This window comes from Ammospiza nelsoni, chromosome Z (genome assembly GCF_027579445.1).
Source record: "Ammospiza nelsoni isolate bAmmNel1 chromosome Z, bAmmNel1.pri, whole genome shotgun sequence".
Lineage (NCBI taxonomy): Eukaryota > Metazoa > Chordata > Aves > Passeriformes > Passerellidae > Ammospiza > Ammospiza nelsoni.
In genome coordinates, this window is record NC_080669.1 from 18876903 (window position 1) to 18948991 (window position 72089).

Here is a 72089-nt window from a genome sequence, read left to right on the forward strand (position 1 = left end):
TCACGTGCACCTTAAATTATGCGCCTCAGAGCCATTTGCAGGACCAAGGAGTGGTGATTTTTTGCCTCTAAATCCAGCATTGTTTCAGTTTTTGTCCTTCTTGAATCTCTTGTCTCCAGAGTATTACAGGACCAGTAAGACTGGGGAGGTCATGATATGAAGGAAGTGTGTAGGTATAGATATTCACAAAAAACTTTCTGAAAACTTTCAGGGACTATAACAGCTTAGTTACAGCTGAAAATAATGAAAAATGTTGCACAGATGGGCTACAAAGTTTTTCAAGGTGAGCTGACAGCCCAGCAGGCAATTTTCTCCATTATGTCTACTGTGAAAAGTGTGCTTTGTGTACTACAGCTTCTTTTCCAGTGTGTTGTGTAGATCAGTTATTATTTCAGTGCCAGTTATGATTCCATTTCCCATAAAAATTATTAAATAATACCCTGATAGTAACAACCAAACTAAAATAAGGCTGTCAGCCTTGTCTTGACCACTCCTGTGTCAGCTACTAATTAGTGTCAAAAACTGTGATCCTAAGCTTATCCCTTAACTCTAAAGTTATTACATTTGATATCACTTTAAGTGTACATTATTACTTGTATATTTCAAAATATAGTTTTTTCTTCTTTTTTTTTTTTTTTCTGTGAAATAAATTAAATAAGCTAAGGTCATTCCCATTTCTCTGTGCATGTTTTTCTGACCTTCAGTCTCTGTCAATCCTTCTCCTTGGAAATTAAAGTTGACTGAAAGCAGTGCTTTCTTTAATGCCTTTTAATCTAATTTATGCTTTCACCTTTATATAATGAAGATATAAAATAAATCTAAAATGAAATAAATATGTCTCACATACTTCTAGTCGCAAAAGCACCTGCATCAGAAGACACCAGGTTTGCTGCTTTTTAGTGTGACCAAAGAAGATGCCAAGTACATTTAACTTTGGGGACAGTGAAAAAATGATGATGCTTCATTTTCAATGAACCAATATCAAAAGACAGGCAAGAAAGAAAATGAACAATGATATTTTATAATTAGGAAATGTTGATGTAAATATTCTATGGGCTCTTCTTTGTGTCCAGAAATTTTCTTGAAACTCATGAGTACCATTCTGAATGAGCACAAATTTTCCAAGCATAATAGGAACAGTATCAAAGCAATATAAATCATTTACGAGGATAATGTTACATAGAATATGACATTATGTTTTTACAATAAGTCCATTCAAAGATCTAAATTCAATGCCATAAACACAAACTTATACTCAAGAATTCCTTTACTCAAGTGAATGCACTGACGTGTTACAAGCAAGATTTAATAATTGATTTTGTTTAGGAGCTGACTTCAGTCTTCCAAAAAGCGAAAAAGTAATTGATTTTACTAATTTTTCTTGCAACAGTTTGGTATTGGTGGAGGCTACAAGAGGGGTGGGGGTTTCTGTGAGAACGTTCTGGAAGCTTCCACCATATGCAGCGGAGGCAATGACAGCAGGCTCCAAAACAGACCCACCACTGGCCAAGGCCAAGCCCAGCAGCAACAGCGGCAGGAACTCTGCTATAATGTATTGAGGAAGGGGAGAAAAAGTTATAGCACAGAAACAACTGCATCCAGGGAGGAGAGGGGTGAGAAGCAACATGAGAGGAACGGCTCTGCGGACACCAAGGTGAGCGGAGAGGAGGAGGAGGAGGTGGTGTCCCAGATACTGTGGGTTTTAAGGCTTCCCTGCGTGCTGTGGGGCAGAGCAAGGTGAGTCTGCTGCGCCCCTGCAGCCCATGGAGGCCCATGGGGGAGCAGAGATACACGGAAAACCCCATGCTGGAGCAGGCTCCTGGCAGGAGCCATGGCTCTGTGGACAGAGGAGCCCACACTGGAGCAGGTTTGCTGGCAGGGCTTGTGACCCCATTGCGGATCCAGGGTAAAGTGATCTGTTCCTGAGGGATTGCACCCCATAGAAGGGACCCGCTCTGGAGCAGTTTGTGAAGAACTGGAGCCCAGGAGAGTGTGTCACACTGGAAAATGTTGTAGAGGATTGTCTTCCATGGGAGGGACCCCATTCTGGGACAGGGAAACAGTGTGAGAAGGCATCTCTGTGAGGAGCAAGGAGCAGCAGAAATAACATGTGATGAACTGACTGCAGACCCCATCCCCAATCTCCCTGTGCTGCTGGGGTGCAGCTAGAGAAAACAAGGAGTGAAGTTAAGCCTAAAAAGAGAGAGGGTGCAGGGAAATTGTTTTAAGGTTTGTTTTTACTTCTCATTATCCTACTTTGATTTATTGTTAGTAAATAAGTTGATATTCCCAAGTTGAGACTGTGTTGCTTGTGATGGTAATTGCTGAGTGATCTCTCCCTGTCCTTATTTCAACCTGTGAGCATTTTGGTCTATTTTCCCTTCCTTGTCCAGGTGATGAGGGGGAGATAGAGTAGAATTGGTGGGCATCTGGCATTTAGCCAGGTCAGACCATCACACCAAAGATGTAGACTGTGATTAGAGCATCAGCACTCCAAAATCCGTAAAGGCAAACATTATTGTAGTAAATTGGAGTTTCTTTCTGCATGATTTACCAGACCCAAACATCACTTTTGTGGCACCTTAGAATCAATTCTGCACAAGGTAGAAAAGCAGATACTCTCATAGAAGTAATGCTTATGCTGTGCAAGAAGAAATGAGATTAAATTGCCATCTTTTCCTCTAAGGGGCCATTAGTAATGAATAGCAATTCTCTTTCATTTATCTGACCCTTGTTATTTCTGTACCCCATCTCCAGACTAATCTTTACAATTGGAAATTCTGGTAGCTCAAATGAGACAAGACATGACTTCACTGCTTGCTAAGACCACTGCTTTTTTAATTAAGAGTCTTCATTATTTTTCTTTTTTTAATTTTGATATCGATTTCTTTTTACTTAGATAAACCTATCTAGGTAATTGACAGTCATGAATGAATTATTTTTGTTAAATATTCCTGTCTGGATGAGATCTGTCATTATATTCATTACTCAGAAAAGGAATGGTGGTGGATAATAGTGTCAGAAATTCAACCTGCATTATTTGGGAGATTTCTCTGAAAATCTCCCAAATTTTCTACTTAGTTATCCTTTACATGCTCTTTCAAGCAGAAACCTTAGAGCAACCTCTTTCCACTCCTCTGATTTATTTGCCCTCACACTAAGACCTTAAAACAATTATCTAATTTTTTCTACCTGCATTTTGTTTACAGCAAAGCAAACAAATATTTTAAGTGATATTTTATTCATGTGTGTGTTAGTTTTAAAAGAGAGAACCCTATGTTAACATAAGTAAAACAAATATCGTACTTCTGATCTATGATTTAATTTTAATACCTCTTTCAGCAGCAGCAGGATTTGATTATGAATTATCATGAATTCATATCTTCTTGCTTTCCAGGAACACTCACAGAACAAAGTAAGATATGCAAAAGATGGACAGATGTAAATGGCAATATAATTTCTGTAGCAAAGTTATCTGAAATTATAGCATAACACAAACTCAATATCTTCCAATATTCTGGAAGGCAAAGTTATTCTTAAACACTTAGAAGTAAGGATTTTGCATAACAAAGGTCTTTCACAAAGATAACGAAATCACACAATCAGAGGGTCAATTAAAATTTCATTTTTCTTGCTAATGAGCCAATATACTGGCTGGCATGCATGATCCTGCAAATCTTGATCAAGTCACGCTATTGTTATAATTTAAAGTAGTCATATTATATATTTTAAAAAGGAGAAATTGCTGTTTTATGCATGGCTATACATGCAAAGACATCCCCAGTATTTTCATAACTTTAAATGAAAAAGACTGTTCAAGAATGTCTTGAAAACTGCAAGGAAATTTCAGCCACATTTCCAAGTAATCCTTTTACCTACCCTTCCACTTCCCACACATGCATTCTTGTCATATCTTTGCAAAAAGTATGTACTTGAAATAGAGTGAAAAGGAAGAATTATATTGGTAATACGGATTTTGAGAAAAATTACCTTTTCAACTTTTTCTAATGAAAAATATAAGTGGCCAGTTTCAAAGCCACCTTCTCAGCTGCTGATAAGATTAATGTACTGATTAACACCTTTTCCAAGTTGGGTTGGAGGTGAAAGCAATCCCATTTGGCAAAATCTCATCGCATTTGCTGACATCTTCATTAACCTCACTGATAAGAAAACCATTTCACGACAAAAATTTCCCAGGGCTAGAGATTTTATCTTCACAGCTTCACCTGACAATGTTAATTTTCTATGTGAAACATGCAGGTTCAATTGCCTTGATAATTTCTCAGTGCCCTATACCTTTTTTCCTTTGGTTAAAAGGTTAACATAAAAGAAACCAATTGCTTTGGACTGACTACAGAAGACTGATTTTCAAAAGGACATTTCACCTTTTAACAAAAAGAAAGAACAGGGATGTAGATAAAAGTGAATGAAAGGGTCATCAGACACAGAAAGTTAATTGAAGGTACATAGTGGAAAAAATATTGCCATGTGATCATGGCCTTACTTCTTCCAATATGTACCTTCAATTAGCTATGCCAAGCTCTTGTGTTCTATTCTATAATTTTACTGTTGGGTACCTTGATTTCTCTATATCATACCACTGCTTTGTTAAGATTATAAATTCTTTATCTCCTGCATGATAAGCTGCAGGTTTTGAGTCAGTCAACAGACACCCTCTAGTTATTTTAAAAGGCATCTCCTTCTCTGAATAATTGCTGAATTTTTAAGAAACAGCTTGTGATACGAGAAGCCAATTGTGATTTTAGGTGAATGGGGAAACTTGTTTCAGCCAGGTTATATTCTTGTGAAAACCTTTTGCCATGTAGGTTCTTAGTCAAAATCTGTATTCATACAGGAAGTTTATGGCCTTTTCCAAAATAACTTCAGGGAAATTCAGTATATATCTGCTTACCAGATGTTTACTTTTGTGATAGCAGGACTGTTTCTCATCTCTTTTACCTTGTGCAATTGGAGTTATTGTGTTAAATCAATGACGTGACATAGTCTTTCTCTAAAAGCAAGCATTTATGTGTTTACTTGTACCCCCTCCCCCTAAAAAAAAAAAAAAAAGAAATTTGATATGCTAATCTTAATAAAATATGAAATTTACTCAGTGCAATGTGTCTTCCAAAACAACCTTAAATACTGTGTCAGCTGTAGAAGGGCGTTTTCTTGCCTTTCTGCCGTTTCTGCTGTGTGTTCTCATAGAGCATTGCAGTTAGACTCCTTAGCCCTGTGCTTAAGCTTCTCAGGTCAAAGCAGCTGAAAATAGATTTTCTATTTACTCCAGAAATATGTATTTATTTTCTAATTCTCTAAAGTTACAATGAAGCAATGTTATTTCTGCTATAAATCTATGGAAGTGGCTGATCTTACAGTAGATCTGATGTGATATTCAAATGTCTAGGGATCTAGGACCTCTGAATGCATTAATACCAACAGTAAATACTCTTCCCAGTGATCTAAAAAAGTCATCTGTAGTGCAACATGTGGTACCCTGAGGAAAGTGAAGCGAGACAAGCACACATCCGATTGATGAGCATCGATCTCAGATTTATTGATCCAGCTTACACACTTTTATAGTAGTGTTAATTAAGCTCATACATATTGCAAAACCCGAGCTCATCATTGGTTACAGATTACATGCCAACCCCTCCTTTGTTGTTAATACCTGTGGTTTCTTGTTGAGGCTAATACTTGTTTTCCTCATCCTGCTGTTGACTTGTTATTGAGCACCCTCAAGGACTCCATGTTTTCCACCATGTTTTTCTCATCACTTAGTCAAGGACACAGTGTTTATTGTTTTTAAGGAAAAAGCCTGAGAACTTGCTGCTTACAGCTGCCTTTTACTTCTTAACCAGCTGTATATGATCATGGCCTTTTTCTATAAGCCATGTCTGAACAAAGCTCTCCAACAGTACCCTATGCTTACATGTTGTATATGCTTGTATGCTGGTAAGTTATCCTTTCAAACTCCTATTTCACAAACATGTATGGCACAAGATGAGTTATCCCAAGAGCAATAATTTTGCTGTACAAGGAAGATCAGCTATGTACTTTCCATTACACAACAGCTGGACTCTGCTTCCAATGTGACTCAATTCACAAATTAGCCACCATGCGCTATCTTGCAGTCCCCAAAGGAGATTTCCTCTACTTCTGAGAACTTGGTTTTGACTGTTTTTAATCTTAAGAGTTAATATCCAGCCTTTCCCTTTTGCAACACCCTTGCAATATCATTCAAAATAATATTGCAGTTTTCAAAAGCAGAATTGTTAATTTGGCCACGGACATCACTACTTAAAAGGAGCATAATTTCAGTTCTTCAAAATAGAAACTATCTGTCTTATCTAAATAAATGCTGTTGATTTTATGGCTACTGCCAACTGCAGCTCTCCCTACATCCTAAATAATCTCAGGCACAATGACCTAAGCTAGTATAAGTCATAGTCTGGCAAAGCAATAGTTCAGGATACCAGCCACAAAAACACACAAAAGATTAGGTTCCACTTAGCAGATGCTAATTGCTCAGAGACACAGGAAACAGATTGAACAACAGCTGAAATGGGTAATACTTGGGGTGTTTTAGAATTTTGGGTCTTAGGAAAAACAGGAGAGCTGATAGGGCAGTAGGACTGACTTGGCTCAACATTGTAAGCACTTAGGAAGATAATACTGCCCCATCACCAAACAAAGAATTTTATATATCTATTAACTCTGACAGCAGTGTGTGTGAGCTGTTGCAGAGTCTCTAGTACATCAAGCTTCTAGTTATAAATTATTGTTTTATAGGTATTCTTTTTTTATTTCTCATCAGCCTGGCAGAAATTACACACTCTGTTGAAGATTGCAATGCAAGATGTTTTCAATTACCATCTGTATGGCAGATTATCTTTGTCAAGTGGGCTTTATCTCTTTCTTTGAGTGACCACATTCACACCTCCCTTGGGAGGGGACATCTGCTGATAACAGACTATTGAATGTCACTGCATGACTGATAAGAACTATAACATCCCATTGGAAGATGCTCTGCCCAGAGGGAGGAGCCAAGCATTGCTACCCAGATATAATCCAGAGGTTTTTGAAACACCAGTACAGCTTTTTCCAAAGGATTCCCCAGAGGAACAGCAGCTGTCTCTTCTTCCACTGGGTCTTCAGAGGAAGAATACATCCTTCCCTACAGAACCCCCTTGCTCCAACAGAACCGCCCCTGACACTGCAGGAGGGCTGCAGCCACATTTCCAATGGGACTGCCACCAACACCCTGACCCACAGGGTGTCAGGCTGGGTTCTGACTCTGTCAGTGTTGTTCTAGTGTACTGCATTGTTTATTTTATCCTTTATTTTTTTTTCTTTTCCCTATTAAAGAACTGTTCTTTCCTGCTCCCATATTTTTGCCTAATTTAAAATTTATAGCAATTCGGAGGGGTGGGGAGGGTTTATGTTCTCCATTTCGGGGGAGGCTCCTGCCTTCCTTCGCAGACTCCTGTCTTTCCAAACCAAGACACACTCTTTGCAATTAGACAAAGTTTTTGCAGTTGCACTCTGCAGTGCCTGCATCTGCTTAGTTCCCATTAAGCCAAAAGAAACCCCAAAAAAAAAAAAAGTCAGATCTATCCATCACCTTAATTCTCTCTTGTCCTTTTAACCAACGTCTTGAAAGTTTAAACACTTTTCCTAATTCATTTCAAAGGGTGTTTCACTAGGGGTGAAGGCAGAATGAAGGTTGTCTCTTGCCTGGAGAGAGAAGACTCTGGCCTTCACTCAGGGGCAGCAGGATGTGTTCAGCTTCTCCACTGGTTTTAAGGGATCATGGATGTCATGATCTCACAGTTTGATTGGGCAATATTTTAACAGTAGGAAGGCATTGTGTCTGTCACAAAGTAAAGGTCCTAATGCATAGGCAGAAGACACACTGTGTTGGCTTTGCCTGGGGTGAGCTAGCTCTCTTCACAGCCTTGGTATGGGGCTGTGTTCTGGGATTGTGCTGAACACAGGGTTGATAGTACAGAGATGTCCCTTTGTTATTGCTGAGCAGGGCTCACACAGAGCCAAGGCCTTTGCTGCTGTTTGCTCTTGCACACTGGTGAGGAAGTTTGGGGTGCGTGGGAGGGCAGGAGGAGACACAGTCAGGACAGCTGATCCCAACTGACCAAAATGATATTCCAGATAATGTGATATCCTGCTGAATATAAACAATGGGCAGAAGAAAGAAGGAGGAGGAATATTTGGAATTATGACGTTTGTCTTCCCAGGCATTCATTACACATGATGGGGAATGCTGAATTAATTCCTCTCTTTGTTTTTGTTTGCTTGTGCGCATGGCTTTTGGTGTCCCTATAAAATTGTCTTTGTCTCAACCCATGAGTTTTCTGGCTGTTACTTTTTTGATTCTCTCCTTAATCCCACAGGTGGGGGAGTGAGTGAGCAGCTGGTGGGAGTTCAATCATGACACACACACACACACACACACAAAGGAAAGCCTTGAGAGAAGATCCTCACAGGAGAAATTGTGGTAAGACATAGTGATGAGCAAAAAGGAAAGAGGAAGAAAGGAAAGGGAAAAAGGAAGGGGAAGAGAATTGCTTTATATTATCTATTATATTTATTTTCTTTATATGATACTTCATATTTATCATATTTTTATTTTATATATTTATATACCACCAATACAGAACACCAGTATTTTCTCCATAACTACTGCTGAAAGATAGGATTTGAGAGAAGATCCCCACAGAGGAGCAGGAATTCAAAATCTATGCTTGCCCCTGAGCAGGGTTTTGAAATTAAAATAGGTTAATATCCATTCTTGTAATATCAGTTTCATCTCAGAAGCTTGGCTAAAAGACAGATTTTGTGGGATTTGTGAGCCAGATACAAAAATAAAGTGTGGTATAGAAGCTAAAATGTAAATGGAATCATTCTAAAGGATAACAGAATATGAAAGTCTGGTAATGGCTTGGCTATAAAAAAGGTGGCAAGTTATCTATAAAAACAAATACTGAAACTTGAAATTAAATGCTCGACTAAGCAGTGGAAGACTCAGGACAATGTGGGATTAAGCAGCAAGACTTTCAACTGTTTCTCAAATATATACAGAAGAGAGAGTGTAGCATGTAAAGAGCAGGGAACAAGAAAAAAGTAAGGGTTTTAAAAGAGCATAGACAGATTTACAGAAAAGAATGTTTCACATTACTAGTAGCTGAATTTGTTCAAGCTTTCATAATATTCTTAAAAGTACATTTTGTTGTTTGGATTTTTGTGTTTTTGGTTCGCAAGGATTTTTGGGGTTTTGTAGGTTGTTGCTTGTGGTTCCTTTCAGAAGGTACAACCCACAGAATTCCCTGCTTGTTATTAAATAAGAAACTATGTTCATATCTGTTTTAAATAATTCAACTTTCTTCTAGGCAGTTTCACTTTCTGGGAAAGTGACTTTTGGTTGTGGAACTGGATTCAGATGGTGATGTCTGGTGCGTTTCCCCAAGAAGGAGAGCTGAAAAACAAGGCTCTGCATAACTCAGACCATCCAGAATTTTATTACCTGAAACAGTCCCTTTGAAATAGTATGGAAATGTGTATCAAATGTATCAAACTGATACAGGAAGGGAGGGCCTGTGGGACTCAGTATATTGTTTTAATGTAATGTAATGTAATGACAACCGTGCAGAAAAAATACATTTCCAGCTGCTCCACCAGTATTGAACTAGAGTTTTAATCAAAGATTTATGCTGCGCGAGAGATAATTATTTTCCAGCTTTACTGGAGTAATGAATCCAGCTATGAAGTCCCCAGCAGAAGAAAGCTGTTTTCCTGTTTTCCAGACACTGACTGGATCAGAGCTGGAGCACTTATTCTATGCAACCTGGTTGAGAGAGCTGGGGCCATTCAGCCTGGAGAAGAAAAGATTCTGGGGAGAATTTACACCAACTTCCAGTACCTAAAGGGGCCTTGTAAGACTGAGGAGGGGATTTTCACAAGGTCAGGCTGTGATAGGACAAGGGGGAATTAAGCTGAAGAACAGTAGGTTTATATTTACATCCCTGGACGTGTTAAAGACCAGGCTGGATGGGACTCTGAGCACTTGACCTAGTGGAAAGTCTGCCTGCCCAGGATAGGGAGGTTGGAGTTCAGGATCTTTAAGCTCCCTTCCAACCCAAACCATTATATGATTCTATAATTACATGATTCTGTGGAAACAAAATTAAGCAAGCAAAAAACAAACAAACAGGTACAGTAATTAGCTTGTTGCAGTATAGAAAAGGAAACATCTTTCCACTGGTATAACTAACCTGTTGGAATATTACTAGATTTCCTTTGTTGTTAAAAGACCCAAAACAAACAAAATTTAAAAAGCCCCACAGAATTCTGAGTCCTGCTATGACTGAGACAAAGAAGTAAATTAAGTGTTCTAGAAATAATTCTGTAATAACTTTTGTTATCGTGAAAGGTCTCAGGAGTAGCCCAGTGTTTAAAATAAATCTGATTATACTGATAACCACATGCAGAATAATACAGGTGCTTTTCTGGGCAATAAAAATAGAGAATGGAGTGGAAGTCTGTTATGTGAGTAAAAAAAAGTACTGAATAAAAATGCAAATTTTTTCATCATCTAGAAAGTGGAGCCATCAAAGCAAACTTGTTGTATTTTACAGGAGAAAAAAAAAAAGAGTAAAGGAGATTCATTGATTCTGACTAACAGCACTAGGTAGCCATTCACATGCACTTAAACTATGTATTGAGCCCTTATTCTTTGAACTGAAATTTTCTCTGTTGATCAAAGGATCTATTTTGCAGTACCTGCAGTACTTACTTTTTGGCAGATCTAAGATATCTGCTACAGACTTTCAACCCGTCTTTACATCTATAGTGTCGGTAGGGAGTAAAAAATTTATTGTAATATCCATTGGTGACTTTCTTCAAGGACTTAGTTGTATAAACTTGCCAAGGCATAAAAGCAAGACTGAAAGACGAGAGTTACAGTTACCTAAGTTAGAAAGGGGCTGCCCAATGGGAGAGAACACAAAGAAATTAAAATAAAGATGCTGTGTGGTTTTAGGAGCAGGGATAAACACAGTCCTTGGTTTTAGGCCCTTCTGTTCCCCTTTAAGGTTCTATCTACATAGCTGTAAAGGCTCCAATATGAAGAGAGAGAGGCAACTCAGTACCATCTTCTAAAAATAAACAAGACTTTTAAGTAATTTGGACTACAGAAGCTTCTGGTTCTGAGGAGCACTGGTGACTTTCAAATGTAGGGTAAGACAGTCTCTAAATAAATGCCTGTGAACTATCAGTCCATACTTTCCATACTATTCTGCACTATACTATCATTCCAGGGTCATGGAGTGTTATTCCATAGTGCATTCACTCACTGAATGCTTCTTCCACAAATTTTAGATTTTTAAAATTTCAATATTTATTTTGAAACTTTCATAGTTATTAGTAAATCATAAGAAAGAAACAGATGCTCATCAGTACTGTTTAAATCCACTAAGAGACGATTGCAAGTTACTTAGAATGAAGTTAATACAAAAGAATTGTATTTCAATATTTAAAATATCATGTGCCTGTGTTGAAAATATTTGCAGGGATTGTGTCCTATAACAACTGAAAAAAGGAAGACTCAAAATTTATATGAAGGTTCTTAAGTTCTTTGTTTGGGTCATATGTTTGACATTTGCTCTCTTTCTCACAATTTTGGCTTTGTTTCTATTTCTGTGTAACTTTTAGTTTTCTGAGGAAATACTTATTCAGATGATTTGATGGAATAACTGAAATTTTCTTCTCAGTTCTTCATAGATGGACAGACAGGAATGAAGGAAGGAACTGAATTACCCAACAGTGATACTGAGTAATATGTAGACAAAACCTGAAAAATTCTCTTAGACAATATCCATAATATCAGTACTGGTGAAACAGTAAATAAATTTTTCTTATCTGTAATTTACCTGTAATTTACCATATGTATACTGATAAAATTGCATCTCCCATAACTTGCTGAACTTGAGAACTGAATCCAAGATATTAGGTTTGCCTTGGCCTTTTATGAAACCATAGATAGTAGATAGTTGTGAAAATTCAATTTCCCTTTCAATTGCTTAAACAAAAGTTTTTCCTTATCTAGCATAGTCTTTTCTGTCCTTCATAAAATTTCAGATCTTTTTAGCTGCTTGGAATTGGATATGCAAATCATGTAGTTGCATTCTACTGTCAAAGCTCTAAAAAAAATTGCTGTCATGTTCTACATGTTGCCGTGTGTAAATATTCAAATTAAGACTATTAAAATAATCAGCAAAATTTAGTGTTCTAAGCACCTCATTACCTGTTCAGCCCTCGCGCTACTCTGGCAAGAAATATTTGCCCTGTGTCAGTCAGATACAAAAGTCTGCAGCTATTTCCTCCTGCCGTTCTCCCATGAGCCACAGAGAGCATTGCCAAGGCAGTGCTTTGTTTGTGTGCTGCTGCTTGGGTTAGTCATAGATGTGAAGGAAATACCAAGCAAGCTCTATAAACAGAAAAAAGCAGTTAAAAGTCTTAGTGCATTGAAAAATAATAACAAATGTTTTGACCTGTACGTCTCAACTCAGGAAAATGCCAAGTATGCATCTAACTCCAAGAGTACGAATTATCACATCCCTAAAGTTACCTAAAGTCACATTAATATTTTTAGTTGCATTTAAATACATCCAATTCTTTGACTCCATAAAATTAGATTTCAACTGTATTTAATTAGTGCCAATCTTAGAGAGATTGTCTTTACTAAACAATCCTCTGATAAACAAAAGTCAGAAAACTCCACTTCCTTTTTATATAAAAATTTTAAAAAATAATGATAACTAATTAGCACAGAATTACTATATGCTATTCTTTCATGAAAGATAAAATAACGTTTTTTTTGTTGTCATACAATCATGATGAAATACAGAAGGAAGACTGTAGGTGATACTTTCAGGTTGGTCTCTTTCTCTAACCTATTCATCTTTTTTTTTGTGGGGAACGTTAGGTGTTAAGAAGAACTTCAAGACTGTTTAAAGGTATTTTTGCACCAGCAGTACAACTTAATGAAAATTTTCAATTCATTAAGTATTACAAGGCAGTGGGAGAAGACTAGAGTAAAGAAACATATCTGGCTAAAGACAGGACACCAAAGCATAGAATAAAATCTTAATGTGAATCATGGATCCTTCCCTATGTAAGAACTTATCTCTTGTGATAATTATGTGATTGGCTTTTATCATGTTGATCTGTGTTGAGAGCTTTGCTATCCTTTCTTTCCTCCAAGGAAATACTCCAGTTTTATTTAATACTTTCTTTCTGTATTTTGTATATCATTTAGATGCTGATAGGTTTCATAAAAAGAGTCCTTCTGCTTCTACCTGTGTGCATTGATGACAAAAAATTTGCTGATAACCAAAAGTTCTCTACTGAAGACCAAATGGGAAAAGAAAAGAATAAGGGACATTTTCATAATACACATTGGTGGTAATTCCATACTAAGAATATTAAAAACAGGTGGCCTAAAATTAACCTAATGTTTTAACACAGTATTTTTTTTTTTTGCTGGGCTCTCTGGCCATTGGATAGTGTTTCCTCTCACTTTTTGAAAACTAAAATATAGACCTAGTCCAGAAAAATAATTTTTAAAGGCCTACCACTGAAATAAGTCTATGTGCTATCTGTTAAACAGAAAGCTTAGTTCTTCTGTCTTTCCTAATAATTACAGTCAAATCTCTGCTCCTTATGTGAAAAACATAATGAAAATTCATCTGTGGCCTCAGAGATCATAAAACCAAAGAGGATCATATAAATCTATTCTTATTTACAAATGTTCAGGGGTAGTTTTGACTCTGACTGGTCATCAGCGGAGGCAGGCGCTAAGGCACAGATGATCTCAGACTCTGACGCTGTTCTCTGTCCCTCCCAATGTCCAAGCTGGCAGTCAGGGTGCCGGGGAGTGCCCCTGTGCTTGGTGAGCCGCAGGGATGGAAGGCACGCGGCAGCTCTCAGGGCTGGGCTGCTGGAGACCCCTCTCTTTGCATAATGGCCACATAAATCCCTCAAACACACAATCAAACAGCATGCCTTCATAAACCTGTTTTGTGGCTTGCAGTCCAAAATTCTTGTGATATAGCCAGAAAATTCAGTAATTTTTTGGAGACATCAGCTGGAAACATTTCTGTGGTCTTCTATGGGGATGTTTGCACCCACAGCAGTAATTAAAACAATTACCTGTAGTTTTATCTGCCTTAAGTTTAAAGCAGAAACATCTGCTGCAGGCAAAGACTGCTTATAGGCTGGGCTGGGCTCAGCTGAGCAGGAGAAGAGATTTCTGTAGGTTTATTTCATTCCAACCAGTTTCAGTAAAGCAACCAACAATAGTTGCTAAGGTCTTACAGAATATATAGACACAAAATGAAGTAGAAGAAGCTAAATTTTACATCAAAACTCATCATCTTTACACAACAGAGGGAATACATAGATTTATATACAGCTTCCTTTTTTCCCCTACAGTTTTCATTCTGAGGTATTTTTCTGCTTTTTCTTCTGTTCCCCTAATTTATTGAGTTGCAGTACAACCGGAGACTCAAAGTAAGAATTGCCACTGTGAGAATAGAGCTGATTTATCAGGAGGACATGTTTGCATGCTGCACAGAATATTTGATGAGGTGATTTTTTCTTCCTAACAATGTCTTACAGATTATTATCAAAAGCCATTAAAAAAAAATACCAAAGGCATTCCAAAAGAATAGCAGTCAGATTTTATAGAATAAATTTTCCCAAAATCAAAGGAAGAAGCATCTTTTCTGCACCATTAATCTTCCATGAAAGCATTTTAACATTCAAATATACTACTTCAGATTAAAAACATAATTAAAAAAAATACAAAACATAATACCAAAGCCTCGTCATAAACTTCCTTTGAAATTACTGAATAGATGGGTAGAGGTAAACTCTTTTGTCTGTAAATCAGTTCATAGTTTGTACTGTCTGTAAACTTTAAAGTATATCCTTCAAAATGTTCAGTTACAACCAAAATATCTCCATTTAATTATCTTGAAAAGGGTTATTTTTTATTTGTGGAAGGGAAAGAACAGAAACCATATCTTATCAGAGACAAAATCATACCACTTACATTGGAAAAATCATATTATATCTAATAAATATTTAGAGTGTTCCAATCTCTTTTATACATATTTTTGCCAAAAAGGTTTATTTTAAGTCAAAATTATGTAAAATATTATTAAATTTTCATCTAGATATCTCAGCTTTAATTCACTGATCTGTAAAGTACAAGTAATCTTGACATTTACATTATTTTCAATATTTTACTGACAATAAACCAGTTTAATTTTAAAGATTTTTAAAGATTAATACCACTGTAGTATCTGCGAATCTAAGTTTAGATTAAAATGTAAAGTTTCTCTTTACATTTCATGCAAGTGATTTAAATTGTAGTATGTACAGTGGGAAAGGCATTGTTAAAATCAAATTTTAAAATGCAGTTCCTTACTTGTCCTTTGATGTTACAGAAACTTTACAATGTCTACTACCAATAAATTAGTAACATAGAATTAACATTAAATAATATCTAATGTTTCTTTTTTCATTATATTTCTCTTAATTTTCAAGATTCTTTTATCCATTTTATAAGAAATCATATTACTCTTGTGCATAATCAAAGGCAAAAAAATCCACCTGTTAGTATTTTCTCCATTATTTCCTGTCAGATGCATTCATGCAATATTTTACTAGACAGCCATCTCTATAACAATTTATTTTTTAATAAGAGGGATAGTAACAGTCAGTTATGGTTTTCATGTGAGATAGTATTCATCTCAAGACGTGTTTAGTTAATAATCTGAAATAAGAGGATGAAGCAATTTTGAAATGAAGAAGTTTTGTCCTTCTGTAAAAGAACGAATGTTAGAAATATGGGCAAAATTGCAAACTGAACAATGTTTGCCTTTTCCCTTTGAGGGACGCCAGTGAAATGAACAGACACTCTGACAAGAGTAGAGCAGATACCCTGCACCACTTTTGTGTTTGCCAAAAGGAGTTGATAAATGCCCTTCTGTGCTCAACACTCACCTGCTGCTTCCTGTGAGAGGGGTGAGCAGCTTGGGAGTGCTGAAACAAAAAACTTACGTCTATTGCTGCATATATTGCTGCCAATTGGCGTGTGTGTTTGGGGGGTTTTGGGGTTGGGTTGTATTTTTATTTTTAATTTTACTTTATTTTGGAACTGGTGAATTTTGGCATCTGGTGAATTTTCCTCTTTCCTTTGATGAAGCTTGGGGCAAAAATAGTAAAAATGGTTGAAAAGACCCATTTTCATGGGCACTGCAACTACTTTGTGTTACATTACCCTTTCTTCATTCTGTGGCTATAAATACTCCTCTAAATATCAGACCCTAACAACAAGGAAGACATTTTTGCCCACTATAAGTATAGGCAGTTTGCAAAGTAATATTTTCATAAGTTGCCATTTATCAGCGTAGAAGAAAAAAAGTTCCTTGAAGATATCAATCAGCCTTCATATATAAATTTCAGGCAAAAAGCCAACCGTAACTGAGAGTCGTATAATGAGAGACTCAGCATGATTTCAGAGGCTTCACAGTCAGGGTGAGGCAGGTTGTCATTTTAAGAGACATTTTGGATTTTTTTTTTCATGGCTAGAGATTGATATGATGGAGATGAAAAGCTGGACATTAAAATAAACCCCGTTTTGGAGGCCTTACGCATAAGGAATTAGATATTTATTTCTACTATATTAGAACCAGTCTTTTTTATGCCAACTCACCCCTCTAAAACACCTCATTTATTTGCAGAATTTTCCTGAGATTTAACTGTGATGATGTGCCAAAATACCTATTAAGGAATTCCTTGAGTGTTATCTTGAGACTTCTGGCTCAGCCTAGGACAAAGGGCTGAGAAGAAACTGAACAAGCTCTTCAGTAGCCCAGGGAGGTGTTGTTTCTTAAATATAAGGAGCAATTCTTCTGCTGCTTCCTTTTTTGTCAGTTTTTGAGATACAGTTTGTACATACTGCATACGCTGCTGGTGCCTCTAACCCACTTCTTTGTGAGCAGTAAGAGGTCAGCAGAGGGATAGCTTTCCTTGCTTCCTGCAGCACTCTACTCCAGGGAAAGACAAAAGGGCTTCTGCAGAGCTGGTCCTCTTCGTACATTTCAGGTTACATAAACAAAGAGGTCAGCAGGCCACAGACTTCCTTTCTCCTCAGAGGCACCTGTAGGTCAGACTGCTTTGTGGCTCATGGGTAGTGGCTTCCATGGAAGAAAGAAAGAAAAAGCCAGGGAATATGAACCAACACTCTTCCTAGTCTTAGATTACTTTATCACAACTATGACTGATGGCACTACCACAGAATATGAAATAAATAACAGAATTACAGCCCTGTATGGAAAGGATCCACCTACTAAATACAGTTTGGGATGTAAAGACTCCTTCAAGCCTCTGTCATAACAATTGTTGGTTCCCACCAACTCTTCTACTTTAAAGATCAGAAAGAAATTTAGCAGTGTAATGACTTGCTACAGAAGATTAAAATTGATGATAATTGTACTTTCTGCCACAATATTGATTTATTACTTTTATTTTAGAGAACCATGCAAGCTTAGCATTAAGAAGTATGTTGACATGATTTACGAAAGGAAAGTGCAGTATGAGGTTTTCTTAAAAGGATGTCTGTTTGTCTAGATTTATATTTGCAAAGGGTTGGTTATGGAAAACTGACTGGTTCATAGATGCTCTGTTGCATCTGTTACTAGTCACTCCTAGTAAACTGAGAGTACATTTGTGGGTAAAAACATTACAGTTGCCAGAAAACCCCTTTTAAGCAGAGGGGCAACAAAGAGACGTGAAATGAAAGAGTACAAAAACTTTTGTCACAGAATTGCAGAATAAGCTGAGTTGGACGGGTCACACAAGGATCAAAGTCCAGCTCTTGGCCCTGCACAGATCAGGCCACACCACATGTCTGAGAGTTTTGTCCAAACACTTCTTGAGCTCTGTCAGGCTTGGTGCTGTAACCACTTCCCTGGGGAGCTGTTCCACTGCCCAAGCACCTTCTGTGGGAAGAATCTTTTTCTAATACACAGCCTAAATGTCTCCTGATTCATCTTCATGGTGTTCCCTTGGGTTCTGTCACTGGTCACTAGAGAGATGAGTACCTGCCTCCTCTGTTCCCTTGACAAGGAAGTTGCAGACTGCAACAAGATCTCTCCTCTCCTCTCCTCTCCTCTCCTCTCCTCTCCTCTCCTCTCCTCTCCTCTCCTCTCCTCTCCTCTCCTCTCCTCTCCTCTCCTCTCCTCTCCTCTCCTCTCCTCTCCTCTCCTCTCCTCTCCTCTCCTCTCCTCTCCTCTCCTCTCCTCTCCTCTCCTCTCCTCTCCTCTCCTCTCCTCTCCTCTCCTCTCCTCTCCTCTCCTCTCCTCTCCTCTCCTCTCCTCTCCTCTCCTCTCCTCTCCTCTCCTCTCCTCTCCTCTCCTCTCCTCTCCTCTCCTCTCCTCTCCTCTCCTCTCCTCTCCTCTCCTCTCCTCTCCTCTCCTCTCCTCTCCTCTCCTCTCCTCTCCTCTCCTCTCCTCTCCTCTCCTCTCCTCTCCTCTCCTCTCCTCTCCTCTCCTCTCCTCTCCTCTCCTCTCCTCTCCTCTCCTCTCTCCTCTACAATACCTCTAAAGATGGTGTCACAACCACTGCCCAGGGCAGCCTGTTCCAATGCTTGATAACCATTATAATGTAGAAAATTTTCCTAATATACAATCTAAACCTTCACTGATGCAACTTGTAATTTCCTGTCATCTCATTGTTTGTTACCAGAGAGAAGAGACCAATTCGTAGCTTTCAAACTCCTTTCAGGTAATTGTGGAAAGTGAAGCTGTTCTCCCTCATGCTCCATTTCTCCAGGCTAAACACCATCAGTTCTCTCAGCCACTCCTCTTAAGATTTATAGCTTCAGTCCTGCAATCCATTAGTATTACAGGATTAGTCCTGCAATATCATCGTAATCGAGGCTTTTACACTACCATTACACAGTGCTATGTCACCACAGTTCTGTCACAGCTCTTGTTTAGTTTAGACAGCTGTCTGGAAGCATCAACTTGACAAATACAGATATCTAAGGACAATTGTTTTTATTCTGAACAAGGACTTAGAGTTGCTTTAGGAGCATGAATTACTTAATAGAGTTTAAAAGAAACAAAGGTCCTTGATTTTTGACATTGTTAATTTTAACTGAAGAAAGTATCAAGAGCACTTGCTCAAACTGACACCAAAGAAAGAAAGAAACAAACAAATCAGCCACTATGGCTTTCTGAAAGAAAAAAAGAAATGCTCTTATTTTGGAAACTGCATTCAGTGTCATATAAAGGATGTGTATTAATAATATGAGCCACAGACAAATTGATTTAGAAGAGAAACTACATTCTTGGATTTTCCTACCACTTCAGACTCAGTCATTAAAATCTATGTCAGAAACAGAATTTTGTCAATTTTATTTGATTTGCATGTCCTTTAATATTGTCATACTTGTCTCCTAGTGTCAACTTTTTTTTTAAATGGCGTCCAAAGTTTGATTTCTAAATCTATATTTATGTCTCTGAATTGACAACCTGATTTTACAAAAGCCTTGATAATCAATATGAAACCAATCTCATTGATTTCATAACAGGGTTGCATGGTGCATGATCAGTACTTTCAAATGTCTAAATGTATCCCAGCATCAGGGCCCTGGTAGTTCTGGTGGCTCTGGTAATGCCATATTATGATGATATGACTTGTTGCTACACAGTCTACATGATATTTCATTGTAATCATACACCAGTCTGTGGCCTAATTCAGTGATTGCAACCAGCAGTATTCTAGGATCAATCCCCGTTTTCCAAAATAATGGAGCTGAAATAAATTTGTCAGATATTACAGAAATTGGGTCACATAAGTGATGCCTTTGTAACGGTTACAAAATTATTCCCACAGGAAAGGTCACTGACTTCTGAACTGAACACCTGTTGAAAGGCAGAAATAATAATCTCAGGACCAAAAGCACAAGTTCATACAAATACACATTTCTCTGCTGAGTCAGTCCAGTATCCAAGCTACAAAAGAAAAATCAGAAGAAGTTTGGTATGTTACAGATAGTACAAGAGATTTTAGAATAGCAAAAATGTTACATGAGCTGTTTTAGGGCATAGTAAGGCTCTGGAAAGAATTAAAAACAATTGGGGAAAAAGAGAATGAAATAATGACATAGAAATTAAAGTGTATATGCCTAGACATATATGTATATACGTATTATAAAACATACATATATACATTTATGTGTATACATAAATATTTAATATTTCTGCTAGTATCTATCTTTTATGGTGTGTGCAAATGTAGAGAATAGATATCAAAAATTAACAGAGAAAAGAAAGATACTGTTTAAAGCATATGGTCCCCTGTTAAAAAACCCAGTGTGAAGAGTAGATCCACAGTGGTTTACATAATGCTTTAAAGAAATAGGAGAGAAATTAGGCGGGGAGGAAGTGAACAGCCAAGACTTCATATAAGACTGAAAACCTCCTCCATTCCCTGCTGGGACCATTCTTTCTAGCTAGGGCAAACCTTGGTCATTAACATTCTCACAATCACAGCCATTCTGCTTGCAGAAGGAAGCAGAACATCCTTCTTCCAAGGAAACTATTTATTACACTTCTATCTACACTTCTGACCCTGTCTATTTTAGGCTTATTGAATTTTTTTACACCAATTTTCAGTGTTTAAAACACTTTTGAAAATATAATTTTTAATAGAGTTCCTTAGTACTTGGGTCTAGTCAAAATTGGTTACCATTTCTAATTAATTTTGTTGGTATTTTTCTGGGTTTACATTTAAATTATTCTATCTGAAATGGCTTCTTTAATATCAACTCAGATTTGGAAGTTTGAAAAGCTAGATATTTGGGGGTTTTGTGATCAGAAGAAAAATGTTTATCAAACAGCTATTTACAAAACTTACACAACCATGGCTCAGATCTGTATTTCCTATCATCTAGTCATCTAGCCACCACTTTTTTTTTGTTTAGGAGACACAGCATTCTATAAGACTTTGATCTTGGTCCATCCTTTGAGAACACAAAGTAAAGGCAACATCTTAAATAATGCAACTTGTGCAATCTCTAAAGCAAATGGCAAATTAATCAGTCTCTGAATCCTTGTTGTTTTGAAGACTTGTGCATTTTTAAAGAAGATGGAGTAATTGTTTAGTGACTTGGTGCTATTGATTTTCATTATGGATGGTGTTGACTAGGTCTGTGTCAGGTCACCTGGGAGAGATCGCCTTTGCATAGCTAAATAAAATTGGGAAAGTACCATTTCTTATTCCATATTCAACAGGAAAGCTCCAGTCCTTCAAATAAGTTTTGTGTGACCTTCTGGACAAAGAAATTTGTTCTTTTTTGCCATGAGAATAAATGAGAGAAATGCAAAGCTGCATAGTTATAAAGCAGAGGTCTGGATTTTACAGGCCAGCAGATTCCTGGTTGAGAAAGTTGATCAGCAAAAAAAAGTTAGAATAAAAGAGAAATGTTCTCATTTGCTAAATGTGTGTAGTACTACCTGATTTCTCCATTAGTAATATCTGGACTAGAAACTAAAAGCATCCATGAGAAGAAACATTTACTTCAAGGTGTGTGGTAGTTTACAACTTCTTACAAACTTTTGGTATTTTTTATGATGTTACAATAAGAGAGAAATTCCATAATAGAGTAATCATATTTAACTGAGATACATACCAATTTCCAGATATTTTCCTCTTAAGATTTTGCTTGCAAATTTGAAGCAGTTTTAATTTTTATATATTTTCAGAAGTGACACAAAATTATTTCTAAGCTATACTAAAATTCCTATTTCTTCCATTTCAGAGCATTGAAAAAATATTTTATTTTTATCCTGCTTCAGATTTTGCTTTCAAATTGGGCAGATTTTTTCAGTTTATATGTTTGAGATTTTTTTTACTTTCTTCTGTTCTTGTTTCAGGATTTTCCTCCCACTTTCTGATGTCTCATTCTTCTCCATCCTTGCCATCTACCCTTTTTCTGTTCTCAAATACCTCAGTCTTACTCAGTCTCATTGAAATGAAGTCTATAATTTTAGTGCATTACAATAGCTACTGGGTTTAGGAAAAAACCACACTTGTCATATTATGATGACTCCGTGAATTTCTCTGGGGGAAAATGTGACTTTTAAAGATTTGTTGGGTGGCAGTACTTTTTAGATATCTACTTCAGCAAATTCTCTCCCATAATGATAACTGTACAACAAGTGTGATAGCTATTACACAATTTAGCAGACAAAGAAATTGAATTTTTCTAGAATGAGGTGTCTTGGAAAACAGAACACTTCAATCTGTCTGATAATGTACTTGTAAATGTAACCATTAATTAATTTTTATTTACTCAGCCTGCTTCCATAAAACATCAATTAGAATCTTATCAAAAGCATTTCTGAAAAAAGGGAAAGGAACATTGTTAAAATACTGGTAGTGTTTCAGAATAGTTGACAGGTAATTTGAGGCTACAAAGAGATTTGATTGATTGACCAAGCATTCCTTCCATAGAGGCTAATATAAAACTTTTAAGAAAGCTATTAAATATCTCTTATACTTCCTGTGTCTCCTCTAATAGTAGCTGTGGGATGCATAATAACCACTTTTCATTTCTATCAGTCAGGTCAGAGGGAAGGAAATAGAAGAAAGCTAATGAGCATGGGGTCCATGAAGAAAACACTGATGCATATGACAGTAATAACTTAGGAGAATTATCTTTAACAAGAAAAGAGTATTTGTTTTTAAACATCATTCTGGTTTGGTGGAACAGTGAAAAGATGCCATGAAAGGATTACAAGTAGAGAAAGGTCTTCCTCTATGTAGACAAGTGTATATGCACAGTATTATTTGATATATGGGGTGTCAATAAATGCTAAAGTTCCACGAGCTACATCTTAGGTGATATGTGGCAGTGGAAACCACACAGTTTCCCCTAGAAACCCTAACATCCTCGAAACCCCAATGTCTTTCCTAGAACAAACAAGCTGAGCTGGAGATGATTCTGAAAATTGGCACCATATTTTCCTTTGGTACAGAGCAAAAGATTTTCAAGTTTTTCCTCTTGAAATAATTGATGAGGACTCAGGTGATGTCTGTTAACGGTCAGTGATGTTACAACAACTCCTGTTAATTCTGTCTTTTTCCAGGAAAAAGGTTGCTGGTGACTCTGGAGCTAAGAAGGAAGAAGAGGGAAAGCTTTGCACAAATTGCTTGTAGTGGGAAGTACAGGTCTCCTCTGTTTGGTGACCAGCAATAGGGAAATAAAATGAAGCTGCATCAGGGTAAGTTAAGATTGGAGATTAGGAAAACGTTCTTCACTGAGAACAGGCTTCCTAGGTCATGGCACCAAGGCTGTCAGAGTTCAAGGAGTATCTGGGAATATCAAGGAATGCTCTTAGTTATGTGATCTACTTTCAAGTAGCCCTGCAGGAAACAGGGAGTTTGTCTTGATGGTTCTTAGGAATCCTTTCCACCTTGAGATGTTCTATGATTCTATTAATCTAAATTGTTTTACAAAACCATAGGAATCCTGCATAATTTTTTATCCAGCCTGGCAGATTCTTTGAACCTCCTCACACAATGTAGAAAAGGGAATATAAGACTAACTAGTTTCCAGTTGCTCAACAAAACAATACAGTGCTTTCTTGGCAGAGCCAAAAATCTGGACTCAGTCCACAGTCACTAAATGCAGTCACTACTGGGTGCACATGAACATGGAAAGTTTTCTTTGTTTATCTTCTATCCAAACCTCCTATTCCTTCTGCATTGCTAAGACTGAATTGAGTCATCACCACATCTGCAACTGACTTGGAAAAAGTCCTTAAGGTGTCTCTCACAGAATGAAATACCTCACTTAAACCTAAAAGAGATCAGTACTTTTGGGGTACTGGTTTGGGGTACTATTTTGGGGTATAATGCAACAGTCAGCTAAAGAGAAAAATTATGTGGGTAGGTGGAGATAAGAATAGTTTCACAGATGTAACTGCTTGCAGAAAGATGAGAAACCCTGAAAATCCTGTAAGCAAAACATTACTATTTCCATGAGGAGATAATGTGCAAATCAATAGTTATCATATGTAAAATCAATAGTTATAATGTCTATCGATATTTAAAAATTCTCAGAATCACTAAACCCATTTAGCCATCTCATGTATTTCTGCATTTTGATTGGATAGAGAAAGAATAACATATTCTTATATAGTTTTACTTTTAAATGGTCTCTAAAGCTTGTTTATTTTAAATTTCCCAGAAAGAAATAGGAAATCTTTTGGTTCTGTATTAGAGGAAAAACAGCCTTTTCCTTCAATACATAAAAATAAGGGAAAAATTCAATGTTCTTTCCAAAACAAAAGGAGAGTCTAAAACAAATTAAATATGATCTGAAATTCCATAACAGGGGCTTCTTGGTGGAAAATTTTCCATCTAATTTTTTTTTTTTTGTCACACTGTATCTACAGGTAGACTCTAGACTGAGGTTCTTTCTTCATCCTCTTGCCAATAAGACTGTTTTAAAACAGCCTTGCCTGCAAATCACACCAGAGAGATAATTGCCACACCTGGCATACTGCACCATCTTGTGTGCACACCCTGGGACGCGAGGCACACACTGAGCTCACAGGTTAATGAGTTTTTCAGACGAGCAATTGGAACCTGTGATATCTGCAGTCTGAGACACAAGAGAGTGAGGAGAGGAGACTGGAGGACAAAATTTAGCTTACTCAGCTGAAGTGCCTCTAGCTACCAATACCAAAGATGGACCACTGATATAAATACTCATAAACACTCACTGAAGGATTAGTACTGCTCTTTTCCTCTTATGGCATGAATCTGAAAAACTTAAACATAAAACATCACAATCTAAGGAAAGGTCAATGACTAAGATGCCAATCTTATTCTAGTATAAAGTGTCATGTCACTGAAACTTTTTACTGAAAAAAACAGTAAAAATGGCAGTACATCTGTTCTTAGTCATCACTGTAACACCTGTAGGGTACATAATGACTGGAAAAACAAGCAAAAAATTTTAACATATTTTGGCAAAAAGTGCAAAGCAGACTTTTTAGTTAACCTGATGAAGAGATTTGCCTCATGAAGTTAAAGCATATATAATTTTTTGTCTGAATTGAAACAGTATTTCATACAATCAACTTGTCCTAAATGTTGCCAGGGTGTGTACTACTTATGCTAGAGTAAAATATGTTGCAATATAAAAATTTGTTCATGTTCAATTTCATACCATTTCATCCAGGCAAAATGTTTTCTTATAGGCTGCTAGAAGTTTGCTAATATAAATTAATTTACATGTCAGAAATAGCTTTGCAAAATCATCCTGACATCACCTAAAAACAAAACTCAGTCATTGTGCTCAACTGTTACGTGCATTATTCTTGTGCCATCTGACTTGATACAAACAATATTACAAGATAAAAAACCCCATTATTTCTATATGGAATTCATATTCCCATTGGTATCTTTAGAAGATAAATCTGAGAGATCATGTTTGCAATTTTCAAATATTAATTAACAAGGTGATAATTGCTAAAAACAGTTATAAGCCATACTTCAGTTTCATATGGATTCAGTGTCAATACCCAAAGGTGGCTGAATAAAATAAAAGGAGTTTAATAAAAGACACACAATAAGAAAGAGGCTAGGTAACTAGTATACCTTATTTAAAATTTTGTAATGGTTATAGTGCATGTGGGAAATCCATAACCTTACAGTTCTGAAAGACAAAGGCAACATTTCATGCTCTTCCTTTTTGTTTCAGAAGGTGATAATCATGAGATACAGAGAATACCATCTGCTTTCACACACGTGAAAATGCCTAGCTAAATAAATTCACTATTTTATTACCAAAAGATCTTGGGGTTTCAGACATCTGGATTTTGTCCATAAATCTTGAAATCCCGTCTTGGAAAAAATTTTGTAAATACAATGCAATTTAATGAAGATTTGCATGGTTATGGATGCAGTTCCAATGAAGAGGGAAAAATGCCTCCAAGTATACTTTTAAATTCTCTGTTTTAATGTTTCTAGTCAGTACCAAAGCTTTTCCAACATGTGATAATTGAGGTGAAAATATCAGGTGAGCATGAACCACATGAATAGAGGGTTAAACAGAAAGAAGTAAGAAATTGAATATGAATATTTGTCTTTGCAGGCATGGGTCTGAATACAAAAAAGTTATTTAATCCACAGAAAAAATGTCCCCATGTGAAAAAAAATGTATTTTCTAACTGAGCTGTTAGATATGCTAAAAGAAAATATGTAAACTAAAAAGAAATCACCAAACAAAGAGAAAAATTATGCTCTCTCAAATTTCCTCTTTTTTTTTAAGCAATACTCCATTGGTTGCAAGAGTGATTTTGACTTTGAAAAATTAGGTAAAACAAAGTGTTTTATGTGACAACTTAGTGCAAAAAAATGACAGCTCGCTATTTCTACACACACCTGAAGTGTTAGTTTGAGGGTCACAAAGGGCTGAAGTGTCCCAATTCATCATATCCAAGGAAAAACCTTTGCTAAATAATGACTCACAGTGAATATTTAGTGGTTGCTTTGTCAATGTGTCTCCATTAAGTCATCCTTTCATTTGGGTATCCAACAGGGATTTAGTGCACATATAAAAAGGCAGCTTACTATTTATCCTTCTGTCACTATGACTGTGAAGAATTTATTTGGTGAGACTGAAAGTGTTAATGTAGGCAGAATTTCCACCTTGAGCAAAACACTGGACTAGTTCTCATCCCTTCCACAGTTCTACTCAAAATTATCAGAAACATAATATAGTTAAATCACAATGAAAGATAAAAATGTTAAAAATACTTAGAATAGATAGTTCTGAGTAATATACTTCCTGAAATTAGGGGTTTTTTCCTGTTTTCTTAGTGTCTGTTGAGACTGAGATTTCTCAAATGTATTTCAATTCTATTAATTATATATATATTTCTTATGGCAATTCTGTGCTGCTACATTTCACCAACACTGATTAATTAAGAAAGGCTTTTTTTTTCCCTTATCATATTAAAAGCTAGAAGAAGAATCCAAGAAATGCAATCTGAATCCATGCAAAAAAGATTAAAAAAAAGAAAAAGAAAGGAAAAAAACTAGAACAAACAAAAAAAAAAACCCCAACCCCAAACCAGTAGGGGAATTCTGAGAAAAAGAGCCCTGGATTATCAGAGCGGAGGAATAATAGAAAATTATTGTTATTTATCTTTCAAGCTTTCATAGATCCTTCCTTATAATGGATTGCTACAAATATTAGGATATGCAGATTCCTCTTTTCACTTTTTCAATAATTGTACACAAACACAACCATGTTAAGAGATCCAGATACACAGTGAAATTTTTTTTTTGCAAATACAGCATCCTGATCTACCAATAAATAAAATGGGGGCATCAGAGAGGATGAATTAAAATACTTTTTAAGCAAGTGTTCTGTTGAAGAATTGTAATGACTTTTTTTGTGAAGGAAATCTGATGTCTTAAGGTCTGTAAAATTCATAAACATTAAAGAAAATGGTAAGAAATTTAATCCCTGCTTTGCAAATATTGGGAAATATATATTGATGTACTTGGTTGTTTATATCCACTTTTTTACTCACATATATTATTTGAAGTACAATATTAACATGAATCTATGAATCCTTCTAGTGACTCAACAGCAATATATATTAACTGTGCATTAGGAGGTTTAATAATGTCTCTGGACTTGAATTACAGTTATCCAATACTGAAATAATTCTCCTAGTGTCAAATAAATTAGGAAAAATAGTGTCAGCTTGTTGATGACACTTTCTTTCTGGAGGGGAAGAAAAAATATAGGTGAGACCACTCCCAAGTTAGGGTATTTTTGACTCATTCTAAGGAAGCATAAGTGGGTAAATATTTTCAAGCTATCTATACATTAGTAGCTACTCATTACTGTAGTCCTGATTCCGATTAATGATAATATCCATTCTTCTAAATTATTCCGATTAATGATAATATCCATTCTTCTAAATCCATCAATATGCTATTAACCCATTAGTCAAACAGTTTTGGACTCGGGCCTATCAGCCCTCCTGCAGCCAGATTGATTGTCTGATGAGGCAAACTGTGTCTACCATGAGTTCTACCCCAGCCTGCAATACCTGCAGTGAAATTTCCCTCAACATGCTTTTGGTAAGTGTCAACAGATCCATTTTCCACAGACTGCTGAGCTATTCAAAATCAAGTATGTATTGTAGTTTCATAAATAAGTTTTACTTGCTTTAGATTTATTGTGATAATTTTTTCTTTTTTTGAAAGACAATCAAAATCAATCTTGATGGAACCAAGAAGTCTGTTAATCCTGTTTTGAGTGACCAGATTTTCATTTTCTTTTCAGGTTTTTATATCAAGAAGGATGTAAGATATGTGCAAGAGGGGGAATGTTTGTATAAAGCTACTTCTATTATACTTTTGCAACCCCTTTTAGATAGACCAGTGCCTTTACTTGACTTAAGACAAGTTGAACAGAAATATAATCAAATATCCTTAAAACTTTTTTACCCCCTTATAAAAAGAGATTGTAATCTTAGTTGGTTTCCTTTATACATTTTGCAGAAATTAGAGCTGACTATCAAATTACCTTGTAACTAAATGAACTTTGCTTCCACATTTCCTCCTGACAGAAAATTCCATGTGACCATTACCTAATCAAACTCCTCAGTGCACAAACAATTCAAGTTCTGTTCAAGAGACAGGATACAAATTTGATATATATATCTGTGTACAGTGTGTTGTTTGGAGAAGTATATTTCCATGTATAAATTCTAGGCCCATCCATTTTTTTTTCTTTTATTTTTCTCTTGCTTGCTTCTCTTTATTTTTTTTCTTTTTTTTTTACTTTTTTTTCTCCTTTCCTTTCTGTGAGTGTATGTCTGGTTTTTATTTCTTTAAAATAAACTATTAATATTATGTGACTGGAGAAATTACCTTCATACTTCTCTCCCTTTCTTGCTCTTGCTCATTAAAAGGTTTTATTACCTGGCTGTCTATGTATCCCTTTTCTTTCCATCAGATGTATGCAATATAGGATATGAATTTCTAGAAATATTTTCCTCCCAAATAATGTCCTTCATTTCTAACATTGTGAAGCCTGAACTGACCCATTTCTTCTCCATTAATACTGTATGCTAGCTTTTAACATGAAGATATAAATATCCAAAAGTAGACTAATTCTTTATATTTTTTTACACACATTGGAAAATTGAAGCATAATCTTGTTACGTTATAGTGTTACTCGATCTAAATTCAACACAGTACTTTTATTTTCCATAGAAATAGAAACAGCATCTGCTGCAACACTTGTTCAGTACAGCCTCAAATGAGAGGCAAAGAAAGGATAATTTTTTCACTCCAGCCTCAAATGGGAGGCAAAGCAAGAGATAATTTTCTTTTACTGTCATGCCCACTTGAGGTGCAGTAGGTGAATAAAATACTCTGGAATGGAGCTTGAGTATGGGTGACTGACTCGGGTGCTGCTTCTTTCCTATTTCACTTCCTTTTAAAAGATTAATTTAAAAATCCATGGTGTCATGCAAGACATGCAAGAATCTCAATTATCTTTCTCTTATTATGTCACTTAGTTTAGGAAGGCACAATTGCACCTCATGGGTGGATTTCCACTGATTGAAACAAATGTGTTTCAAACATTTGAATGTTTTTTTCTTTATAGTTATACTTTCCTGGAAAATCTGATAACTGGGATGTTTTAAAAGTAGAAAAGTTCTAAATCTGGAATTATTCAGCAATGCTGTGGAAAATAACTGGGGGGTCAGCAAACAGGCAGTGCAAGGATGACATACAATTTTGGATTAATAGACTACAAACAGGAGTGAACTGCAAGTTTAAACATAGATTTACTTTATTCTTAGCTGATTGGGAAAGTATAAATTATATTGATTATGAGTCAAACCATATGAAATTTTATGACTGAATCTGAAAAGAAAATAACTGGTGTGAGGAACTGAAAAAAATCCTACAGTAAATTTAAAAAAACAATAAGGAGTCTAAGAATTAAACAGAGCAAAACCCTGCAGCCAGAGACTCTGACAGTGTTAGGTGTTGAGGTGGATCAGGTGCATTAAGCCAAATGTTCATCCTCTGACACTGATCACTATTCCTAGTTTCAGTCAAAGATGTGAGACAACTGCCGTGGTCAGGTTGCAGAGGTCTGACACCTATTTCCAAACCATATTCAACTCCTGAATGTTGGCTCTGCTCTTCAAGCCCTGGGGCTCTTCCCTCTGGTCATCAGCGCCTCGGCTGACCCCCGTGATTGCTCTCTTCAAACACACGTGCTCATCTGTGATAAAATCTTTCTCCCCTTTGACTAACAGCTATCCCAGTGCCAGGCATGCTCAGCTGCCAGCAGCACTGACACTGTTCTGGGTCATTTTAACAGCCTCAGTAGGCTTTAGCTTGAGATATAACCTCTTGCAATGTCTTGTTGCACCGCTTAACATGATCGGGGTCTGAAGGAGCTGAAACCTGCTCTCCACATCTTGAGATTCTAAGGACAGTCCTTAAAGCTGGCAATCTTGGTACTATTTCAACAGAAACTAGAGTGATTGGGGAAAATGCTTGAGTTTCACAATTTTTTTCATAACAGCTTCTCCAAATAAGGTCTTCTTGGTCTCCCAAGGACACTAAAGTTTTCATCCTTCAAATTATATTTCCCAAGACCTGGATAAATAAACTAAAGTGTTCTAACCATCTGGCAAATAAAAAGCTATTTCAGAAATCAGATTTTCACATAATAAAAGTAGCAGACAAGTATAGCTGCTAACGGTAGAAACATATTGACCATTGAAAACAAATGTTAGAATGTGAGAATCGACCATTGAAAATAAAAATTTTAGGTAGAAAATCCATTTTTAAAAAAGCCAATAAGTGTACCAAAGTGCTGAGGGTTCATTTTAATTTTTACTGCAGTCTTCCTGGTGTATTAATTTACATAAGAAATTTATCCAAACTTTAGCAAAAGAGCAGCAGTTTCTTGCTGCTGTTGGGATCAATATTTTTATGCTCTAAGAATAGCAGCTAATGCCATAAGCAGGCAGTGTATTTCTGTGATGTTTACAGATCTATTCTATTTTTTAAAACTCATAGCTCAAAGTCAAGGGTTTCCTAAAACTAATATCAAGGTTTCTAGAGTTCAAGATATATAACCATGTTTCACATAGATACAAAACTGTTGAAAAGTACTCCTTAAAATAGTTTAATTACTAGAAAAATATTTAGTGTTATGCATTATCCCAGTGTTTTAATGCGTCTTCATTTATATACATATAAAAATATTCAACTTACTTATATTTTTCTTTTATTTCAGAATAAATATGAGAAGAAATGAAGAAATAAAATTTCAGAACCATGAAGTAGGAACATAATAGAACATAATATTTTGTGCTTGATCTGTTTAAACAGACCACATATTTTCTCAGAATCTACTGTGTACATTCATCTGGAAATGAAGGCATCTTTCAGCTACAGCATGGAAATTTCTATTACACTTTTCATACCTATTGCCAGTCTAAGCATGACTACTGCATACTTTTAAAAAATTATTCCACTTCTCTGATGTTTTAACTTTATAATCTTTCAATTTTACTCCAGTAACTGATGTTTTCCAACAAAAATGAGAAAGTCTAAATCTGCATCCTGCTATATGAGATATTTTGCCAGGTTTCCATCTTAATCCTTTTTACTTTGTCTCTGTATTTTTATATAGCTGAATAAAACTAATAATACCACCTATTTTTCTGCTTTTCAGTTTCTTTCAAGCCTGGCTCAGCTGCTTTCATGAGTACAATTTTAAGTCTGCTGGTCTCAGCCAAGCAAAGCCAGTCATATCTATCTGTACACAACCTACTTCAGCCTTCTGTTCTCTGCAGAACAGAGAATGAAAGTTGCAAGAAGGATCTTCCCTCAGCATAGAACTCTCACCTCAGGTATTTGCTTTTTCTGCTCAATTAGTACTAGGTCTGAAGAATGAGACCTGCCTCTTTCTCTACAGTATTCAGTTCTGCTTCCAAGAGCATTTTTGCTTGAGCTGCTTTCTGTCCACACCAAAATCTATGGCATGTTCTGTGAGGAGCAGCTGAGGACACTCCTTTTGTTTCACTAGGAAGAAAAGACACTGATGGAAAACCTCATTGATCTCTGCAACTTCCTGAGAGAAGGACTTGGAGAGGGAGGTGCTGAGCTCTCCTCCCAGGGATCCAAAAATAAGACATGGGAATGGGTAAAATTGGCACCAGCATAAGTTCAGACTGGAGATTAGTAAATACTTCTTTACCATGACAGTGGTCAAACATTGGAAAAGGCTACTTTGAAAGGTGTCTCATATCCCAATCCTGTCAGTGGCCAAAGCATTTGGACAATACTTTTAAAAACCTGTTTTAATTTAGGTCAGTCCTGTGAAGCGGTTAGGCAGTTGGACAGAATGATTACTGCAGGTCCCAACTAATATATTATTCTATTCTATTCTATTCTATTCTATTCTATTCTATTCTATTCTAGTCTAGTCTAGTCTAGTCTAGTCTAGTCTAGTCTAGTCTAGTCTAGTCTATTCCATTCTTTGACTTCACACCCATTCCATGTTAGGAAAGTCTATAATGAATTCTGCTTCCTTTTCCTTGACACACATCACTTTTGGGATCTGTAGGCTTTGGATAACTCCTTAGTTTTTTAAAGTGTCAAAAGCTCCTAAAATCAAGCAACTATCAGTAAGTTCAGGAGTGTGCTATGCTTCCAGTTCTTAGACATTCACTCATATCTTATGAGTGGACCTTAGCCCCTGCTTTGAGTGGACCATTCAGCAGATTCTACATTGAAACTGGATATCCTTGGCCTTCCCTCCCTTACTTCAGCAATTTCCTGTAAAAACAATATCCTCTCCATAACTTCTCACACTATTCCAGGTCCAGATTATATTCTTACCAGACCTTCTGCCCCCAGTCATGGACTTTCCCTGACACCTATACATTTCAGGAGCTCACTCAGTGTATGCAGCTATTACTGCTGGCTGAAAATAAATGTTCACTCCTCAGAGAACTGTTTGCCAAATGCGCTTATGGCACTGAACCACAAGCTTAGAACATTACAGTGAACCAACGTATATTCAAATTTTTTAAACTGAAAATCTGCAAGAAAAAAAGAAACTCATCTGCAGTCAGGATGACATTAGCATAAGTTGCTCCTTACATGCAGACTGGACACTGCAGTGTGCTGATAAGTAGAAACCCTTAATTCTGAGATTGTGTTTTCTTTTAAAAAGAGTATTTCATTATTACAATGTTAATTGTATTAGTCAAAATATGACAAATATGCACCTGTTGCATATTTGCATAAATTTGCATAAATTAATTAATTTATTTTTTAAAAATTGAATTAAGTTAAATAACAATTTTCACATTCTTTCTATATACTTCCAAATAGTTAAGGCTTCAAAATTTATCTTTCCTGCCTGGAGTAGGAGGCATTTTCTTACTTCATCAAACAGCAGTGCCAAATGGCTTTGTTTCTGAAGGTCAGAGAACAGAAAGGTTATAAGAAGAGGGTAGAAAAAACCACCATAAATATTCCCTTCCATTTGCACTGCTGCTTGTCACTGTGTTGCTGACACAAAAGATGAAGCTTGAGGAAAATCTATAAATGCCTGTATGAGAACTGGAGTGAATTTTCAGCCTTAACCTCATATATACTCTTCAAAATAAATATTTAGTTGGCTTTCTAGGTGGAATCTGCATGTTGTAATAAAAATCCAGATAACTCCATATCCATCTTCAGGCATTTATATACATATATATTTCACAATACATTCAGGAAATAGGAAATAAATTTTAAGCAAAAATGTAATTCTGGACAAGTAAATTTGCCATTAACTTGAGCAGGAACAGAATTTCACTCTATTTCACATGGTTTAAAGTCACTTGTTTTTTCAAAAGATACGAAATTCCACATTAAAAAATCCTGTCTTCACCCTTTTTTTAAGCTATGCTTCTTGTTTCCTGTGGAGACTTCTGCTACTCTAGACCTGGATTAGTATATTTCAGTAAGAAAAAAAAAATATATTTTCACTCACAAAAACAATTTCTAATGAAAATTGTGACAATGACCAGCCAAAAGTTTGCCCCTGATATAGTCTGCCCTATTCTAGACTTTTTGGAAGCCCCTCACTAGGATAAAAGGCTTATTATACTGGTTAACTCTTTACCCAGAAGTGGTGATACAAGAGCTTATTCAGTAAGTAAACTATTTACATTCATCTACATATTTCATGTCATACTGTAGGAATATGTAGCTGCTTACTGTAGTAGCTAAGTGGTCTGGTTGACCTGGTGGTGTTTGGACTTCATACTCTCAGAAGTCTTTTCAAACCAAATTAATCTGGGCTTGTGTGTGATTCTGTGAAAATTCCTTTCTAGCCTTTTTAAAAATAGAAGTGATCTTTCCCTTTTTCCATTTATATGGGATTCCCCCTGACTGCCATGACTTTTTGAACATGATAGAGAGTGGATTGCCATCAACATCAACCAGTTCCCTCACGACCCTGGGATGTATCTTATCAGGCCACACATCTCATACATATGAGATGTATCTCATATGTCACACAGACAAATACTATGTCATCGAGTGATCTTGAGCCTCCTCTTCACTTACATTGGGAGAGATTTTACTCCCACAGCCTTTCCTTGGAGAATAGGGAAGCTGAGAGATGGGCAAAGCCTGCATGCCAGCGAAGTGAGGTAAAGAACTCATTGAGTACTTCAGACTTCTCCCTATGTGTTGTCAATAATCATCTCTTCTCATCAGTGGGGACATATTCTCCTTGGCCTTTCTTTTCTGAGCTATTTACTTATAGAATCCCTTGTTATTCTTTGCATCCCTTGTCTTGTTCTATTTCACCTGGGTCTTGGCTTTCCTGATCCCATCCCTACATACCCAAACCATATCCCTGTACCCTACCAAGGTCACAGGTGTACTGCTGGGTATTTGTTAAGGTAGCTTCACCATGAATCGGAGAATCACTTTGTGAGGCACAAAATCTTTTGTAGTCAGAGATTCTGAGGTGACAGCATGTCTTAGATTCTAAAGAAGGCAGGTGAGGGCTTCATCATGTTGTGGTGTTTATCTATTTCAGCACAGCATCAGACACATCTTGAGAACATTTGTTGTCATGATAAATGAAGTGGAGATTTACAGAATGCAGAAGTGGTGGGCCCATACTTCATAGTGCTGTTGAAGAAGAGCTTTGTTTTGCACTTGAGATCCCAAAATGTGCTTCTGAAAGAGAGAAAGATTATGTAATTATTAATTTATTTGGATTAACATCTGGCAAGAATTTGCTGTCATCTTTACATCTAAACTTTTGCTACTATAGCCATAGATCTTATGTATTGTCTGTTTTTCTTTGTGTTTGCTTTGCAGATTCCTTTATGTTCAGGGGCATGTAGACTCAGTCACAACTAGTCATAAGTTAAAAAACAACAAATTATGGATGATGTAAATAAATAGGTTTATTAACAATTCAATAAATTCATCAAGTTGGTATGTGAATGCTGCACCTTAAATTTTTGTATTGGCAAAGCCTCTGAGCATTCCTATAGTAAACCATGGCCATAAAATTAATAACGTGTCAGAGCACCTCACAGTAATTGTTTTCTGTCAAATTACAAAGTGTTGATGTCTAAACTAGGAATTGAGACAGTAAACAAGACAGCATCATTATAATCATAACACTGAGTGTACAAGCATGACTTTTTAATATTGTCTCTACTGGAGAAAAGGAAGCATTGCAGACAATGCAAAAATGAAAAATCATTGTTACATATTACTAACTTCAGACTCTCAATCAAATATGCAAAGCTGACTAGAAATTTCCTGAGGCAAATGTTATCACTCCCAGGTGGATCAAAAATTAAGTTGCAAAAATGCAACTCAAATGCAAAAATAAAGGGCAGTCTCTGAGCTAATTCAATTCAAAGCTGGTTAGCCCGAGATGATGTAGACAAATTGTCCCATACATGTTTTGGACCAAATACAGTGTTCAATTTTCAGATGACATATATACAATTACATCTGAGTTAATGATCTCCTAGGGGATGTTAGATGAAGGAGAGCTGACTTATAGAAACAGACTACCTAAACACAAATACCAAGCTGTACACAATTAAAAAGCAACAACAATTTTACTCCGTGTTAATTTTCAAAGATTTATGATTTGATCCTTAAAATTTATTTATAACTGTTTAATCTTGAATACTGCAGTAAGTTTCTCAACCCTACAAGAAAATTATGTTGTCATGAATAGAAAGCATACTTGAGACTCGAACCTGCTCTTGTATTTTCTAAGCAAAGATGTGTAGAGAATAGCAAAGCAAAAGTTTCTCCATTTATGACTACCCAACTGTGTTAGATATACCAGCTTTTCTTAATCCTGCCAGATTTCTGCATGCATCTGCTTCACCAAAAACTTGCACACCTGTAGGAGTGCATCTTGTTTACAGCCAGAAATTGTCATAGATTTGAATATTGTCTCTGTAAAGGTAAATAGATAAGACACATTAAAGTTGTCTTTTTTTTTTTTACGCCTGAGATATTTTCTCAAGTATTCTTGTGGCAGCAAGATATTTATCTTCTATTATTTTTAATGTATTGCCTTTTGAATTTGTCATGCAACAAATCAGTTCTGCATATATTAATACTTGCATGCAATATATTTTAGGTTTTTCAGACAATCTCCATCTACACCTGCATCTACTAACGATCTGATCCAAACCTTTGAACAGAGATATTCTGATGAACTGTGTGTTCATGTGAACATGTGGTATTTTTCATACAAATTAACTGACTTTAGGGATCAAATTCCCAAAGGGAAAACAATATATTAAAACAGAAAAATGCATTTATATTATGTGTAATATATATTTTCATTTTAAAAACAAGACAGCAAACTAATATATTACTTTATAATACATCAGACTACAAACCAGCAGGTAAACTGGACAAAGCTCAACAAAATCTTTCACACACCTAAACGCACACACTTCTTCAAAAGGGGACTTCATAGTATCACAAAGTTAAGCATAAGACAATGTTTTTCTGGGGAGAATTTTTTCATGCTGAAAAAAGCAAGAGAAGGCTTTGGTTTTCTTTGAGTTTCTATGAGGAAGGAGAAATTGTTCAAAAGAGAAGATGCAAGTTGCTCACACAGTTTTTAAACTTTGTTATTTCTTTGTTTCATTTTTGCATTTGAAATAAAAGAAGATAAAAAATGTAGCAGTTAATCTAACAAGATGTTGCTATGTGCCCTTTCAGAGTGAAAATATATACAAATATATAGAGAGTGAAAATCTCAGCAATTGTTTAGTGATGCAATATGAGCATGAATCAAATGTATCAATAGAGCTTTGTCAGAAGCCAAAGCCAGGGTTTATGGGAGATTGATGTGGTCAGCATTATGCATTGTAATCAAGCTATGAGTCAATAGAGATTAAATATTGACAAAGATACTTGCACTAGTCTGAGGCTAAAGCAAATTCCTGATACCTTCAGGAAACATTATTTTTATTATACCAATGAATATATGATAATCCTGCCACTGATTACATTATTCATTATATAGCAGTGGACTCCAAAGATGCATTTTCAAGCAGAAAAGAAGAAATAAAATAATAAAAAGCAAAGGAAAAAGCCCTGAGGCTGAAGAAGAAAACCGATATTGGATTTAGCAGCAGCATTAGAGAGAGTTCTTAATAAGCTTTAACCACTAAATAGCAAGACAGAAAATAGTAACCAGGAAATATTTTCAGAAGTGAACTGTATCTTAGTCATGCCTGTGTAGCAGTACACAGATATTGAACAAAATAATGACAGCCCTGGGAGAAGACAAGATTTTACAAGGAGTCAGAAATAGTTCCCTCATAGGATATGTATTTACATAAAAATATGTTAAGGTCAAAGTTTTAATTTCAATTTCTTTCCTAAACCTCTCCAAATCACATTACTATCATCAACACCATTCTTCAGTTATTATTTCCTGTGAAATTTCTCTGGACTTTGACTAAAATAAAATTCAGATAATTATACACATGCTTTTCCTAAAGGTAGAACAACTTGAAAAATCTACTGCAAACAGCAATGTATTACCCCTGATTTTGGCAATATGAGGCAGAAGCATAATTTGTATTTGTTTCTCTTGATCTATTAAGAAAACTACAACAAAAGGAGTCAGATTAATATAGGACTTGTATTTTTTTCAGATTATTACAGGACAGCAAATTATTTGGACTAGACTCTTATGGAACGTAAAAATATGCAAGACCTTTTCTTTGCAGAATGTATTGTACAGCCTTGCAGGGTAACTCAGACTGTGGGACTACAGAGTGAGTGTTGAAGCAAGCAGTGAGTATCAATATTGCAGTGATTACTGCAATAATTACTGCAAAACTTACACCACTGTAGCCATTACTTTCAAAATGGAGATTTCCTATCTGCAGATTAGAGATTCTCTTCATGTCTGCTCCTGCTTTAAATTTAACCAGTGTGTTTCACTGCGTTGTTTTGTGACAACCAAAACATTTTATATGGCAGCTTTCACCTCAAAAACAACCAAAGGTTCAAGTGCTCAACAAATTGTTGAAAATTCAATTCCATTAGGGTATTATTTTGCAATTAATTCAGGGTAGCTTTATTCTGCAGTTTTATGCAGGTTAAAACTTTGACTGTAAGAAACCAGCATTGACAGAGAGAACTAGGTAAGTATAGCTATTAAATATAGATAATAGTATTATGTTTTTTAAGAGCAATAAAGACAATGCTTGAAGAGCAGCAAAGATGTAGGCAGGAACATAACAGAGCTTCAAGAGACAAGACGCATTTACTATCAAGTAGCTTATGTTGACTCCTCAGCACAAAGGAAGAATAAATTATCAGCCTTGGCTTGGAGTTTGTTAATTTTTTTTCCACCTCTACTGTTATTTAAGGGTAGCTGTTGGTATATGCTTAGTAAACATTGTCTCACATTCATAGAAGATTTGATCTCGCTGCAGTGGCAGCAGCCACTCTAGAGTCTGTCAGGTCTAACAATTTATGAATGACATGGTCACAATATTTGGTGTTCCATTAAGCTGGAGTCAGAGACAGCAGGTTTTAGAGCTGGCATAGTATTGTTGTTCTTGTTCATACACTGCTTCTTCCAAAGTAAAGAGTAAATTCAAATTTTTCATCAACTGTCAGATTATTTCTGCCATCTATGTTTTCATTCACCCTTTTGCTAAGCAAGTCCTCAAAGCTTTCTGCAGCAAATAGGATTTGCAGAATTTTAGATCTCTCTTCCTTTTCTATTTCCTTTTTGTCCATATGTAGTTTCGATGAATTTATATATATTGAGAAAATATAATTTAAATCTTGAATCTGTGCAAATTAGACTTTAAATTACAGAGACTATTTTGTTGCAGGAAAAAGGTTCTTCACTCCTTCTCTTAGATCTGAATTATTCTATTTGGAAAACTAGAACAGCTTGCACAGGCAGCACTTAACAGTAGTGGTCACAAATGAATTTGCACTTAACAGTAGTGGTCACAAATGGTTAATATTAGGCAAACATAAAAATATGTTTTACTTGAAATTGCTGTTGATTATATTAATATGCCCATGTGAAAGAAATAAGTTGCATATCATCACCCCTCCCACCCAAGAAAATCTCAAGAATCACGAGGGAAACTGAGAAAGTATTGACAGAAACTGTCCTCAGAAAATTTCCTTCTCCTGAGGAAGTTTGACCATGCAGATGCTATTTCCTAAGGAAATAGCAGCTGCAAGAGGCTTGAAGTACACTATAAGCACAAAGTTTCATCAAATAGGTGTTTAGGAGTAAATTTTTTTTTTCTGTTTCATAGTAGTTCCTTTCAAGCCTCATCATGATAAAGGAAAAGTTTCTAAGAAGTGTTGTTGCTCAGTGTCCAATTTTTTATATACCTTGCTGAAACATTATGTCGAAATCCAAATGCTACTTGCAAAAGCAAAAGCTGAAGTACAGCAACAGCAGAAGCCTGATAATCCAGAAAGTAAATATCACAGTTTATCTTGATGAACCCTAGTTCTAGTTTTCTTTACTGTTCTTTTAGCCAGTGTTAGAAGGAAAAATCCTTTGGAATCAAAGCATTGAAACATTCATTAAAAAAAAATTTCTCCCAGAGGCAAGTATTTCATGCCATGTAAAACTCACACAGTGTTACAGGACAGCAAACACGCAGTGTTTGGCCAGAAAGAACAAAAAGGACTGTGATTGCAGAATGCAAAGTGACTCTCACAAGAAACCACAAAGGTGTCCAATATGTTTCACTTCCCATTTTTAATTTTCCATAAAATACAATTAAAGTATTTCCCATCCACCAAAACACTCTGAGGCACATTAGAAAACTCTATTTCTGATATTTCCATAGGACCAAAACATTTTCCCTCTTCTTACAGGATTGTAGTTTTGTACTTCATCTCTTCTAACAGAAGTTCTGTTCTGCTGCACATGCATCAGAATAAGAGCTGCAATCAGTACTTCACTTCAGTGTGATAATCATGAAGCAGCCTGTATCCATACCATTTCCAGCAGCTTGGGAGGTTCACCATGGTGCTCTATAGGTCCTGGATGCCTTGCAGAATGACTCTGAGAACTGACATGAGCTGCTTCTATCACTCCCAGCAGCTCACTCTGTATCATGTTCACCCTAATAAGGGCTCCTTTCAGTTTGTTTGGTCCTGAGAACCCAGGGCTTGTTGTTAGATGGCTTTCAAATAATCAAGCATTACACATAGGAACTCTTTGACTTCAGAGAAGAAGGAATTAGAATACGGGTATTTTTAGATCTTGTACTCAAATTGACTCCAGCTACTTGCACAGATTTAAAATAAGTACTTTAGAAAAAAATTTTTACATGTATCTTGCATTCCTTTTAACTTTCTACAGAATGAAAGTGTTTGCTCTTTCTGGGCAAGGAATTGAAATGTCTACTGCACATCCATGCTGTCAACATTCTGCACAGAGATCAAGAGAGGAAATTGTTTGCATAGGTATGTAGGGATTCCCACAGAGAGTCATTGCCAGCAATGACTTTTTCATAGTACACACACCTGAATTCAATATATATATATATATTACTTTACTAGTAGCTAATAAAAGTTCCTATAGGCCTTTCAGTAAAAACTCTTGAAATCTTTAACCTAAGTTAACAGCATCTTTTTAATTTTGTACATACATAAGGAAATAACAGTGTCCATGTTAAAAAAATACATTGAGTATAACATTTTTACTTGTAGTATTATTTCCTCTGCTGAGATTGCACAAAGAAATAATTGAGTCTGGATTCCTTGGTATGATCGTTGGGGTTTTTTAAGTTACCACAAAATACTCTAAAGAAATCCTTTGCATATTAATGATACATAAATGTTCTCACATATTAAAGGAGAAATACTCTGAGCCATCAGGGTGATCACTTTTCTAAATAAAACATGGATAATTGCATTAGAATGGATTACACTCAGTGGAGCTCCATGGAAGATTTTATTGAGTTAGAGGCATATTTTTCAGCTCCAGAGAATGGGTACAACTCACTGGAGAAAAATCTTATGATGGAAGCATTTGCTTTGAATAAATAACTACATCTTCCTGTCTTAAATATGGATTATTGATGCACTGCTAGTATTGGGCTTATATGTGATCAGCAGGGTTCATGGATTTTTCAGAGGCTCATGGGGTTACCTATACATCTGTTCCCACAATGTTACCATATATAACAATAGTAAGTGGTGAGACACTTGCACGTAGTAAAATATGCTACAAAATTCAGACTCCTAAAACTCTGCAATAATTCCAGATATGTAATAAATTTTCTTACTGGGTGAGACTGTTTGGGCAGGGTGTTGTGAAAGACACAAAAGTGCATTTTAAACTAATCATATTAGATCCATGCAAAATGTAAATTTGATTCCTGAAACTAATGGCCGGTAGGTGGTGAAGAAAATTTATTTAGAAAGTAGCCAGTCTCCAGTCCAGACTAGAAAAAAACAAACGATCATATATATTACCAGTAACACATATTGATTTTTGGATAAGAAGAGACAGAGGGTCTTTTGCAAGGCTAAAGTTGCAAGTCCCTTAAGTGCTGAAAACCAGCCAAAGAGGGGACTTGAATATCAGAGCATCATCCCCCTTCTCCTCTTACCCTCTCATGTAACAGTTTGAGGCTGTCTGCAATTAAAACTGAAATTACTTCATTTCCACTGATGTACAATAGGATGTAGCTGTCTTTGAGAGACACATTAAACTGCTTAAGTTAGTGAACTTCTACATGCATCCTTGCACTAAGACAATTGCACTTACACTGTGCTGAATAATAGACCAAGATGTCCAGTAATGAATAATTGATCATAGCTCATTATAGTCTAAAACAATTTTAAGCAGATTTGTTAGTCTGTAACAGCATTTAGGAGTTGGTTGAATGCATGTGGTTTGTTCATCTGCCACGCCAAAGTCCTGGTATTTGATGCCTGCAATAAGCTGCAAAAGTTTACTGCATAAAAGTTTGCTGCACATAAGTAGTAGTCTGCAAGGAAAAAAGAAAAAGCTTGATATTGATTTTTGGTTGTGCAGATGATACCTTAAGACACTGGATAAAGTATCATGAATCTGTAACAGCCAGATTTTCCTGGGCTTCTTAGTTGCTAAATATGGGTCTGAGGAGAAGTAATCTGTTCTGAATATGTCTAGGGCCCATCAGTGATAATTTCTTTTGTAAGTTATGCATCTGAACACACAGAGAAAAAAGTGAGAACAAGAGGCTGTGGAGTCTCAGCTGTCCTATGAATGCATTTTAAGCATTTTCTTTTCTCTTGCAGTGGTTCTTGTACCAGAGAAGAGTTAAGCTTAGCTCAGCAAAGTCAGCAGAACCGAATAAGCAGTATCACTGAGACCAGGGTGAAAGAAGAAACACTTGTCCTTTTCATCTCATCTGTGACTCTTACTCATGTATCCTCTGAACTCCATTCTTAACCTCCCCTAATCACACTTTTTGTGCTAAACTTGAGGAGGAATTATAAAGAAATAATAGGAAGTGTACAACTCTGGTGCACATGGCTTATTCAAAATGTAAAAAATGTAAATCAAAAACTTATTTCTCTATTTGTTATTATGTCATAATGAAGGAGAGAACATCATAAGTCTTATCTTCCAGCTTAATGGAAAGTGTTCTGGCTGGGAGTAGATGAAAATAAAATTACCAATTTCCCTAAATTGCACAAAGCTGTAACATTTGAAAGTTAGCAATGTAGTGGTAATCCTAGCATTACTTCACAAAGACAGCTGTGGTTTTGTATCCTCGTTTGAGAAAAAATTTTGCAAAAGAATTTTTTTCTTTTTTTCTATCTCAATCTGTATATTTCATGAGTCAAAAATTAATATTATGTTCACTGCATCAGGAAATTATTGTGACACAGGATACAGTTACATTAGCAAAACAGATATTACCTTTTGTTAAACAATATCTGCTGTTTTTCTTGCCATATCAGTGCTTAAATGATGAAGAAGGAAGTTTCCAAGCCTTTTGCTATTGTCACAGGTCTTTTTCTCAGATGATATTTCTCAGAGATTTAACTGTCTGTCAGGAATTTACCATACCTGATAAAAATTTTAGTTAGGACATATTTCTGCAGTTCGCTGATTAAAATATTGTTTGCTATTTTGTTAAGTAGTTGAAATATTTCATCAACTTTTTTCTAAATAGTATGAATAAATAAATAAAAAGTCACCTAATGAAAATGCTTTTTTTTCCTCCAGAGGCATGGAAAGAAAAGTAAAAGAAAGGTAGAAACTGGAACTGGGTTTGTATTTCTACAAGGCCTGACAAAAAAAAAATTATATTTTGAAAGTTTTACAGAAAGTGGGGATTTATTTTATTTTGTTTTCCAACTTACACTACCTTCAGTCTTTCATATTATAGGACACATTCTATAGGTTCTAAGCCCATATCTTTTAGAAGAAATCACTTTTCTGCAGATCTATGCATTTTCTATGGACCAACACAGCTCTAAGTCTCAAAGTTAAATGTGTATTTATGAAATCAACGTGCACATCTGAGTCTTAATGCTTACAAGGTATCCTGCCCACAGCTGGACTCCTCTTACTGCTACTATTCCTTGAAGAGGGATAGATGCCCATGCTCCTTTCCCTCCATTTAGAGAAGTACCAACTGCATTATTGCTTCTCCTCTGCAACAATCAGCCCAATGTGGTATAAAATAACAAACTGGTGGCCAGAAGCCCACTCCCAGCCCTGGCTCCTGAGGGAGTCCCTGGATGGCAGGCTAAGGGTCAGTGCCCAGAAATGATCGCTCTCCCTTACCCATGCAGGAAACCTGCAAAAAGAGTTACTATACCACTGCATCATAAAGCCAAAGGGCCACAGGAAAAATATTGTACCTGGAGCTCTAAATGAGCCTGTGAACTGTTACTACCAATACTGAATCCCTATGGTACATAATCCAGATACAGCTTCTCCTAACTTGGGGTGAAGCTATTTGCATTCTGCTGCAGGTACCAAACCTTTTGATTTTGCAGCTGCTGTGAAGGCAGAACATCCACAGGTAGAGCTGAGTTGTCATAGATGGTCTATGAATTTAACCTTGGGAGAAGGATTACAACACTGGGTTGAAAAGTAAAAATTAAATTCACAGTCTGACAAGGAGATATGTACCCACTAGCACTTCAAAGTTTGAGTCAACAAAGAATATGAAGGCAGTTTGATTATACTGTCATTTTTACTGCAAATACAAAAAACTTGTGTGGCATAGTATTCTAGATATATCCAGACACTGAATTACCAGAAATATCTCATTTAGTGTTGGCAATAGCAACTTGCAATATATTGTAATAAAGATGTGTAAATACATTATTTAATTTCTGTGCATGTAAGCTCCTACTGGACCAACTTGAACTGTAATATAATAATTCTGCTTAAAAACCATCATGACAGTCATCTACTCCATATAATCAAATATTCAAGTCCTTCTGTGAGTAAATTCAGAAAAATTTTTAAGAGGTAAAAATAGCCCAATTTAAAAATATCACATATTGAATATAACAGAGGATGCATAAATTATGTGTTTGAACTCTGTAGAGTACTAAGGTAATTTTCCCCAAAGTAATTTGCCATTAAATTGATTCCCACTAATTCAAGGTCCAAGAAACAAGGTGTGTGAAATACCTCTGTTCCATGTTTAATTTGTTTTGGCTTTTTTCTTGTAGGAAAAAAGCCTACAAGAAAAGGCATACCACTTTTTTTTTTTTAGAATTAGATTTCTTGTAGGCACAAAGGCAACTTGTCCAAAGCCTTGAATTATCACCGGATGCCTGAGTCTGGTGGGGTCTGCATCTGCAGTCATTCACAACTCAGTAATCAGTTTGGTCACAATCCAATGCAAATACCTAGTGCCCAATCAAGCTTCAGTCCACTGGCATCCTCATTTTGAGTGTATGTCTGATACAGGTTTTTCTTATTCATGTTTGCATTAGCAGGACAGGCAAACTGCAAGTGCAGGCAAGTAAGATGTTCCCTTTTTGGTTTTTCGTGTTATTTCAGTGGGAAGATTTAAATAGTTCTCCAGATCAGGTAAAATCAAACCAGATTAAGTAAGATAGCTCTCATAATTCTTAGAAAAAATATTTTCAAGGCCTGAAAAGACCTAATTTTAGGTCCTTTAGTATGCACAAAAGTGAGATTGCTCTTTTGAAGATTACAAAGAACTGGTCATTGAGAATTTTATAGCCAGGTCTGTATTCTGAAGATGTAGAAAGCTATACATCTCTCCTGCAAGTAAAGCATTAATTGTCTTGATGAGGATAGAACTTGTGCTTCTTTAGAAATGGGTTAATTAGAAGTACATATTTCTGAGGTACAGTGCTGGGTGGCTGCTTTTTAGCACAACACAGCAATAATAGACAGTGCCAAAAGACATTGAATACCAATTGTTGTCTTTTTATCAGCTAAGAGAAAATTTTGCAAACTTCAAACTGTTTTATTAAAACAGAAGACACAGAGGGCACCCCCACAGCATTGCAGTCCTCTGAAATTAATCTGTTTTTACACTATGCTGTAGCTGAATCATAAATTATTTCCATGACATAGCTATCATTTAAGGATGTAAATTCATATGAATTGAAGCACCTGCTTCTTCAGATGAATAGATAATGCTTGAGTATGGATGTTTATTGGTCCCATGCACAATATATAGCAGCAGGATCACAAATAAAATACAAATATTTGGAAAAGAAAATAAAATGTATTGTACAAATGAGAACTGAAAAAAAATATGGATAAAAATATTTCAGGCATATAAAGATTAAAATGGAACACTTCTGTTATGAAACTAGTTACATTCCTTTAAGAAAAAGTCTAGGCAGCAGTGGGAGAAGATGGAGAATTCTTTTAACTCCAACACATGGTGTATTATTCATGGTTATATTCTTAGTTATAGTCATGGTTAATTCTTAGTTTTGTACCGCTCAGTACTTGGTACAAATGTCAGAGATTAATGTGGCCTTGTGTTAACTCCCCACATCTGTGACTAATAAGTCTTGTGTCAGCTAATGCTTCCATGTTTACTTACATCAGTGATTAATGAGTACTAGCTGATAGCTTAGTTTTGGAAAGAAGGATTGTGTGTCAGCGCTAAGAATGATGAGAGAAGTACATTATGACCTGACCACATATTTGAGATACTCTCAAGGAGAAAAGATTTATCAGAAGACCTGGAACCATATCCAAACAAGTCCAAGAAAATAATTAACATATATGCATGTATTCAGGAAATGTAATGAATTTGTTTCAGAAATATAACCTGTCTGTTAGGTTACAGGCATGCATGCTTTGAGGGGAAAGCTCCATCCTTCCAGTGCAGCTAATAAAGTAATGTCAGCTATCTAACCTAGAAAAATGGGTTGGAGAATTTATTTCCCAGTTTTCAGTGACAACCATTATGAGTTTTTTCTTCCTATCTGGGAAAAAACCTCTTTAACTAAATAGGTAATTATGATGCATAATAAATACCAAACACAGTAACACAGTATTCTGAGTGCTTTTTCAGAGTCGTCCTAATGATAACACCTTAATGATTTCTGAAGACTATTATCAAGAGCAAGTACCATAACAAGGTTTTCTAAAAGATATTTTGACAACAGTTAAACCCCAGATTTTCCCCAGGGTAACAGACAAAATCCATTCTTATAATTGTATTACAGCTTTAAAATGTGCCATATGAAATTGCACTGCTTTGTACTGTCACAGGTTACAATGTGAGCACTGGGAATTTGGGAAGTTGTGACAAATAAACAATACTTACATCAGATGTTTTGACACACAGCATGACACATTGCTGGGAATTTTCTATAATCAAAAGTTTGGAAACTTAGAAAAAAATTAAGGGTAATGAAAATCTGCATAAGTATTCACAGGGCAGGAAACTCTTATACAAGGTTGAGGAAAAGGCTGAGGTGCTTAATGCCTTCTTTGTCTCGGTCTTTAACAAAAAGACCAATTACACAGAGGACAACCACTCCTCTGAGCTGGTACACAGGGACAGGGAGCAGCACAGACCTCCTGTAGCCCAGGAGGGAGTACTCTGTGACATGCTGTGCCTCTTAGACTCAAAGACCCATGGGGCTGGGTGGAATTCACCATTCCTGGAGGTATTTGAGAAACAACTCAATGTGATACTTAGGTTTAGTTGATATGATGGTGTCCAGCCAAAGGTTAAATTTGATTTTGTAGCTCTTTCCCAAGATGAATTGTTCTATAATTCTATAAAATTATCACTGAAATACAGTATCAGCTTTAAATGAATTTTATCTGCTGGCATTCCTTATTAATCAAAATGCTTTTTCTCATACAATTTTGGAAATCATGTTACAGTTGGAGACAATGGTCCACTTTTGAGTTTTAATGCTAGAAGTGCTATTAGTTAAATTGTTGATATGATTTACTTGCTAACAAAACCAGAGGATGTTCACATGTGAGACCCGTAAGTAAGAGCACAACACCCTTCTTAGGAAACCATGGGGAGAGAAGCAAATATGGATGGAGATGTGGTAAGAATCCTCATCATCATCACATCAAGGTATTGAAGAAGACTTGCAACCACAGCTCACAGCAGTAGGACACAAGCCCTTGGCACTAAGCCTGCAGGATGAGGTAGGGAGGGAAATGGTGAGAAGGTCAGTGTCCTTGAGCCATCAACAATGGCTCATCCCACCGCTCAAGGGTGTGTGAAAAAGCCCCTTAGACAAGATATGTGACTTGAGACCAAATCCTGTATTTTGTCATGAAAAATGTCCTCCTGAGCTGTAAGTCAGTCACAGGCTTCTTAAAACAAGTTGTACCTTAGAGGTGAAATGTGATGGTAGGTCAGAGAAAACACCCAAAAGAAAAGGTATAAAATACTTGGGAAAACACAGAGAACTGAGGTTAAGCCTAGTACAAAGAGCACATGCCCACTCCCAGCTCTCTTGCGTGTGGGCAGCAGAGACTCCCTGAGTGCCTGTGCTGGGAGTGGCAAGCACATTGCAGTAGTGGCCTGCTAGCAAGTTATTTTGTCTGTCTGCTACATGCTGTGTGGATTAGCCAATTAATAATATTTCTGTCACCATGAAGTCTGTATAATGCTATTTGTGGAGACTCATGGCAGGGTTCAAGAAGCCCAAACAGACATGAACAAGTCAAGGGTGGATTACATCTATACCCATGCATAGGTCCTCCAAGCCAGCACCCACCAGTTTGAAGACTGGTGAACACCAGAAAAGTGTAACTAACCTCTCTAATTGGGCCAGCAGCATGCCTATCTTCAGAGTCATCAGAGATTGGCTCTATCAGACATGGCAGAGGTTTCTAGCAGCTTCTCACAGAAGCCACCTCTGTGGCCCTCCCTTACTACCAAAAAATTAGCCAAATCAACAGCATATTACATACTCTGAACTTGCTTCAATATCTCAAAAATCTAAGTCAAGGGAACACTTAAATATTGGTTTACCAATTCACAAAGTTACTACAGGAAAATTAAGCCCATAAAACCCCTTCAACTGTTCAAGAACTCGTTAGGATAGAGCCAATTGTCTCATAGCAGTTGATGGGATGCTTGGTTTAAGAGAAAAACTATGCTGATTACAGACCCACATTCCTGCTGTTGCTGAGCACTGTTTTGTACAACATTAGAGTCTACTCTGTTTCTCATGCCGCCCATCGCATGAGCAGCTGGAGGTGCACTACATTGGAAGGCAACACAGCGGGCACAGCTGACTGAGATATGATTGGATGTTCCAAACTATATTATGCCAATGCTCAGCCCTAAAGAGATGGGAGAGAAGAGGGAGAGGCAACACTGGAAGTCGTCACAGCATTTGTCTTCTCAGATGAACCATCTGTGTGATGAAGCCTTGCTTTCCTGGAAATATTTAAACACAGGCTAGCTGACTGCTTTAAACTGCCATCAGCTCACAATTTTTTGCCCTTTTAGCCTTCCCATACTCTCTCCCACACCATTGGGGAGGAGACAGTTGTAGCATGGGGCTCACCTGCTGCTGGAGGTTAAACTACCACAGGTGATGTGATGGAGACAGACTGCAATGCTGAGTGCACTTCTGGGCAGATTTGCCAGAACAGTTTAGCTTTTCAGCTCTTGTTTAAACTATTGGGTTCACCATGAAATGATGATTGAACAAAGTGAAGTTGACACATAGGCACCACATAAAACATCTAGAGCCCCTACCTTGTAGAATCCATTGTATTCAGCACAGTCATAAATCTAAGTAGCATTGAAACTTGACATTTGTTGGTTCTAGAATATTTTTTTTGGTTATTTTTGTACAAAAAAAAATCTATTATAACAATAAGGAATAACTTGAGTTAGCTGACAGAAGACTACATACAATGTACAGTGAAAATCATATTCTATGCAGTTATTCTATTGGGAAGACATGTAACAGATGTTGGCTGAAAGAAGATTCTGCCTCCAAATATCCGGACACACTGCAAGAAAGAATTTGCCAAAGCCCATTCTCCAACCGTCTTTCAATCCTATTTCCAAAATAAAAATTGTGAGTAAAATAAAAATTAGAATCAAAACTTATGATCATAAATTTTCTAGCAAATAGACCAAAATCCATTTAGAAATTTTGCAAGTTCAATCCATCACACCTACTTGCAGCATGAGATGGAAAGAAATAGTAACTAAATTACGGTCTCTTGACTCTTTATCTGAGGTGAACTATAGAGTGCAAAGGACAAGTGCTAGTGATAAAGTAATTCTGTGCTTTATTTTGACAAGTAAAATATCCTGAAGTCTGTTGATGCTACAAATTTGATTACTTAAAGACAAAATTTCCAGGAGAAAAAACACTAGAAAGCCAGAAATTCTGGTCCTTGGAGCCAATTCCTTTTCTAAACACCTGCTTTGTTTTTTTGTTTTTTTTTTTTATTTTAATGGTTAAATATTGGGTTTTGTGGACTGCTTCACAAATAAATTAATTTTCCCATTACCATTTTCTATTATGGAGATGGTTCTTTCTTTCAAAGCCATAGTATTCTTAAAAATATATTTAGAGAACTTACTAAAATAAAGGAAAGGAACATGGAAATAAAGCAAAGGAATCACTCTAGAAAATGTGTTTACTTTCCTTGATATTGCTTCACACATCTGCCTTGTTCTAGAGTATCTCAGTCCCCTCCTGATCATAACACTATTTTGAAACCTTTAAGCATACATAATTATTAGAAATAAATCCTCATAGGTGAGTTAGAAAACTATACTATTTAATCATGGCTGTTGTGCTCTACACATTGTTTTAAATTAGGTGACAGGTGTTAGAAGACTTAGCTAAGATTTGTGGCTTCAATTTCATAGAGATTTAAAAAGTATTCTAATAAGCAAAAGTATACTAATAAGGTTTAATCTTATAACTGCAAACAGAAAGCCTGCTAATTAGACAGATCAGCTACAGAGATAATACACTACTCATCTTAATGCGAACTAATTATGCAATTTAAAAGAAATTCTAGGCTCAATAATGTAACTAGCTTATCAGATAAAATATTTTTCAATGGTAAATAACTGAAAGACACAATAACTATTCAGCACTTCCTATGTCTTTTCCTTTTCTTTTGGAAGATATGCTATGTATATTACTGCAAGTTTCTCGCGTCTGTTTGCATAGCAAGATGATGAATTAAATAAATAAATATTTTATCCTCCTCTTTGTCTATAAAGTGCCAAATGTAGCTGATTAATTTCTTACATGTCTGCAGAAAAAAGGATATTAGGTATTTTTCCTTGGTCTGGTAAAGTAACAAGCACAAATTCCAGGGCAGAGAAAGGGCTTTTAATACCATCAGTATTTTATGAAGACTGAGCAAAACTTTAGAACTAGCCTTGGCTTTGGAAAGAGGAAACCATGTAAATTTTATTCCAGATGATAATAGCAACTTTAAGTTATTTAAAAGAGGGAAGAAACTGAACTAGGCAAAACAGGTCAGAGAGAGGACCAGCAAAACTAAATTGTACAGTAAATCTGGGCAAACAGTGGAAACCAACATGTGACTTTGCTTCAGCTTGCTACTGGCTTTGCCATTGCTGCAGTATTATATCAGACCACTGACTGGAAAAAGGAAATGTTGCTTTACAGTCAGAAAAGGTGATAATTGGTGCAGCTGCATCTCTTTTGAGACTGACAAATTCAGAAACTAATGCCGATTGGTTTCAGCTGGCATATGGCACCACACAAAAGCCTCCCAGACTCTTTGGTGTTTCTCACAAGTTGCCTTATGGGACCCTCTAGCAGAAGCAAAGAATGATATATGCAGAAGTGGGGATGATCTTGGAAGCAACACCTGTCACTAACCACTAATCAGTGATTTCTGCTGTTCAGGGAGGGAGGAAAAATACTTTTCTGTATTGAGCAGGAAGAAGACTTGTGTTAGAATGAACAAAAGATACAAGCTATTGTCACCTCCCCATGGTCAGAAAATGCTGGTTTCCTAAGCATCTTCTCACTGAAATCACAGTGCTTGGTGAAGTAGAAACCATGAGTAGCCTCAGTGAGGTAAGCAGGGAGAGCTTACAAGCAGACTCCTGAGGTCTACACAGCTGCACCCCAGCAGTCAGCTCCCAAAGGCTCCTTGAGGGATGATATATATATTTTATAACAGCAGCCTAGAAGGAATTATCTAAAAAGGGTTTGTTAGACATAGCTGCATAGCAGGCACCTCTGCTGCTGCTGGCATCCCCAGAGATGTGTCCTCATCCCCAGACAGCTCTGGCATTTGACACAACTACTCCTGGATCATTCTGCAGGCCTCTCCTGCTCCCAACACAGTACCTTCTCTCGCTTGGATTATCTCCACAATTCTCAGCAGAGGGCACAAGTTCTCCCACAAAATGCATGGATCAAGCACACATACTCACTCAGAAGAAAACACCAGTTGATTATTGTTCTCTAGATGTACTAGGGGAAACAGTGCTGCATACCTGGATTTCTGTGCAATTCCAGGGCAATTACTTTGTGCTGTATTGTTTTTCTGTCTGATCCAGAAAATTTGAATCAGCATACAAAGCAAAGTTGTGCCCAGAAACTACACTCCAGTATGGCTTGACTAATATAGCAGAAGACCGAGAGGTCTTTGGGCTTAAATTGCAACTTTAAACCCATCAGCTTGGTTCAAAAACCAGAGGACATGACATTATTTTTTTCAAAGTCAGTCTGCTTATGATTGTTTCTTAATAATTTGCCACCTTCTTTCGAATTTTCCTAATTTTTTGAATATGAAATTGTCATAGCTAGACTCCAAGAAGACTGTTTGGTACTTGTGATTTAATGGTTTAAGTATTTCTTTATTGCAAAGATTTCATGTAGAACCTTGTTAGGTTACAAGAAAAGTCTAAACATTTCTTATGGAGCTCCGTATATCATCATGTATGTCACCAGCTGTAGTTCCTGTTCTGCAACAATGATTGATATAAAAGATCAGCTGACCACATTGACTGTAATCCAGAAGGAAATATCACTTTAGCAGGTAGGGGCATTAAAAGGTAGGGGCAGACCCTTCAGAAGGAAAATCAGCCCATTAACATGAGCTAAGGACTTGAATCATAGGTGATCATATGGATGATGAGTCCTCTATTCTGATAATGGTCTACTGTTTGTAAATATTCAGGTAAGAAATGGCTTTATCTAATAAAAGAAGAAAGTAAAACACTCTGAAAAAAAAAATATTATCAGCACTAACTGCCTCCATCACATTAGAGAAATGTTCCCAAGTTACCCAACAGTTACTCAGAGTATAACAAAAAGAAGAAAAACAATTGTATTTAATTTTTTACCTTGGGAGAATACTGCATGCCCTCAATACTAAGACATTTATTATTGCAGCTGGGTCACTATAATGGCAAGTACTCTATGAGGAAAAATAGCTACTGGGGCTTGTGGGGGATTTCTGCTAGGAAGTCTGCCTAATTAACCAACTCTACAATTATAGCATCTGGTTACAACATCTGTAGAGATTATGCACATAATCAATTAATGTAATCTAGGGAAGAGCAATCAATGAAAAGTGGCTAGGCCTTGTCCAAGATCATACATAGCTCATCCCATGTTACCCTTTTCCTAGTCTAGTGTTTAACCACAAATTCTCTGCACCACTTACCAAAGTGCTTCAAATGGACAATAACTCTGTAGCAATAAATCACTAGCATTTTTTGTCACAACATTTTGTAATTCTATCGCATTTTTACAGCTATGAATCATATTTTGCAAATATAATAAGTGTCTCTTAATAGAATGACCTTTTCTATAAGTGTGATATTAAAACTCATGATGGGCACTATATGGTTGTATCTCTTATTTCCGATATGCACAGCTTGAAAGTCTCAGCTCAGTTTCAGTCTCTTTACTTTTACCTCAAGAAAATATTTTTAAGAATTACAACTGCCACAGAGAACTGTCTGCTATGCAAAATAATTTCCACTGTCAATTGTTATTTCCAAGTCATTCAAAATGTTCATCTTTCTAATGATATTTTCCGTATTTCATTTGTGCCTAAAAGTGAACAGTTTAGAAGCAGCTCAATAAAAACTCATCTGCTTTCTAAGAGAATATTTCCGGCCTTTGTTTTTGTTTCAGATTCTTTATTTCTATCTCCTAGACTATCTGCATTATTTTATACACACTATACAATGCCTCCTCTGCTTTTGAGGAAAATGAAAACACAAGTAGTTTTATGCTTTCAAAAATAAAAATTAAGAAATTAATGTTTTTTTTCTGGGAGAACTTCATAGCTATCATAAGAATCATTTAATATTCATAACAATACTAGAAATTTTTTAACTTTTTAAAAGAGGAAAGGATTGTGCATGTTCATTTCAAAATTGTTCTGACAGCCTTTCAAAGGTGTTGGATAAATGTTGATTGGTTGAGCAACTCAAACACTGTTTTCCTCTATTCCTGCAGCTGCAGGGGATATTGGAAGACAGAAAGACGTAGCTGGCCAACATCTGTCTCTGAGACCTGTTATTTATTGGCAGAATTTTGGGGGTTTTGATGGGTCAGTCAACAAGACACCAAACCAGCTGACAAGAGATGAGGTGCTCACTTTTCCTAAAGGTGAAAGAATATTTGCACAAGCATTAGCAAAACTCTTTGAAAGAGGTTTGAACTAGGAGGTCTGGAGGAAGAAAGGGATAAAACCAGGCTTGTTAGAGATGAGCCTGGGTATGGCATGTCAGTGTTTTAAAAAGAGTGTGCTGGTGAGGTCCTTCAGCTTGCTCCACAATGTCCTGAGACCCCTGGAGCAATCTGTAATGTCCCTGTACTAATGCATGCAACACCCCAGCCATCTCAGTGGGGGTAGGGGATTGAGATCCATGTGGGAGCAAAGACACAAGGGTTGTTGATGTGTTGGAAACCACAGAAGTACTTCAGAACATTCACTCAGAAACTAGAGTCTCACCACCAAAGAATGCGTCACACTCAGTAGCCCACATGAAATGTCTCTACAGCAACAAGAACAGGAGATAGTGGAAATCATTGTGAAGATGGAAAATTAGGATATTGTCAGTATTATAGTAATATGGTAGGATTACTCACATGACTGGAATGTTGCAATGAATGGCTATAAACTCTTCAGAAGGGATAGCTGAAGAACGAGTGATGTAGCCCTACTTGTTAGGGAGTGCTTTGATTATACAGAGGCTGATGTTGGTAAGGAAAGGGTTGAGCATTTATGGAAAAGAACCAGATGAAAGATCATTAATGTATCAAGGGAGGAGATATGTCATGTTATAGATGACTCAGTCAGGGTGAAACAGCAGATGTATTTTATAAGCAGCTGGGAGGAGTCTCATGATTCTTGGCCTTGTTCTCAGGGGGGATGTCAACTTTCCAGATGTCTGCTGGAAATCTAGCACAATGGAGAGGAAGGTTCCTGGAGTGTGTGGAAGATAATTTTCTGCCACAACTGATGAGACACCCAGCTAGGGAGGGTGCCTGCTGGACCTGTTGTCTGTGAATAGAGAAGGGCTGGTGGGTGATGTGACTGTCAGAAACTGTCTTGAGCAGAGGTGGTTATGAAATTGTGTAAGTTTGAAGTTCTAGTTGAAGTAAGGCAGGATGGCAGCTGACCTACTGCCTTTGCCCTCCAGAGGTCAGACTTTTGCCTATTTGGGAGTCTGACTGAAAGACTCCTTTGGGAGGCAATACTGAGGGGCAACAAGTCTAGGGAGATTTGACACAGAGAAATGAGACCTCTTCAACATGCTCACAAGGGGTAGTTGAGGGGCTAAATTCTTTCTAAGAAATAGATACTTTCCCCCCCATTTTTAGTAGAAGAGTTAAGTTTGTCTCTGAAGGCTAGGACTGAACACCAGCTTTGCTTTATCTTCAAATTCTATTACAGGACTTCTGACCTTGTAGAGTAAGTTGGATTCAAGATCTCTGCTCTGTAATCTCCTGTTCTCTAACACAAAGCCAAAATTTCAGTAACTTGTGAGTACAAAAGTTGTCATTGTTGACATATATCTGCAAAAAGATCTTTTAATTTTACCACAAACTTCAAAATATTATAAAATATGAATTTTAATTTACATATGCTTATTTTAGGCAGTTCTCTTTATTTTCTGTATCTAGTAACAAGTTTTCTTCCAACTGTATTTTCCTTCTTTGTTTGTGTAGCGGTTTTTTCCCCCTGCTTCTAATTTCTTTTAAAAAGGCAGAAACCACACATTATTCTATGTGATCCGATATTTAAGAATTAATGGCATTTTTCACATTTTAGACCTGAGGCTTACATAGCTCTGTAGTTCTCACCACTTCGCAGTAAAACAATAAGGCTCTGATCAATTGAAAATTGCTCAGTTAGGACTCAAAATACAATCTTCTGAGGAAAATGTGATTTAAGGAAAAAAATGGAATCTAAAAAACTCTTTAACAGAGCCTGATATCTTGCTTTTTAAATATTACTTATACTTTAGCTTCTTCCTATTTACATGGTTAAGTGCTTTGTTGTGACATAAAGGGTACAATATTATCTTCAGGAAGCCACAGAGCAGCTTTGTTAGATAAAATTATTTGCAGCTGGTAATTTTTGGCAATTAATATTACAAATTCTTGTCACAAGGGGCTCGGGGAAGGCACTTCCAGGTTGCTACTTATCTCTATAAAATTAAGGAAAATGTCAAAAGTGCCAGGCCCACTGAGATGATCATTTCTGGGAGAGAAAGAAGTGGGAAATGCTAAAATTACCATATTTATGGACAATGTAGAAAATGAAGGTCTGAATGAGCTGCTCAGTTTATAGAAAGTGCTAAAGATTATTTAAAACTATCTAGGTAGCCTCATATATTATAAACCAAGCAACCTCTCTCAGAAATAATGCATTAATAAAAATATGAAGTTTAGTAGTTTTGCTTATAACTACTACTGCCTATGACTAGTGATCATAGAGCAATAAAAGAGTACCTTTTTCAAGAGAAATTCTCTACCATTTGCAAACTCCTATTGTTAAGTCTTGTGTTTAGGGAGGTTACAGTGCTGTTTCCCTCTCATGTTCTCTAAATCTGAAAAAAATTAGTTTAAAAATGTCATGCAAAAATTTGTTTTAACTTTCTCAATTAGAGAGCAAACAATTTGTACTCATCATGAGTGGTGACTGGACACCAGCCAACAAAACTAAGCACTACACAGCTGGTCATTCCCACCCCACATTTAGCAAGACAAGGGAGATAACAGAGCAAAAGAGAGAAAGCTCAATGGTCAATATGAAGAAATTTTAACACACAACGGAAAGAAGAAGGAAAAAGTCCCCAGTCCCAAACAAACAAGTAACAAAGCAATTGCTCACCACATTTCACAAGCTAGTGAGGACCAACCAGTCTCCAAGCAATACCTACCCAACCTAAAACCCTTTCCTCACTGATAAGCATGAAGCCATAAAGTATGGCATATCCCTTTGAATAATTTGGGTCATCTGTCCTGGATGTGCCCCTTCCAAGCATCTATAAAAAGTCAGTGGTGTATGGTACAATTAGGGCTCTGTGGTTGTTTTGGCTTTTTTTCTTTTTTTGGTTGGTAGGTTTGTTGTTTGGTTTCTGTTTTGTTTCATTAGGGTGGGTTTTGCCTTTTTTTTTCTCGCTTTTTTATTTTTGCTTTTTCTTTTGCTTCTTTTTCTTTCTAACCCTTGTGGATTAGATGTAAATGATGAAAGGTTTTCAGATCTAGTCAGAAATTAAATTTAAAAATATGAAAAAATAATTGAGCAGAATATTAACAGAGTTTGTTCTGCATCTGACATGACTACATCAAGGCACCACATGGCAGAGAATCTTAATAGACCATAATACAGCTGAAGTGATCTTTTTTTCTTCACTGATTGAGGTTTGGGTTGCTTTACAAGAAGACCAAAGATGTTACATTTCCACATGTTACCTTATTTGCTTACTTTGGTGTTACCCCTTCATATAATTTTGTTTTGGTGGATTTACAAATCACACAGAGCAAAACAAGTGCTTCTTATTCCCAGGCAGCCTTTGTGCTTGTGCAATTGATCTGCCTGCATTACAATATTCACTCTATCAAATAATGCTGTAGTACCCCTAGATAATACAAATGTTACTGGCTATTTCCTAGGTCTAAATATTGGATATAAGACTAAGAACAAGTACTATTACTATATAAAAACTGCTATGCTGTTCATTTCTTCTTCCCAAGTTAAATAGGACTGCCCCAAATATCCGCCACTAAGCATCAAACCCACGCATATATATGGGCAAGCTGACTGAAGGTTCCTCCTCCTGTTAATATTAATTTTCTTATAGCCATAAACACATAAAATGGCATTTCAAAAATCAAACAAAAACTAAAACCAAGACCCAGCTCATTATTACTTCTTTTTAAATAATACTAGATAATACTATTTACCTCCACTTGCTGATACACATAAATATATTGTAGGTACATGTTGTGTATATATATATATACATATATATATATACACACACACACACATATATGTATATATATAGTACATATATATATACATTGTAGGTCCCTTTCAGGCTAGAAACTGAAAGAGTATCTTTACGTGACATTGTATTAGTCCTGCAGATGAAAAATAAAACCTGAAAGGGCCATGCTGGTGCTGATGCAAGACATTACTGGAGCACAGTTCCAGCTTTTTCTTTTGTGTTAAAAGCTTTCACAGCTCTAATCTGGAATGGCCAAGCTTCAAAGGAAAACACTGCAATGAACCCTCTATCACAGTCCCCCTGCCCCGTGCACAAAGCTGCATTTCAGGGATGTTAATGCTACTATCAAGACGGGGCATGTGTGTAATCAATAGGCTGAAGTGTGAGTAGTTACCAGTTTCAATGTAGCCATTTGAGAACAGGAAAGAAAACAACCAATTATTCTCTTAACAGGAATTAGTAAGCAATTCACTGTTAAACAGTTCAGTGAACATACCAGGTGAGCCTCAAGATTAAAAAGACAGTATTTTCCCAGTCCCAGTGCATAAAAAGGATAGCCAGAAAATTTTGTGATAGTCAATTGCAGTAAGTATAGTAGGTTAAGTACTTTTTTTTAAAAACTAACGACTTAATTTTACATGGATATCCGTGCTAGATCCTAGTCATTGCCTAGTACTTATTTTGAAAGGGACAACTTCAGCAGTGTGTTTCTCACATAAACTTGGCTGCCAAGGAGTAGAAATTCCAGCCATTATAAGAGACAGAAAACCTGAAGCGAGTTGTTATTTATTTTGTTAAAAGTAGTTTTTCACAAGGATACTTTACTCTTTCAAAATTGATGGAATCCTTTTTGTGCTGTACCTCACATGAGACTACATAAAAAGAATGCTTACAGCTCCTCACAATGTGGCACAATATAATGTGGAATAGATTTTGTCTGCTGTGAAGCATTTGCCCTTTCTGCAGTGATATTGAGCATCACATGAACCCCCAAATAAAAGGCAAGTGAGTATCCACTATACCTCAGATTCTTTTCATTTTATGACAATTCCATGTAATTTTCAACAGTGCTTGACAACTGAACAGCCTGGGTGAAGTGATGCATGAAAACGCTTTCTGGTTCCCCTGCCCTGCCCTGGTTAAATAGTGTACTGAACTGGAAAATTGATATGGATGAAACTGGCCCTGGTTATCTATAGGGCACATCAGATTTGAACCAGTCAGTGATTCATGTTTAACCCAATTAAAGTTAAACCAGCCATATTTTTTCTATCCTCATCCCACATGAAATGGATTGTGGACCACTCTCAGCTGGTCATAGAAGTATTGTACAAAAATTTGGCAAAATGAGTTAGATGAAAAATGTAGAATTTAATAAAATAAGGTTAAAAATAATGTGCAAATGATCATGTGGTATCAAGTACACAGATACATCATTGCTATAGGAATGGTTTCTTCTTGGCTTTTAAAAACTTACTGTTTTTAAATAACTTATGATAAAATGCAGATGAAGGCAATCATTTTTTCAAAGCATACTTACACTTTCTTAATTAAAATATTCTTAAAGCAATACTCTAGTGTTTAATCAGATTATAGCAATATTACATGGCTTGGTATTCTTCTTTTATTAGATGACTATAACAAAATAATTAAGCAAAATCTACTAAAATTGAAATATGCAAGAGAATTCCTTTATACATCTTGCGTTCCTTGACTGATTTCTTGCTCTTGGGGATCACTGTTGCATTGTATGGAAGGCTTCCTTAAGATCTGCCAGCTCTATTCTACTCCTGTGTCCCTGAGGTCACTCTCCCAGGGAATTCCACTGACTCTCCCCCTGAAGAGCAGGAAGTCTGGAAGTTAGGGGCCTAGCCTTACTCCTTACCTGATCCATGTCCCTCAGGGCTGTGAACTCTACCAATTCACAACCATCTCAGGCTGTCTCCAATTTTTGATGTCTCCAGTTAGGTCCCTTAGGTTGGTGCAATGAAGTTGTGGCATGGATGGGGAATTCTATTTCCACTGAAGTCTCTGTTTTGTAGAATAAAAATATTTTGTGAAAAATCCCACGTTAGATGTGAATTCACTGAAGCAGTTCACAATGCATTTTTGGAAAATAATAACAAATACTTATGACCAGTTAAATTTATCAAAAGTAACACAAAGGCTTAATAACATGAAAACACTATAATACAGATTTTCCTATGAGTTTGAAGGAAAGCAGTATTTGGATTTAAATTTTTTAGCAGTGTCTCAATTAAAAAACACATTAGTTTTATAGTAGCGGTACACAAATTCTGAATAAGGAAATTGGTACCTCTAAAAAAAAGCTGTTCAGTAAATAAAATAATTTTAAAAGATAAAAAAGGAGTTTTCTTTTGAGTAGTATTTGAAAAGAAGTTATTTTCAAATACAAATATTCGAAAAGAAGTTATATTCAAATACAAAGAATTAATAACATTATTTTTTTCAACCTTTAGTGTTTGCTATTAAAAACAGAATAAAATGCCCAGAGAATCTTGGAATGAACAAATGAAAGGAGTGTTTAGGCCAGAGCTACTTGTTCACTCACTGGGATGTCATCAGGAGGAAATTTCTCAGCTATGACAAGTGAGTTTAACATCCAAAACAAAGTCTTTGAATTCATCTCACCACAGCTTGTTTGCTCTTTATTTATTGCTATAATGAGACACTCTTCCACTCACACTTTGGATCTTTTCAGAATGATAGTCGATCACACCAGTAAAGTAAGGAAATGCATTATTCATGACTAGATGGCCAAGCTCTAAACAGCTTTAAGATGTTACTCCAAATGCAGCCTGTTGAACCATTTAAAACTATATCTACTTTTTTTGGGAAACAAGTGGAATCATCATCACTCATAAGTTACTTGTTTTGCCTGCACTGTTGCTAAACCTACATCAATCTCTCCTGACCGTTTGCCTTCATGCATTAATATTTGGAGGCAGCAAATATATTTAATCCGTATTCTTCAATATATGGAAAAGAGAATTAAGGAATGATAAATCATTTCAAAAGTGGTTTAACACAGTTGCCCTTAGTTTTCAATGGAGAATTTATTGAAAAACACACAAGACTATCTAAGAATTACCTTGTAACTGATCTAGGAAGCTGTAAAGTAACAATGGATCATCATCAGCTGCAGTGTTTATATATAGGCTTGTCAAATGGATCTAAACCCAAGTGACCTGGAAAAAAAAAAAAATAACAGAGAAAAGAGAGCTAAATTATTTAAAATTTCCCAGACTTCTTCAGTCAAAATATTCTTTGTGGAGATATCTGATAATTCCATATATAAATAAAAATGTAGCAATTCTTACACTAGTGAGAGGGAGGCAGAAAAAGACAACTATGACAAACAAACATCCAATTCTCCCTGGCACTCTCCTTTTAACTACCTTGTGCAGTAATTCTCTCTCATACAAGTGCCACACAGCTGTTCTTGTACAGTAATGTAAAAGGTGAGAAAATAAATGGTGCTTTATCTTTTTTTAAGAATCATTTACCTTGCCTTAAGGAGGAGGTCTCCCAGTTTAAGCTTGAAGGTTTTGAATTTTTGTGTTTGAATGATGCAGAAAAGGAAGGAAGAATTAAACATAATCCATGCACAAGTATTATTTGTCACACTCATTTATGTGTTCCCTTTATTCTTCTATCTGAAACAAAAAAAAAGTTAGTCACTGCAGCCTTCTTGACCTTCAGAGGAAGAGTTAAAACAAAGTGTGAATGCTTCCTTACCTGCTTATTCTTGCTGTGTCTAGGATATTAATTTGGAATGGTATCAAAATGTTTTTGACATTTCAGAGACTGCTTGAAAAAGGTTTTAATGACAGAGGAAGAAATAAGTGGCACAGATGAGCTTTTATTTTCAGATCTTATCTGGATAAAGCATAAAAAACCCACTAGAAATGAGCTGAGTGTTTTGTTTCCTGTTAGATACTGTTAGGCTGGAAAAAAAGAAGGATCAGATGTTAGAGATAATTTCAATGTAACTGGGTGAATTTGAGTTGTGTGGGCTTTTTAAAGTAACAGTCCAGAAAATTCTGTCTCCTTCTACAGCAATGTCTTTACATAGGAGCAGCATTACAGTCACTCTGACATTAAAGGAAAAAAATGCTTGTTAGTGTCAGTACCTGTGATCTACCAGCTTTCATTCACCCCAGCAGACTAGTGCCGCTTTGTGCCAAAGCATGGGAGAAGCATTGCTCTATTTCATTTTACTAATGCTCCCCGTGAAGGGTTTTCATCACACTGTATCATATAGGCCATGTTCACATATGTAAGCTATGGCAGACAAATACAGTGAGCAGACTTCATCTCAAGCCTGTTCCTTTGCATAGGCCATATTTTCCATTTACAGTTAAAAAAGAGATCTGAAAGTACAAGTAACCTTTAATACAATAGGGGGGGGGATATTTTTAAAAAGTACAAAAAAGGTATGAAAGACAAACACACTGTCCTAACTCCTAAAAGAAGGGGTGATGCAGTTAACAACAGATGCTCCCAAAAGACCTCTGAGAGAGCCTTTAGGTGTCAAAAAGACTATTGTCAAAATTTACTGCAACATTTCATCTACCTTTCAGCAGCAATTGTTCAGTGTATTGAAAGTATGAATAAACTGATGCTATTTTTAGGCTAATGTCTATTTTTTTCTTTTCTGCAGTTATATGCTCTCATAGTTAACATTTCATTAAGTCTCATTTCCGAAAAAACAACAGTTTAAGATTCACATGCAATCCTGTAAAACTAGAGATGATTTTGGGCACCACTGCTATATCATATAATGATAAAATGCTAGGGATGCAAGAGTATTTTTTTTAACTCATAAGGACTAAACATACTTTATAGTTTACATCTGAGATTCGTCCTCCTGAATGACTTTAGTACAGGAGATATCTATCAGGTATTTTAATGGTTTTAAGCACTACGTGAAGTACTACTGCAGTGCACAGGCATGATTTATTACATGATGCTTGGCATCAGGATGCAGAATTTGGAACAAAGAAATGACATATGAATCATTAAACTGAAACATAAATAGGTTCAAAGAAGCCTTTGAACTTCTTAACTTCTAAAGGTTCATGGTGTGCTTCAGAATATCATCAATCTAATTTCAACAAAGGTCAAAAAAATGCAGAGTCCCAGCCAAGGTTTGGATCTGATAGATTTGTGTCCTCTTTTTCTGAGAGAAATTGATTTAGTAGAATGCTAGAACCTGAACTGGCCCTTACAATCACAACAGAAATGTGTTATTTCAACTTGTTTTCTCAATAACAGCTTTGAATCTTCTGCTAGGACACCCAGATTAGCTGAAAATGTCCTGAGTATGATCTAAATTTACAGTAAACACCTGCTCCCTGGTGGCAGAACATACATGAAAACTCAGTATCACTACTTCTCAAGGTTAATTTCATATGTTTGCTAAGTTCAGAAGAGGGTGTTTAGTACAATTATTACTTTTCATCAGCAAAAATGACAAATATTTCATTCACATTACAGAGCCTATCAAACACTTTTACTGAACTAGTGGGTCCAAAGTGGAAGGAAGACATCCAGTTCTGCTCTTCCTGAGTCAGAAACATTGGAGGAAGGTCTTTTTTGCATTCAGGTTGAGCATTCAGCATAAGGAAGTCAGATAGAGAGAGTCAGCATGGATTGGAGAGTCATATCTTGACCGGAAAGCTCAAGATGGTTCTCTTAGAAGGAAACATCACACTCTGTTCTCTCCTGTTCCAGTTTCTTCACAGGATAGAATGTTCTGTTGCATTTTTTCAATGAAGAATAAGCAACGGTCACTGTCAAATCTGCAAGTGTCTATAGGCTGAAAAAAATCCAGTTTTATAGATGATTTTGCATCAATTCGTAATTCCAACCTTTTCTTCTTTTTGTGAAGAGCTTTTATGTAACAGCTAAATTGAAAATCTCTGCACCTAAAACCCCCATCTGGTCTTGATTTAGAGACCCATTTTTACATCCAAGGCTTGCAAAATTGTTGTCTTTCTTTCTGTGTTTTGTTCTTTTGGGACAGGTAAGAGACAGTGCATTTCAAACTATTTCCTTCCCTCTCCTGTTCAAAATTTCTCCTCTCAGGAAGGACTCTAATGTAATCTGCACTGAGATGGGGAAAAAATATCAGGAAGATTAAAGGAAAGTAATTAACAAGTTTTCTCCCCTCGCTAAATATTCACTTATGATCAAATTGTTTGATTGGAATTGTACCTTCTAAGAATGGAAAAAAAATTGGACAAAAATGGGAAGGGGAAAGGGAAAGGGAAAGGGAAAGGGAAAGGGAAAGGGAAAGGGAAAGGGAAAGGGAAAGGGAAAGGGAAAGGGAAAGGGAAAGGGAAAGGGAAAGGGAAAGGGAAAGGGAAAGGGAAAGGGAAAGGGAAAGGGAAAGGGAAAGGGAAAGGGAAAGGGAAAGGGAAAGGGAAAGGGAAAGTTCAACACCTCATAGGCAAGCTGCAGCCTCCTGAAAGTATTTGGACTGAAAGCAATGCCAGATATGTTACACTTCAAAAATACAGGAAGGATATGGCTTTTTTTTTTTTTAAAAATGGAAATTAATAACAAAGTAACCTTTCCTTTCTCTCCCTTCCCTGCTTGAGAACTTGCAATGTGAGTTCCTGATGAAGACTTTTGGGCACCCTCTAATCTAATAGAAACATGTAACATGAAGCCACTAAATACATTCTTTTGCCCCTAATACATGTCATGGAATTAAAGTAAATAGATTTAAAACTCTAGTATTGCAGATTATGGAATTAGAAAGCCATTAGTAGCCATATGGAGTATTAGAGTTCTGGGGCCCAGAAACCCATTATGGAGAAATTTCTTGAATAGATAAAAATATATTGATTGCATCCTTCTATTATTCAATAAAGCATTTTGGTTTGAGTCCTCTTGGCTTTTGTTTTATCTCTTTGCACAGCAGAACCAATAATAGAAAACTTTATAAATTTCTTTTGTCTTTAAGGAATGAGAGAGGAAAAGGGAGCTTTTTATGACAGTGATTTTGTGTGACTGACATAATAGTTACATTTTTGACAAAGCGATAATTATAATACTGAGGATTCCCTTTCAGCTACTAATCATTTGTCTCTGCTTCCTGAAAATTCCCAACCTTTTCCAGTCTTTCAGGGAATGTAATATAGTGCCAGATTGTACCATTTTGCTAAAAGAAGAGTGGAAGGGCAAGCAAAATTCTGATCTAGTATCAAGTAATCTTTCTTTGATGAAAAGATTAGATATGTCTAAACATATGTCAGTCAGGGGCCAAACTTTTTTGTGTGAGGACAAAACAAAAATAAAGAAAAACAAGATTGATAGTTTCCTAAGTCAACAGCCCCTTGCAGGACCAAGTATACGTCAGTACATCTGACAGCGATGAGAAAAATTGAAGGAATAATCCTCTGAGAAAAAACAGTTAAAAAGCAACTTAGTTTATATCAGATGTTAACAATTGAAACAACTAGTTTAAGCTCTTGCTGATGTCATAGGGAAAATATCCAGGCCACAGAGTATTTTGCATACATACTACTGGAAATCGGTGGTCTACCTTCCCCCCAGCAAGAACACAAAAATGAATTAGGCATTGTAAATAGCAATAAAATGAGATGCAGCTGGTTTCTCAGGAGACAGAAAAATGGTGGGAAAGACGCATCCCAGTTGCAATCACAACAATTTTTTTCTAATACAACTAAACATTAGTCAGGAGCAGAAGTACAGGAACACTGTCTCCTTTTGCTGTACAGTGGCTATAAATTATCAGAATTTTACAGTGCAGCTTTAATATGGTGAAGAACTGATGAGACTGCTTGAGAAAAACACAAACTGGGCCTCTTTCTTATCTTGTACCAGCCTCAAGCAAGGCCTAATATCTGAGTGCCTAAGCGCCTGGACTGAAGGAGAGGCCTCATGCACTGGTGTTGCTTCAATGGAGCACACAAAGCACCGTGCCTCTGCAGCAGCCAGCAGGCACACTCCCCTCACCATGAAACACAACCCTGGCTCTAAGTCTGGGTCCTTAAGGAGGTAAGGATGACTGCAAAGACCCCCAGCGCTGACTGCTGCCTAAGTACTCTGTAGGAGGATCAAAGTGTTGATTTTACCACTTTTGGCGACAATAAATTCTGACCAGAAGTTAGTGAGACAATCTTTAGGCCACATTAACATATCCACTTATACACTCCTTGGAATGCAAATGAGGAAAACCGTCTTGCAATGCATGTGTCACTAGCGTCACCAAATCCTACCTGTACCATGTGACTGCGGCATCTCCTTGAGACAGCTCCAAAGTTCCAGTATAGAAGAAAGGCTTCTGGGCAGAAAGACCCAGATAGGAAAACAGTTCTGCTAGTTCCAACTGGACTGTAAAGGGGTTTATTTTCCAAAAGTTCCTACAGCATTTTTGCAGCACACACTACAAGCAAAATCAGATCCCAGTTTCTGACAACTAACAGTCATACCGCCCAACACACACAACATTATCTTAACTGTAGCCTGCTCTGTGGCCACCAGAGCTGGACAAATGCCGGCTAGCCACTCCCGGTGTGTGGCCAGAGGAGACCATGAGGTCTGCCACTCCCAGATTCTTCTCAAAAACCCTCTCAAAACCATCTGTGGCACGGGTGGCACAGGCAAGAGCGTGGCTATGAAGTCCCGAGATAAAGGAAGGCGAGAGTGGACACTCATGTGGAATTCCAAAGCACTTTATCGTCCCGAGGCAGACCTGCGGCGGTGTCAAGGAAGGCCACCTTGGGGAGGCACTGATAACGGTCATGGGCGTGACGGGAGGAGACACGAGGGGACCAATAAAGGAAGCCCAGGGGAGGAGCGAGGGACACAATTGAACCAATAAGGATGGCACGGGGGAGGGAAAAGGCTCTGGAGGCAAATCACACATCAAGTAAGGGATGATTGACATGGAAGGGTCTCCAAATAAAGGGGGGGGGGTGGTTACAATGATAGATGGGGGAAGTGGGCAGCACCAGGAGGGAGGGAATAAACTTATAAGGGCATAAAGGGAAGGATCAAGGAATCAGTCACCTTGAGGGACAAGCCATTGGAGGGAAAAAAGGGGTAAACAACTTAGGGTGAAACCATTGGGAGGGGATTACATAGGGGAAACAGAGGACCAAACCACATTTTTAACTTATACAAGGGATAGCGAGCTTTACAACTGAACTCATATAAACATTTTAAATCACACGACACCACACTTAACCATCTGTTGAGAAAGATTAAAGAACAGTGAAGAGGACTCCCCATCAAAAGGGTGTAGGGGAGAGAAGCAAAGAAAACTACAGCATAAGCAAGACAGAGAAGAAAATTAAAGGAGAAAGAATATCTTGCAGAATCTCATTTAAAACATGGAGATAATACAATAAAGAGAAGTGGACTTTTGTATTTCAGGTCAAATTATGGTGGTTTAGAGACAAGTTCAACTCATGCCTATAAAGGAGGGCAGTGAGTGTGAAATCACTTCTATTTCAAGGGTAGAGCAGATATTACCAATTCTTCTTTATCTAAACAGGTGTGAAGGTGTTGTTTCGTGAAATGGGACAATTTTTAGTTTATTCTCATTAAGACTGGAAAAAAGACAAGGTGAGTAAGCTACTTTGCTTCTAAAAATTCTGCAAGATCAATCTCCATGTCATATATTGAAACCCACGGATTTCTGCAGTTTAAATGAGTGTTGGGTGTTAGGTTTTTTTATTTTGTTCCTTTTTACTTAGGAGATCTTAAATTGCCAGGCAACACTAACAACTGGGTACTTATGAAAAGCAAAGTAAGTAGCCAAGCTCAGAGGAGGACGGTATCTATTTGCACTTTTTGTGTCTGGGAGTTTCTCTCCGTGGACCAGAGATACTGAGGGAACTGGGCAGGTAAAGGACGGGCTTGGGCAGCTCTTGGCTGTCTCCTCTCTCTGTTCCTCTCTCTCTCTGTGTCTCTCTCTTTTCTTTTCTTAGCTTTGGAGGAGGACGGTCGGAGCTGCTGCCTGGGGAAGGGAATTCGCTGCTGCTGCCAAACCCCAGCCCAGAGCTGCTGCTTCTCCTGCCATGGGGTGAGCCTCTGCTGGTGAGAGCAGCCACTGGACTGGGAGCTCATTAACACCGACCTCACTAAAAGAGAGACCTGCCCCATCTGCTCCTGCCCGGGATCCTGAGCTCGGCTCTCCCTGCCCTGCTGCGAGCCGGGCTGCCCACGCAGCTTCTTCAGCACTGCTCCGAGCTTTCCCTGCACTGTGGCCCCCCACCCCTGCCTGCCGAGACACCCCTGCGATCCCAGCCTGGTGCTCCCGAGAGTCCCGCCGGGTCCCGGGATCGGTGCCACGGGGTTTGTGGAGCGAGGCCTCTCCCGCGTCCCGGCCCGTGTGAGCCGAGCCGCCATCGCCACAGCGCCCCCTGCAGGCGCGGGGGAGGCACCGCCCCCGCCCCGCCCCCGGGAGCAGCGGCGCCCCTGCCGGCCGAGCCCGGAACTGCAGCAGAGGGAAAGCGCCGCGGCCGAGCAGGCCGGGCCCGAGCTCGGGTTCTGTGTGGGGTCAGTGCCGGGGCTGGTGATGTTTGTGTGCTTTATTGCACACACGGGTCATGAACTGCTCTTCCTATTGTAGTGTCTTTGCCTGAGAGCCCCTTAGGTTCAAAATTGTAATAATTCGGGGGGGTGGGGATCGGTTTACATTTTCCGTTCCAAGGGAGGCTCCTCCTTCCTTAGCAGTCTTTCAAACCAGGGCAATGAGTCATTACCAAACAGCTCTGGACTTTCATATAAGCAGTACACTAGTATTTTACTGCGTTGAATATTTTATTTCATTCAAGTCATAATGCAGAGTCTACAAATAGAAAGGATGCTTCTCTGTTTGTCTCAGTGGATAAATTTTGGGAAGCTTGCAAGGATGAAGAATGTATTCACTCCTCTGGTCTTCATGAAATGTTTAAACTTTCTTATCAGAAGTATTTATGCTCAGATTTTGCTCTAGCAGGTCTGAGTTCCAAAAAATCAACAGAATAAATATCACTTTGTTACCATCAACAACATCTTCTCTTACCCAGTTTTCTAATATTTTGGCTTCTGCTTCCTATTGTTCTGACAGGAAAAAAAAAAGGTTATTTTACTTAATGGTGCTCAATCTTTGACCTTCTTTTGACCTTCTTTAAACCTTCTTTTGTCTGAGATCCATATTTTTTGTTTATTTTTTCCCCTTTTTGGGGGAAAAATAATATAGAGAGCCCCTTACTTTCAAAATTATAATAATTCAAAGGCAAGGAGTTCACATTTATATAGATCTATTATATTTCTATAGATCTATTTAGCAAAACCTTTAAAATACCTTTGTTTTCCTCAAAAAATTTCAGATTGCAATAGATATTCTCAATTTCTTTTTGTTACTTTACATCATTGTCAGCTGTGCATTGTCACTGAAATACTATTTTACTTCCTTGGCTTATCTTCAGAAGTTACTTTCTCTATGGAGTTATAGCAAAACTGCAGAACTATTATCTCAGTTTAAATTGCTCATCTGATATACAGCTGTAAATAAGAAACCCTTTAATAACTAAGTCTGAGGTCCTGAACTTTTTATTTAACCAGCTTAAAAATAAAAATCCATGTAGGGCAAAAATACCCATCTGACTGCAGTGATGTTTTTGTTGTCTCATTCACTTTAGATTAGTGGAGGATTAACCTCTTCAGTGAGAGCTTTCTTACATGCACTGCTGATCCCTAGAAACTCTTCGGTAGGGCATCAGACCCCTGTAATATTAACAAGACACTTTCATGGTGCCTTAGTGGAGGAAACCTAAGCCCTGCTACTGAGCATGGTGATTGGTACTTACCTATTGCAAACTAAACCTCTGCATTCATTGCCACAGATCATCTTACACATTCATAAAACCACCAGCTAACATGCCGATAAGTAGCTAGGAGTGAAACAGGGTTATTCATAGCAAACTAATTTGTGCTGTCCCCATAGAAAATAAAAATTTCTTCAAATGTCTGAAGGTATACAGGATCATGAAGAAGGTTAGCTTGTTTATTCGAGGGAAGAGCAATATATGCCTCATGCAGTATTCTAACATGTGAAATTTAAGTGGATATACACAAAGAGCCTTTCTTCCTGAAAATTAAATGTATATTTTTATATCTGTTTAAAAGTAGACTCAAGCCATTGGCAATGCAAATTGGCACAAAAGACAACTGAATTATGTTGAAAGTCCAATTTTGGACTCTGCAAGATGAGTATTGCAGCGTAGTATGTATGCTCACTGTGTGTGCAGGGATTTCAGTCTCTTGCAAGCATGTCATGGAGGATTTAGGAAGAAAAAATGTCACACAGAGGTGTTCTTTAACAAGCATCTTACAAAATAGCACAGAAGTTCTTTCAATTATATTTCCACTATGACTAGAAAAAAAAATCAAAGTACACAAACTCAAGACACCATGTTCTTAAGAGCCCATGAACACCAGGCAGAGCAAAAACAAAATATATGTTTATACACTTTTTGAAATTTAGGGATAGTTGTATTACTCAGAACTGATTTATACTCAACCAGATTAATCCTGCAGACATATTTAAACTCTTGTAGTGTAAAGATAAATAATATAAGATTAAATATTCTATGTATTTTTGCCTATTGTCCTCAAAATTATCTTCTGTAAAATATACCTAAACAGTGAACGATTATAATTTCTTGCTAGAAGTTATATGGAGGTCAGGGCTAAAAAAAGACTAAATATTGGATTTTGCACATCTGGAACTACTTGATCTGAAAATAAAACTACAATAATCTAGTTTCTTGGGGGATATATTAATTTTAATAAAGCATGAAAATTTCAATACCTTTTTTAAACAAATAAGTGGTTTGAAATTTTGTCCTGAAGCAATTGTAATTATTATCCTGTAAGCTGAGTATTATTCAAAATATGTCCTTAAGAATATATTTCTAAAATATGTTTTAGTTTCAGTTTTTTCATACTGTTTATACAAGAAAACTATTAAAAAATATACATATGCAAGACAGCTCAGGACTATTGAGTTAAATGGCTATCACTTGTGTCATCATGTGACAGAATACAGAAACAAATCTTAGCCTGTTTAATTTGCAGTCCCTGCAATAATCACATTTGCCCCTCAAGTTTTATACCAAATAAGAGTGTGTTTGTTCATATGGGTATTTGTGTATAAAAAAGTTCTATTTTTCACTGTCCGTTAATGTCAAGAGCTTGGTGGTAGAGAAAGTTCTTAAAAGTATTTCTAACAGGAGTAAAACATTCCTGAAGCTCAGAAAGTTATCACTTGTGCATGCTTTGAATCCCCTACAGCCCACCATGACCAAGAGATCTCTGATTTTTCCCCTTATTCGTAATTAACAAAATTAGGTACAAAAATGT